The following is a 71,851-nucleotide window of genomic DNA, read 5'->3' as shown; positions in this document are numbered from 1 at the left end:
CTGGGTTGCAGGCCTGTCCCCAGTTGGGGGCGTGCGAGAGGCAACTCTCGATGTATCTCTCGCACATTGCTGTTTCCCTCTCTCTCTTTCTCCCTCCCTTCCCCCTCTCTGAAAATAAATAAAATCTTTTTTAAAAAAGAGAATGAAAATAAAATGTATAATTTGCAAACCAGCAAAAGGAGAAAATGGGAACACAGAAAACTATTGATTCAACGGGAGACCAAAAAAATTAAGAGAACTAAAAAGAAAAAAATGTTGATAAAAACACAGATAATAAAATTATGTCCAAGCACCTCAGAGATCCTACTTCTTATAAATCGATTAAACTCAGTTATTTTAAAAATAGAATTTGTCAGGTTGGCAAAAAAAAAAAAAAAAATCCATTTATAGTCAGGTTCGAGTGACACATGGAAAGTAAAGGGAAAAAGACAGATAGGAAAGATACCTGCAAGTAACAAGGGAGGGGACAGGGGCAGCTGGCTAGCACAGCTATGCAAGACAAAAGAGAACTCAAGCCCTGGCCCATGCCGCTCGGCCAGAACATCCTTCTGTGAACTAAACGGGTGAGGGCTCAATTCCCAGCCTGGGCACACACCTAGGGTCCAGGTTCAACCAATCAGTGTTTCTCTCTCATGGCAATTTTTCCGCCCCCGCCCCCGAAATCAATAAGCATATCCTTGGACAATGATATAAATAAATAATTTTTTTAAATAATGTTTTTAAAAAAGAGAGAGAATTAAAGCCAAAACCATCAATATGACAGCAATTCACCGTATCATTATATAGAGCCTTGATAACCTTGTAAGCCTTTCACAACATCACCTCAAAACATGTAACACAAAGCTGGCAGTATTACAAAGGTAAAGTGTATTTTTATACATTTCTCTCAGAAAGTATAACACAAACCAAAAAATATAGTAATAAGTGATTTGATAAAAATTAATGAATTTCATTTAATAAATATGTAAAGAAATAAAGAATAAACATTCTTTTTAATTGCACATGTACCATTTATAGGAGCTAAAAATTAACATAAAAACATAATGAAGAAAAATATATGTTTTGAAACTTTTAAATATATACATGAAATAATTAGGGATTAAGGAGGACCCAGATACTAATGAACTTACTAAACATGTAGAATGAAACTAAAAATTACTTAGGAATAAATGTATGGATCAAAAGAAAAACCTATATAAATTAAGCATGTATTTCAAGAAGAAAAAAAAAAGACAGTAAATATTGGCAGAAAGGAGGGAAATGAGGATGTGAGTAGCAAAGAAATAGGGAAAAAAAATCAAATAGAGAACAAAACAAAGACGACATCTACACACTCAAAAAGTAATAAAAGTATTATTAGTAGAAAAACTAATAAAACAAAGTTCTACCAAAATTTAACCAAAAGGGGAGCACAAATAAACCACACTAAAAATTAAAAGGGTCCATGACCATAGAGAAAAAAAGTTTAATCATAATAGATTATGAAGAATTTTATATCAATAAATTCCAAAACTTAGATGAAATTATGTTTTAAAAAAATCACAAATCACGAAGTTCACTAAAGAACTAGAACCTGAACGAAGACATGAAGTCTGTAATCAAAATTCTAACTGCCCACGCTGAAACTCTACAGCACAAAAGGATGTCAAGGTAAGCTTCATCAAATGTTAAAGGGACAAAAAAATCTTTCTTTTGTACATAGAAGCTGTTTGAAAAGAACAGAAAAAATTCTCAACTTCAGACAAGGATAAATTAAAAAAAAGAAAATTATAAATAATACCTTTCAAACAAGTGAAAATTTCCTAAATAATACATCAGCTTTGTATTAATACACAATAGCAGTAAGTTAAAGGAGGAAGGGGAAAAAACACATGGTTATCTCAAAAGATAGAACAAAAAAAAAAAAAAAGAATGAATAAAATGCAGCGCTAATTCACAATAAAAGGAACTTTCTAAATTTGACAAAGGGTATTCATCAAACACCTAATATAATCATACTTAATAGGGAAACCTAACAATTCCCACTGAGATCAAGATCAAGACAAGGAAGTCCATTATTATTGCTTTTATTAAACATTATACTAGCGGTCCTGGCCAATGCAGTAAGACCCCCAAAAAATGAGACATAAGCATTGGAAGAGAGGAAACTAACCTCTTCTATTACAAACAATATTGTATAAGATCAAAGAGTCTAAATTATTATATAGTTGTAGTAGATATTTTTTAAAGGTTTTATTTATTCATCTTTAGAGAAAGAGGGAAAGAGGGAGAAAGAAAAGGAGAGAAACATCAATGTGTGGTTGCCTCTCACATGCTCCCTACTGGGGACCTGGCCCACAACCCAGGCATGGGCCCTGACTGAGAATCAAACCAGTGACTCTTTGCTTTGCAGCCCAGCGCTCAATCCACTGAGCCACATCAGCCAGTGATAACTGTAGTAAATATTTTGGTTATTTGTTATCCTAGCAAGTGCGAGGGTTTTACTTCCCTGAATTTTTGACATTAGGCAAGGTCAGGTGACTTTTTCTGGCCAGTAAAATGGGAGTTGAAGGGATGAACGCTGGGTGATCTCAGTGCAGGTGCTTCACGTTCTAGCTCTCTTTGCCAACCTTGGGTAAGCACATACTGACATAAACATGTCATATGATCGAAATATCACTCAACATTTGAAGGACAGCTGGCTTCTGAAGTATCCTGCATCAGCCCTGGACAGTGTGGCTTAGCTGGTTGGAGCATCGATCCATAACTGAAATGTTATGGGTTTGATTCCTGGTCGAGGCACATACCTGGATTTCAGGTTCAATCCCCAGCGGAGGTGCATGCGGGAGGCAGCCAATCAATGCTTTTCTCTTGCATTGATGTTTCTCTCTCTCTCTCCCTGAAAAGCAATAGAAAAACGTGCCCTCAGGTGAGGATTAAAAAAATGTATTCTGAATCAGCAATAGAGTTGGCCTATATGAAAAGAAATTTTTACAACGCCTGAGAAAATAAAATTTTAAGACATGTGGGAACCCGGTGCCTGGCTCAGAGCCCAGGGCCAACTCCATGCCCAGGAGGGAGGTACAGAGCCTGAAGCCTGTCCGGGATCGGGCTGAGCTGGCCGGGCACCTAACTGAGAAAGAGGGGCTGCCGGTCTCGTCCCCCGATGAAAGGGTGAAGACTGTCCCCCATGCAAGGAGTGTGGCCAGGTACACAGAATCTCATAAAATCGGACGTGAACGGTGGTCCTTGTTTATTCAAAGTACCTACGTAGAAATCCTACGAAGGAAGGACGCCCAACGTCTGAAGAAACCTTTGCAAACAAAACACTGTCCTTGTCAACCTGCTGAGGTGACAGCTTAGTGAAATGGCTTTACACTCTGAGCTGTGTTTCCAGGAGCTAAATGTCAGTGGGCCTCACCGTGAGATCCTGGCTACGCATATCCCAGCTTTAATATTTTTTAACTTAACAAAGAACCTATGTAAGATGAACTGACTTGAAACCAGAAGTATATGATTGTCTAACCACTACACTGTACACCTGAAACCAATATAAAATAATGTTGAATGTAAACTGTAAATGAAAATTTTCAATTTTAAAAAAAGGAAAAAAATAAAAGGAAATTAAAAAACAGGTGTTAACAGATACGCAGCCATTCCTTAAAAGATAGATAGACAGGTATTTTTTTACCATGTGAGACATTTTATCCGCAGAACGTATTTATCCTATAACTGGAAGTTTGTACCTTTTGACTCCCTGCATCCATTTTGCCCATCCCCCACCCCCATCGCTGGCAACCACCAATCTGTTCTCTGCATCTGTGGGGTCAGTTTTGTTTTGTTTCGTTAGATTCCACATATAAGGGAGATCGCCCAGTATTTGTCTTTCTCTGTCCGACTTATTTCACCAGAAGGAAGGTATCAAGTGTTCTCCCTTTGAAACAATCTGCATATTACACGTACCAGTTTAAGAAGCAGCACCATAAAAGATGGGCATGTACTAGACTGCACGACTTCATTGAAATGTTTAATTGCTAGTGAGGACGGGCAGAATGCTGCGCGCAGCAGCCCTGCCCCACCCCCAGCTCTCCCTGGAACTTGACCCTTCCCCGATCTCTATCTCCCTTAGACTCACTCTTCTCCTCCGTCTCAGGAAACAGGGGCAGAAACACTAACTGAGGGGGATGCAGAGATGGGAGGCGATGTCCACTTCTGCATTAGGTGATTTTCTTCAAAGTCTGCCATGCTAATGTAAAGAGAGAAAAAGCGCTTTACATCTGACTACCGCAGGTTTGAAAAGGGTCTTCTGTTACTGGAAGCTATATTTATGCCCAGGAAGTCAGAAACCCAAACCAAAAAAAAAAAAAGTGAAAAAGAAACCGGATTAAAAAAAAAAAGTTAGAGGCAACTCTTACTGGGCACATTTCACACTCATGTACACACACACTCACACACGGCCGGTCAAGACATCATCGAAAATGTTAACAAAATCTGAAGGCACCTCACCGCATTTAGGAATGGCCCAAAGAGACTCCCGTTTGGTCCTCTCCACAAAGGCAAAACCCCACAGCCACTCCTTAATGTGGGGATGTCCCTTCACCATCCTGATATCAGCGCCCCCTCAACTCCCGCAGGCTGCAGGGACCTGCCGGGCCCAGTGCTGAGGAGAGGGCAGCTTTTTTCAGAGTAGGTCATTGGCCTGACTGTGAGATGCCTATGCCCTAACTTCCTGCTCGCACTCTGCCCCCAGACCAGCAGAACTGCCTCCGGGGCAGCGCGATAAGGTAACGCTTCCTAAGTGAAGACAACAATAGCAAAAGAGACACAAATAATCCAATTAAAACGGGGGTGGGGGGTGGGGGGGGTGTACTTGAATAGACATTTTTCCAGAGAACACAGGCAAATGACCAGCAGGTACAAGAAAAGATGCTCAACAGCACTCACCATCAGGAAAATGCAAATACAACCATGAGATATCGCCACATACCTGTTAGGATGCCTCCTATTAAAAAGACAAGTAGTAACGAATGCTGGGGAGGATGGGAGAAAGGGAAGTCCTGTGCACTCCTGATGGGAATGTAAACTTGTGCGGCCACTAAGGAAAACAGCATAGAGGTCTCTCAAGGAGTTAAAAAACGAACTACCTTATAATGCATCAGACAGCCCTATTTCTGGGTACATACCTCAAAGAAAATGAAACACTATTTCAAAGAGATTCCAGCACTTCCTGTCCATTGCAGCATTTTTTTCAGTCAAGGTACAGAAACAACCTAAGTGGCTGTGAATGGATGCACAGATCAAGAAAATGTGGTGTCTGCCTACAGCGGAATATTATTCAGCCTTAAAAAAGAAGGAAGCTTTGGCAATTGCAACAATGGGGACGAACCCAGAGGATATCACACTAAGTGAAATGAGCCATACGTACAAAGGCAAGTACTGCATGGTCCCTCTTATATGTGGAATTTTTTAAAGAAAAGGAAAGGAAAAACTGAAACAAACAGAAACAGAAAATAAAAAATTAGAAAAAAAAAATGTTTAAGCCCTGGTCGTGTGGCTCGGTTGGTTGGAGCTTCATCCTGTAACCAAAAGGTTCCGGTTCAGTTCCAGGTCAGGCCACACGCCTGTGTTGCCGATTTCATCCCAGGTCCCAGTGGGAAGGGAGGCAACCAAAGGATCATATGGACGTTTCTGTGTCTCCTGTCCGCTCCCTCTAGAAATAATGAAAAAATGTCTTCGGGTGAGGATTGAAAAAAAAGTCAAAACTGATAGAAACAGTAGAGAGGTGGTTGCGAGGGGCTGGGGCTGGGACAATAAGGAGAGGTGCTCAGATCTCACGTGGAACATGGGACCACGCTTGACAACGCTGCGTAACTGAAATTTGCTGAGAGTAGAACGAGAATATTCTCACCCAAAAGAAAAAAAATGTAAATGAAAAAAAATGAACACTGGTAGACCAAGTTTGATAAAATTTGGCCTGTAACCATTTCATTTTCCTTAATATAAAAATAAAAATAAAAGTACCACAAGCCTGCAGTCCAGCGTACTGGGCGGTCCAAAGTGCCCGGGCCACAGCCACCGCCGGCCCACCACGCCCGCCCCAGTTTCCCGATCACCACCTCCCGGGGGAACCCCGGCACCCCTCAGCCACTCGGTCCCCGCGCTCTGCCACCCCCAATCCCTCCGCGCCCGCGCCCGCACCCCCTGAGCTCCCGAGCACGCACCTCCTCTGGTGCCCGCGCCCGGGCCCCCGCTGCCCTGCGCCCTCTCCCCGGCCTCCGCGCGCGCCCCTACCTCCTGCGTCCCCCGCGTCCCCGCGCGTCCGCGCCCCTTGAGGCCCCTGCGCCCTCGTGCGCGCACAGCCCTTGGCCCCCGTGTGCACGCCGCCGCATCCCCCGGCCCTCACCGTGCGCCCCGCACGGCTCCGCGGGCCAGCCGGGCTGCGGCCGCAGCGAGCTCGCGGCCGCAGGGGCCAGCAGAGGCTGGGCAGCGGCGGGACCTGGAGAAGCGGGGTCAGGCCGGACGCCGCTTACACCTCGGCACGGCACTTCTGCGTGGGAGGAGCGGCGCGCGCGATGCGCACACTGGATCTGATAGGAGCTGGCTGGCGGCGGGGTGGGGGGGGCGGGCATTGGAGGGCGACACGCAGTGCCCTGCGACTGTGGGGGGAGGGGCGAGAGCTCCGGAATCCCCTCCACGGCCCCGCGCGGCTCCCGCAGGACCCCGGCTCTGAGCGGCGTGGGAGGTGGCAGGAACCATCTGCAAGTTCCGCCTCCATGGCCCCGATGGGAAGAGCATCTTTCTGAGCACCAGACACTCCAGGTGGGGGAATTCGGTCCTGTCCCCTCAGGCCAGTACTTGGAGCGCCCCTCCAGCCCTCCCAGGGGACCGTCCCAGAGTTAACTTGGAAACACTTTTGTGTATGCAGAAAGCAACTTGGTCCTGTGATGCCCCACACCCCAGAGGCCTCCGGAAGGAACACCCTGCCCCCTTCCAGAAAAGAGATGCCTTTTCATAGAAAATGGGTTGGTTGTGGGCAATGAGTCAAGGGCAGGTTAGGGAATGAGGCGTCATGGGGGGCTGCTTCATCCTCAGGATAACAGAATGAAGTAAGTGATATTCCAATTCCCGTTTCACAGATGAGGAGGCCGGGGCACAGAGCGGTGAGGAGGCACGATGAGTGTGAGACAGATGGGACGGTGCCAGTGGGGCCCCAGATTTCTCTGGCAGGAAAAATACACATATACTTGTGTACAAAAATATGCGCGTTTTTTTGTTTTTTTTTTTTTTTTTTTTAAGTTGGGAACATATCATTTATCATCTGATTCAGCAGATGTCAACCCTGGCTGCACAATAAAACCTCCTGGTAAGTTCTGAAAATCCCCAATGCTCAAGCCCTACCCCAAGCCAACACGCTTCTTTTCCTTAATCCCTCATATCTCCAATAGCTTCAAAACAATACCAGGACCTACCTCCCCGTGGTTAGCATGGGATCCTTCTTGAGCAAAGAGGAAGTGAGCTAATGTGTCGGACAGGCTGAAGAAGAGCCCCGAACACGCAGGGAAATGGAGTCCCAAAGCTTAAGAGATGCAGAAACTGAGTGCTCACCCCACCGAGTGCTGCCCCTGCTAGTGGCCTGGCTGCCTCGGAGCTGATGGACCAACAGACAGCTCGTACCACGGGCTCGGGATGGGCACAAGGATGGCGTCCTGAGGTCTCAGGAAGCTGGCTCCTTTAAATGTTCATGACCCATGAGAAAGGCATATGAGAAGCCATAGCTCTCCCTTTTCAAAAAGAGCTGGAGGGATACAAGAACATTGATGAAGATGAGCTTCTTGGCAAACTCTCAGAAGAGGAACTGAAGCACTTGGAAAATGTTCCTGATGACCTAGATCCCCAGAGCGCCCCGCTAGATTCCGACAGAAAGATCAGGCACAGGAAGCAGCCCCCGGCCTGCTGGACTGTGCGCACCTCCTCATGCACCTGGAGGAGGAGGCTTTGGAACAGGAAGACATGCGGGACCGTGCCCTCCACAGGAGAAAAGAAAGGGAGACTCTTTCTCCCCAAAGAAAAGCCCTGAGAAACTCGTAAGGATGAAGAAAAAGTGACCCTCCATCCAGAAATGGAAGAAGCCATGGCCAGTGCCTCCAACGCCGAACTCCACAGCACGCCTCGCTCAATAACCCAAAGTCTGATGAAGAAACATCCTCCAATAAAAGGCATGTGAGAAATGTGGTCAAAAACAGAAAGGCCAAGCCTGTATTTGAGCAACCGCACAACCGCACAGATGGGGAAGTAAGGCTGTGGCGGATGAAAGCCAGCGATCCCAGCGTCTGAGAAGTCAGTCTCAACATGGAGGACATTCCAGTTCCAACCCTGAAGGCATTTCGAAGGCTCTGGAGACCAACTCTCCTGTGAAGAAGCTCAGGCTGGCTGCCACGCTCAGCAGCGGCCCTCTGCCAGCGACCTAGGCAGGAATGCTGGAGGGAAACGCGCTCTTGAAAAGTCTGAAGATTGGATCCAATTTTATAACCGGAACTGGGATCCTGGCCCTGGTAGAGGGACTGAGAGAAAATGACACCTTGATGGAAATCAGGGTGACAACCAGAGACAGCCATTGGGAGCAGCCGTAGAGAGAGAAATCACCCAGAGGCTTGAGGAGAATTCAGGGGTCCTCAGAGTTGTTTTTGGTTCATTTAATCTTTTTATTGTATTTTTCCCTGACCATTTAGTTCCCTTACACCCCCCACCCCACCCCCACAGTCGTCACACTGTTGTCCTTGTCCATGAGTCCTTTTTCCTTTTTGCTCAGTCCCTCCACCCCCTAACCCTGCTCCCGTTAGCTGGCACCCGGCTCTCTTTGAGTCTGTCTCTATTTTGCTTGTGAGTTCAGTTTGTTCACCAGACTCCGCATAGGAGTGGAATCCTGTGGTATTTGTCTTTCTCTGGCCAGGTTCATTCACTCAGCCCAATGTTCCCCAGGGAAGGACCCTCAAATCTGGATGTCAGTTTCCCCAGCAAGGGCCCCGAGCCAGGGTGGTCGCTGCCATCACAAAGAATAATGACCTGGTTCATAAAAAGCGGGTTGAAGGAGACCAAAAATAAATCTCTACGAGAGGCAAAGTGTCACCTCAGCGACCATTTAAAACTGAACAAAGCCCTGGCCTGCTGGCTCATTTGGTTGGAGCATTATCCTGATGCACCAAAGTTGTGTGTTCGATCCCCAGCCAGGACACAGACAAGAACAACCAATGATTGCAAGGATATTTCTCTCTCTTTCTCTCTCTCCCCCTCTCTCCCTTCCTCTCTCTCTCTCTAGAATCAATAAATTTAATTTTTTTTCAATTTTTTGAATAAATAAATAATGAACATGAACAAAGTCCCTCCCCATCAAGACTATTTTATCAAATGTAGTTCCTTCCCATTAACCACACAACTAATCATTTAGTCGTTATTCTTTTTCAGCACTACTTCTTTATCTTGGATTTTTTAGTATTTACAAGTGTTTATTTGCTCACAGGCACCCTGGCAAGGTTGTATCCCAGCCCCTCACGCTGCCCAAAGCTAGCCCAGGGAGCCACGTGAGCTACGGTGCCTGTGGCCGACAGAGGTGTGGCGCACGGAGGCACACCACCATCCCACTGGGGAACACCCTGCCCTATGCCCGGAAAAGCCTGTCCCACTGGGCTGACACCACCCTCCACAAAGAAGCTGGCTTTTCCCCCAACCGGGTGACGGCTGTAGAACATAATTGTAATCCCCATCCCTCCAGGGGTCAAGGGACTATTGGCTGGAGCCAGCGCAGCCCTCGAAGTTATAACAAGACAAGACTGTGGCCAGTCACACCCTACAGGTTGGGACAAGCGTGGCCCCCATCCTTCTAAGTAGATGGGACCACATATTCCCAGAAAACGAAGGGATTCTCAATCTGAGTGGGAACCAGAAATGGCAGCAGCCTGCACTGGTTTAACGAGGGTTAGATTAGTGAGGAAGGCTGAATTCAGATGACACGGCCACCTGTGGGAAGCTATACAGAGAGCCCACAGCCCTGGCCGGGTGGCTCAGCTGGAGCATCATCTGTGTACCAAAAGGTTGCAGGTTCAATCCCCAGTCAGAGCACATATCTACCTAGGTTTCAGATTTCACCCCCCATCGGCGTGCCTATGGAAGGTAACTGATCAATATCTCTCTCTCTCTCTCTCTCTCTCTCTCTGCCTCTCTCTCTCTCTCATCAATAAGCATATCCTAGGGTGAGGATTTAAAAAATAGAGCTTTCCAGCCCTCAGGACACAGCCACCTTGTAGTTAACCATGTAGAAACTTGATCGATACGTTTTGTATTTCATATTTTCATGTAAGTATTTTATTTTAGTGTTACTCCAGAATAATGCAATTTGGGGGCTCATGAAAAATCCAAGGACTCTTAGAAAATGACCACTGACTCTCAGCTGTTGGGGTGGCTGTTTATCCTGAACTTTCATTGTCCTGCTCTGTCTTTCTCCGAGGTGGAGGCGCTCCTAACCCTAACCGGACTCTGAAGTCTAAGAATAGATATTCCCCTCGAACCTTAAGGCTAGAAGATCCAAGCCCAGGAGGTGATGGGGAAGTAACAACAGCTGGTTCCACAACCACCCAGCTGTGCTGTGAGTGGGCTCCACCGTCAGCTTCCCCTCTGTGCCCTGGGCACGGTCACAGCGTTGTCCCGAGGGCTGAGATGGCGCGCCCAAAGGCTGGGAACACTCCTGTGGCACCCTGTGCTTTCCTTTCTGTGCTGCTGCACCCTAAGGCACAGTCTGTTCCAATTCCACGTTTCACTGGAGTGTCAGGAACCTCACCCGTGTCTCGGCCCTGCCTTCAGGAGCATTTGCCACCCCGATGAGAAACCCATTGTTGGAGGGACACATCGTTCTCGTCAGAGAAGCTCTCTGCCCGGTTGCTAAGTGACTTGTTGAGGTGTTGACAACCTCACACGCAAAGATCTTTCTATGATTGCAGAGAGGTTCAGGAACCCTGCGCCCTGGAAACAGTTCCATGCTGGAGACAAGGTCGACTCCCAGGGCCGTTGGCAAGAGAGGGCGTTCATTTCAAGTGCATAAATTCTGGGGCATCGGCTTAATACATTGCTTACCCTCTGGAGGGGGGGGCACCAAAAAAAAAAGGTGAAAGTCATTATCATTCTCCTTCAGGGATGCCCAGTGGCAGAAGAGAGACCACGTGACTCCTGACCACGTGAATGTTAACAGAAGTCTTAAAAATGTGCAGGGAGGACAGAGGGAGAGCCGGGAGATTCCAACTGGGGGTCGGGCCTAATTGGTTGTTTTCCATCTTCTTTAGTGTCAGAAACTCCTCTTTCAAATGGAAGGCGCGTGGGCCTCCACTATCCCAAAGTGAGCTGGGTCAGAGCTGTTCATCTGGGCGAGCGGGAAGGAGGCTCCAGCCCGCTCCGCACCTCTTCCTCTCTCGCCCCGGAGATGCCGCCTTGTCCCCCGGGACGAGGCCCGGTGCTCCTTCGCCTGCCCTAGGTGGAGGAGGGGAACGTGAGAGCGGGGAAGGTGCCAGGAACGCTGCCTGGTGCGTAGGGAGCCCTGGGGACCTGCCAGCGCCTATGGTTTGGCCAATGAGCCAGGTGCCCCTCTCTAGCAAGTGGGGGGCCAAGTACCAGGACCCCGGCTCCGGCTACCCCTTGGAGCCTTCCCCTGTTCTGCTGTTCCATGGTCTTTTGTGCCCACAGACGTGCTTCTCGTGCCCCCAGAAAAGCAAAAAGGGCAGGCAATGCTTGCTGAATAAAGAAAAAACACTGTGTTGGGAAGGCTCTGTTATCATGATTGGTTTTGTTGAATGAAGGCTGGGAAAAAGAAGTAAAGATAATCATTGTAGGAAAATTCACTTAAGTATCATCTTTTTTTAGAAGTAAAAGTATTATTCTTATTAAAGCTCTGTGCCAATTCTTGTTCTAAATATTTCGACAAGCATTCACTCATTTCTCACGGGGGTTCTGTGAGGTGTTGTTCTCTTCCCATTTTACAGATGAGAACACTGAGCCGCGGAGAGGCCAAGTGTTTGGCCCACAGAAAGCCATTCCTTGCCAACTAGAAATAACCTAATGTTATAACATGTGTACATTACTTCGTTAGCCCACCTAATTCCTTCCCCTGCTTTTCATTATAAATGTTATGAATCTAAAATCTCAAGAGGGGAGAACGATTAAGGATACAGTGCTTCTCACTTTAGCCTCAAGCAAATGACGAAGTGGTAGAAATTAGCAGAGATTTGTTTCAAAAGGGAAACCCATAAAGTCATAATTAGCCCCTGGGCTGGAAGCGATTTCTTTTAAAAAGAGATACAGAACCAATTACCCTATTTTCATCTGAGGCAAAGCCTCCAGGAATAGGGTGGAAAGCAATAAGAAAAATTAATTAGAGACCAGGCAAAATGGGAAAAGGAAGATCAGTGCAAGGAGGGCAAGATGCCCTCGAGAGGCCCGGGGAGGGCCCAGCAGGCCTTTCCCGCAGGGCCTTGGCTTCCGTCCTCTTCCATGGGCTCGGGAACAGGACTTTGAAAGGTTCTGGTGGTCTGTGTGCTGGGGCGCCATTTACAAAAGTCTGTCCCCTAGATGTTAAACATGGATTCAAAAACAAAAAAAAAAAAAAAACAGCATCCAGGATCTCATGCACCAACAACTTTGGGAGACCCTACTTGTCCCGTCCTTTCCAGTTTTACTGAGGTGTAATTAGCATATGACATTGTAGGAGTTTAAAGTGCCCAGCCACATTACATAATGGTCTGACATGATCATATGTCATATGGACATAATGAGCTGATATATTGAGTTCTGTCCAGAAAAAGTCCAGCCGTTGTTAACAAGAATGTGTGCACGACATTGATGTAACCTGGCAGCCAAGGACAGTGGACTGGCATGCGCATGCATGAACAATGATGACTTCACTGTACTAGTCAGTGGGGTTGATAGATGCCATTGAGTGAGATAGATGCTGATAGATGTGTACTGTGTGGCCGTCACATTCAAAATGACTGAGCGAGTAGAGCAACGACTCTGCATCAAATTTTGCATTAAGCTTGAACATTCCTCCATGGAAACTACTTGAATGATTCAGAAGCAGCAGCTCTGGGCAACTGGCGATTGGCAGCTTCATCAGGACAACCTACCCACTAATGCATCACATCTAGTGCACAGTTTTTTGGCTGAGACATTAAATCGCCCAGGTGACTCAGCCGCCCTACAGCCCAGATTTGGTGCCCTTCAACTCCTGGCTTTTCCCAAAACTAAAATCGCCTTTGAAAGGGAAGAGATTTCAGACCATCAATGAGATTCAGGAAAATACAACAGGGCAGCTGAAGGTGCTTGGGAGAACTGTGTGAGGTCCCAAGGTGCCTACTTTGAAGGGGACTGAGGCGTCATTGTCCTATATACAATGCTCCTTGTATCTTGTATCTTCTTCAATAAATGTCTCTATTTTTCACATTCCATGGCTGACACCTTCTGGACACATCTCGTATGTATATGTTGTGAAATGGTTGCAATAAGTTTAGTTAATATCCATCACCTTACAGAGTTACAATTTTTCCTTGTGATGGGAACTTTTAAGATCTATCCTCTTCGCAACTTTCAAATATGCAGAAGAGTATGGTTAACTATATTCATCATATTGTACATCACTATAGAGTGTTTTAGTGCAAGACTTCTCAGAGCCCTTGCTATGCATTGTAAAGAGTCTAGAGGGGTGTGCAGAATGCAGCCTTTTCCAAACGTACCTAATAATGCCACCCATTTTTCAAAGAGCGTGTTGTGGGACTGATGTTCCAAGATCCCCACTAAAGCAAAATAAAACAAAGGAAAATAAATAATGATGTGATACATCTATTACTTTTGCTATTATCTGATGCTCATTTGGCAACGTGACATCTAAGTTCATGGACACCAACGAGAGGAAGCTTGTTGAGGCACCTTGAAAAGTGACCTTGAATTTTTGATGTGTGCGGAGCCAGACCACACCGTCCCCCAAGTCCACAGGGCACAGAATAACTGCTTTGCTTGGAAACAAATTTGAATGTTTTAAGAAAAGCCAAGTGTTTATGGAATGTTTTTCAAGTAGGGTTCCTCCCCTCTCCGAACTAGAACATGCCTTTCTCAGCACTTTCTGCCTCGCCACACACACCACCCCCAACCACGCAGCCAAGGGGGGCCGGAGTTCTCGTGAGCCTTGTCCAAAAGGAAACACGTGGGAAACAGGAAGCTCCGAGGCTACTCATCTGCGTGAGCCCGGGCCCAGCCAATGGGCTGACTCCTGAGTCTACAAGGCCCAGTCACGGAAACGTCCACACCGGCCCAAATTCCTGCCACGAGTGGAAATGTGTGGGCAGGATTTCTCCCAGCCACGATGCTCCTCCGGCTGCTGCTCTGGCTGCACCTCCGCGAGCCCGGGCGTGGTGGGGACAGCTGGGACCATGGCTCTGTCCCTCTGTGAAGTTCCGCCCTCTGTCTGTTCTCTAACAACTGCCGTGGCTGTCAGGTAGGTGGGTCGGGGGCGGTGTGCGGAGAAGGCAGGAGGCTCCTTCCCATCTGAGAAGGGGGAGTGGAGCAGGGTAGTTGTCACCGCTGACCCACAGCTTCCCCACCGGCTAGCTGGACCTCCTCCGGTCGCCTTTCTGGATCTGCAGTGACACCCAGAACGGAAGTCTGAGGTCTCTCCTCTCCCTCTGTCACAGAATCCGACCCGTCCTCCCTAAGCCCATCTCACAAGTCAGCCCCCGCTCCAGCCCCGGGCGCAGCCCCATCTGTCCTGCCGGCACTTTGCAAGCGCCCCAGGGCTAGCCGCCTCCTGAGCCTCGCCGCCGGGAGAGCCTGACCTACTTAGGGAAACGCGGCCCTTGCTTGAAACTGTGGTCGCTCCTGGCCGGAGGCATGGGCCATTCACACGCGGTCCCAGCTGCTTGCCCAGCCCCTCCCACCCATCTCTGCCACTTATGGCAGACCACTCTGTCATTATTTATTCCTCTCCTGTCCCCCTTCCCTTCCCCAGGTCCCCAGAAAACTTCCCGTCCATCCCACAAAACCCACATCAAATGCCACCTCCTCTCCCTGCACAGTCAGTGACTTCATCATCCTGCCGCATTTGTCCTTGACCCTGCGGCAGCCCTCACCACACTGCACCGGGGGGGGGGGGGGGGGGGGGCGGGGGGGCTGCCTTCTGTTGGCTCCGGTGTCTGTCACTTCAGCTGGGGACGGAGACCTCATGTCATCCGTTCTTATGCCACCAAACCTTGCAAAGTGTTACCATGTCAGTGTGAAATAGTGCACAGGCGGACGCTGAGGAGATCCCTGCCTACCTTGCTGTGACCCCCTAGAATCCCACCCTCTGTGTCCGATAGATCAAAAAGGACAAGGGAGAGGCAGCAGCTCTTTTTGTTCTTGGTTTCCCGCCCCCACTGCTGGGTACAGCCCGCTGTCTATCATTTGGACTAAAACGCGGCAGAGCTTTGTTGGAAACGAGAGCGTTCCTTGCAGAAGGGGTAGCACCCGAGGCTGTGTGCTGGGACGCAAGACAGGTGCATTTCAGTGGGAAGCGGTGGCCCAGGCCAGGTCTGGCTCTCCCAAGGACAGCAGCCTGGGCCACAGGGCTGGGGACGCGGGGAGGGGAGAGGACGCCAGTGTTGGGGGCCTCAGAGGGACAACAAAACTTCAGTGTCTCTTCGCCTTTTTTGACCCTGGTCATGGTCCAGATTTGGGGGACAGCATTTGTGTTCATTCTGCCACTTACATCAAGCCCTGGTCCCAGGGAAAGGATTTTGGGAAATCAGTTGAGATGGCGAACTATTAGCTTGTGTCTGCTCAAGAGACAATCGATACATCAGAGACGCATCTATCGGGAACCACATACCAACACGTCAGGATTGGTTTTGTGAACCAAGTTCTACCCGCAGAACTATAAACAGGACATTTTCATGTATTCCTATGGATAGAATTATTGTCAAGGGTAAAAAAAACACTCTCATGTAAGAAAGTGCAGTGCCATGCCACTAGCAAAACACAAAAACTCCGGAATGAATCGAACCACTGAAGTTGAATTAATAAATCTAGAAAACCAATGAAACTGAATAAATAGCTTTGTTTACTTAAATAAAGGGAGGGCAGAACGTTGCAGTGGAGACAAGTTTCCGCTGGCGGCGGAGAGGTTGCAGCAGTTCACCTGGGCCTCAGAATAGGAACCCCAACAGGTATTTCCCACATGAGAGGCTTTAATCTTAGAAAAGGGATCATAAAAAGACACATCCTTAACCTTATTTTACAGCAGAGGAAATGGTTTCTGCTTAATGTCTACTTTCTAAATGAACACTGTCAAGTTCACTTTTGTATTTTTAGTGATAATAATAGCTATTCTGAAGTTGGTAAAAGTTCTCCATTGGTAAAGCAAGATTTTATTCAATAATTTACAATTCCAATCCTTCCTCGTAGGTTTCTGTAGAATATGTAAGGACAGGGCCATTTTTCTCAGCCTTGACACTTGACCTACCTCAAGAGTTCTTGAGACTTCTGGTCATGATGGAGGCACAGCTAAACACGACTCGCTTCCTCACACAACCACAGCAAACATTACAACTAAACTACAAAACAACTATTACCCAGAATCATCAGAAAAATCAAGCTGTATGGGAGCCTGACAACCAAGGAATTAAAAGAAGTCACGTTCATCCAGACAAGTAGGAGCGGCGGAGATGCGGAGACGTGAAGACACAGAACAGGCTATTCCACACCCCCATGTGGTGGATAAAAATCAGAAGGGATACCTCGGGAGCAAGGGATTCCAGCCCCACACCAGACCACCCAGTCCAGAAAAGGTATAGTGATTAAGAAATACAAATTGGTAGATACAGAAGAGACAGGAGAATGTTAAGAACAGTATAGGAAATGAAGTAGCCAAAGAACTTACGTGCATGACCCAGGCCAAGGGAGGAAAAGGAAAAACTGGGACCGCTATAATAGCATAACCAACTGTAACAGCATAATCAATAAAATATATTTTTTATTTTTTAAAAGATTTTATTTATTTATTTTTAGAGAGAGGGGATGGGAGGGAGAAAGAGTGGGAGAGAAACATCAATGTGTGGTTGCCTCTCACACGACTCCTACTGGGGACCTGGCCCACAACCCAGGCATGTGCCCCAACTGGGAATCGAACCAGCGACCCTTCAGTTCACAGGCCAGAACTCAGTCTACTGAGGCACACCAGCCAGGACTAAAATATATTTTTTAAAAAGAGCTCTTGAAAACATTTATTTTTAATTTATTAGGTCTTCTCTGCAAACACCCTTAGCTCCCTTTTCAGGTTACCTGTCCCTGTTGAATCAAAACGGAGCATTAAAATCCTGACTACAAATGCCTCCTGGCTCTACCATCTTGGCCAGACAGCCCCCAAACTGAAAAAAAATCATCAGCCTGAAAGTGGGGTGCCTGCAAACCAGGTTCCCTTCTTGGGTCCTTCCCTCAACACCAATTCTCAGGGAGTCCCTGGGAGCCGGGCACAGCGCTAGAGACCGCGAAAACGTGGGGCTTCTCTTCAGATGTTTGCAGCCCACACACATGACATAGTTTCACCACTAGGACAACCTCCCCCCAAAATATGGAGGGTAGGCAGAGACAAATGTATTTGAAAAAATAAATTAAAAAAAATTTTAAAAAGATTTAAAAAAAAAAAAAGAAAAGAAAAACTCACCCCGCGTGGTCTCTGTGTCACGCCTTGACCCCTCTCTTGAATCTGCCTGCTGTTTCACTTTTCACAGGCATCAGGTAATTACTGACTGTGTAGAATTTTCAGTGCACTCTGTGGTGAGTCCAGGCTGGCCAGCTCCAGAAGCGGGTGTCTTAGGTCATTTTGGATGAAGCAAGATGGAGTCTTCCTTTGGAAGGATTAGTACTCTCAATTATTGAGATGTCAGCTTCCCCATGTTCATTTTATGTTTTTTAATATTTTGTTTATTTTTCAGAGAGAGGGGAAGGAAGGGAGATAGAGATGGAGAGAAACATTGATGTATGAGAAAAACATCTGTTGGCTGCCTTTCGCACGCCCCCGGCCAGGGACCCAGCCCACAACCCAGGAATGTGCCCTGACCGGGAATAGAACCGGCGACGTTCAGGTTAGCAGGACGTCACCCAGCCCACTGAGCCACACCAGTCAGTGCCCCATGTTCATTTTAAATGCTGCATTTTCACTCCTACTGAGATGTCAACACCTACTTTTTGTTTTGTGGCCAGTCTTTTCTAAGAAGCCATTTTAATATTGTTTTCCCAAATTCAGTCCCCAAATTTAGAATCATGAAGCTGCTAAGATGTCTTTGGCACCAAAAATGCCTTTCAGGTTCCTGGACACCACTAGGTAAACACAAATATTGGCTCTTCTGAAAAAGGGTAAAAAAATAATTGAGTTTATGTGGCGTTCTCCCAATCTTAATAAGTCAAAACTACCACAAGAGCTCTTTTGTTTATCAAACCCAGGATTCAAGAAAAATCTAACAAAAGAGAAAGTAAGTCTTCCTAGATTAATTTTATGGAATTAATTTGTTGTTACTCTAGCTATGTCGTAGTGATTTCGTCTGTTCAGGCTGAGAAGAATGATATTCATGTTCATGGGCAAAAAATGGTGTCTTAACTATCTACCCATTGATTTGTCTTAAAAGAGATTTTGTTTCTACATGCAAATACCCTTCCCAATTGAGGATAATCGTAACACCTTTTATGTTTTAAGATGAAGCCTGGAGATCTGTTTATAATATGTTCCTACTTTAAGGTAAATACTGATAGTGTCCTTATCCATTTACATCTCTTATGCCTTAAAGAAGAATGTTTTCTTTCATTCTGATATGATTAACGATTAGAATAAATGTAGAGAGACATGATTTGTTCACCATTGTTTACTCATGAAACTTGAATTTCTAACGTCCTTGACCATCCTAATTCTGTGACAAACTGAAACCGAGATGACAGCGTGCACTGCAAAGGGGGATGACTTGCTTTTTCTTCATGTGGCCGTCTCATGGTCTCAGGAGGCAGGAGGACCGGGAGGAGGGACTGCAAGGGATGAATCCCCACTGACAGCACCACTTGGCTACGAACGATCAAACCCGACTGTGTTTGCCTACCCAGCAAACGATGGGGTACACACCGAGGGGCTTGTCCCAGCCTATCTGCTTCCAGTGCTTAATGGCAACGGCATGGACTCTTCCTCTCTGGCATGCAAGTCCCCTGGCTTTCCCCACTTGCAGTAACAGCCATTAGAGGACAAGCACCCAGTCAGGAAGGACACTGAGACAATGGCCATCAACTAGGACTGAGGGGGCAGAACCGGGACTCCGAGCCCATTTACACTCAGATCTTATCACCCTTCAGTTCCAAAGGCTCCAGGTTCTGTTGTGATTCCAGTACCTTCATCCAACCTGCTTCCCGCAGACCCCGGCCTCCACGCTGGCTGCCCAGCGGCTGAGCCCACGTCTCCCTCCCGCGCCGGCGCGAGCCTCCGCCCTGCCAGCGCCAGGAGCGCCCACATTGCCTGGGAACCCCACCCACCACATCCTGGGACTGACTTAATCCAAGGCAGGGCTCGGCCAGAAACAGAGCAGGACAGATCACCTCGGGGCGAAAAAGAATTACATTCCCTCCTTTGATAAAGTGCAGGAAGAATTGAACAGGCATCAATGTAGATAAAGACTTATGAAGTAGAGAAAGGACATTAACGAGAAATATGTCCTGACAAAATAGGAGAGCCATGCAAAAGGACTCCGAAGCCTAGGGCCTTCCGAATACCAGCTCATAACCTGGGGCAAGCTGCTCACCGCCCTCAGGCAGCGGCCCTCAGCAAGTGCCAGGTGACTGAGTGCGTGCGTGAGCACGCGTGGAAGGGCCGAGACCCAGAGCGGCGGGTGTTAAAACACAGGTGAAGATTTATTTAAACCCTTCAATCGCTAACTAAAATCATGTTAGGATGAGCCATGACATGTAGAGTTCAAACGAAAGGGGCAGAGTATTTGCTCTTTTTGCAGGAAGACAGAGTAAGTCTCCACGCTCCGGGGAGCAAGGCCTGCACACGTGTGGGAGGCTGGGGTCTTTGAGGGCCTTGGAGGAAAAGCCAAGCTCGGGTTTTCCCACGTATGCAGTAAGAGGACTCCTTGCTTTTTTTCTTCATATAAAAAAGATGTCCTGGATCACTCCCTCGGGATGACATTTGTTGCCTGAGAAGATAAACACTGGCAAAAAGCCTCATAAATTTTAAATGACTTTGTTTTAAATGACTTTGCCTCTCCGTGTATTTGAACAACAGAGGACACAGGGGAGCAAGACTCTTCATCCGGGATATGCAGAGCACTCGGGGCACGCACGGGTTGGACGGTCTCCTACAAAGCTCCAGGGCAGCGCACATCTCCAGGCCTGTAAGTCATGTGTGAAGTTACATCCTGCCTCGTAAGCACGGGGTGATCACGAGCAGCTTACATACACTCTCGGAGCCTTGGTTTCTTATCTGTAAATCGGGGGCAATACTCGTTCCTTTTTAGGTTTGCTGCGACGGTTAACTCAGACGACGTGAGGAAAACCCAGCACACAGTAGGATGCAGCGTAGGTTAGTGAGTGGCCTTGCTCCCAGCATGGGGAAGATCATGTCCAATAACAGAAACCCAAGAAAAGAGGATCGACATGACTTTGAATATTGTAATCAAAATAATTATCAGATCAATCGAGTTTTCTCTATTTCCTTATTTCTTGATAGAGTTGATCCTTGAACAACACTGGTTTAAACTGCATGGGTCCACTTATTCACGGGTTTTTTTCAATAAATACAGTAAATGTATTTCCTTCTCCATAGTAACATTTTCTTTAGCTTACCTAATTGTAAGAATACAGTATATAATATATACAACATACAAAATATGCATTAATTAACTGTGTATGTTATCAGTGTGGCTTCTGGTCAGCAGTAGGTAGGTTATTAGTAATAAAGTTTGGGGGAGGTCAAAAGCTATATGTGAATTTCCGACTTTGCAGGGGCAGGGTCCCTAAGCCCTGCGCTGTTTAAGTGGCGACTGTAGTTCAGAAATTATGCTTTCTCTTTCTGTCCCTTGAGTGGTTATCCTTAAAATTAGACGAGGCATCCAAGACATAAGTCCAAAGTTAATCACCTCTCTGGTCCTACTCTGCGCAGCAGACCTCACAAGTGGGGTCCAGTCTCCGCACGCTGGTGCCGTACAGTGACGCCATTCTGCCTCCTACCTTCCCTTTATTTAGAGTCCAAAACTGGTCATCGTTCCTTTTATTTTATATAGTTTCTCCTTTTATTTTATATAGTTCCTCCTTTTATTTTCATTAGTCCTTTTCAGTGAAGGTGTTGTTCTTCCCATTTTATTTGTCTGAGAATGTCTTCTCTTGCCCTCGGTCTTCAGCGGCTCCTAGCTGGGTAGAGACTTCTACGTGGAAGGGTGTTTGCTCTCAGCTGTTTGAAGCGTTCCTGGGCGGTGTGATGGTTATAAGTGTCCAGAGCCCCGGGAGGGCAGCCTTGGCTTTGCCCATCACCCAGAGCCCCCGGGCTCAGCTCCTGCGTCGGGGACATGGGGATGACTCTGGCCCTGCCTTACGGGGCACTGTGAAGATCGAATGAGACAGGAAATGTCGAGCACTCAGAACATCATAATGCCAAGTGAAGTTCGCGGCCACTTTTATCATTACTGTGTTGCCTTCTGAATTACTGCTGCTATTGAGAATCTGATGGCGTCTCATTTGCTTCTTTGTATGTTAATGACTTGGCTCTCTGGTTACCTTTAGGATCTATGTTTCTAGTGGTTTCCCGTTTCATTGCCATGTATCTAGCAGTTGTTCATTTTTATGTTACCCTACTTAGGTTTCACTGGGCTTCCTCAATCTAAGGATTTGTGTCCTTCCATGAGATGAGAAAATGCTCAGCCTTTACTTCTTTGAATATTGCTTGTTTCTTGTGAGCTCAACTTGGCATTAGAAGGATCTTTGCTATATGTCATCCAGTGTTTCCAGAGTTTGTTTTTAATAGCAGGAAGGTTTTCCATGCAGGTGGGTCTCATCAGTGACAGGATGGGAAGTCCTAACCTGAACATTTTTTACATTTTTAAAATTTAACGTTAAATTCTAGGCACAGACAACAGCATGGTGAATGCCTGAGAAAAGGGGGGTGTGGATGGAGAAGAAGGAGAAAGGAGGGTAAACGGCGATGGAAGGAGGCTTGACTCGGGGTGGTGAACACACAGTACAATATACAGGTGATGTGTTATAGAATTGTATATAATTTTATTAACCAATGTCACCCCAATAAATTCAACTTAAAAAACATTAAATTCACAAACAATACCAGAGGACTCTTTAGAGCCCTAAATTATTTATTTAAATCATAGAATTTGAATTATTCTTGTAACAACGCTAAGCTAATTGTTGAAAGCAAGGGATTGTTTGAATTTAAATTTCCGCTGACTGGCGCACGGAGGGTGACCAGACACCTTACTGAGCTGGCACCCTTTTCCCAAAACCTCACCTGCCTGCAGGGAGCCCTGGAAGTCCCCAGTGTTTTGAATTCCTTCTGTGGGTTTGCATGCAGTGGGCTCATGGGTCAGCACTACCTGGTATGCTATTCTAACAGGTTCACCTGCAAGGGTCTCTTCTTCTCAGTTAAATGTTCATCTTTTTAACCAGTTCCATGTGATGATGGTCTTCAATTGCCCATTTCTGGTCCAATCTGGACATTCCTTCTGAAAACATGTCGCACATACCAATGGATAAACTATTCTAGGTGCGATCTGTCCACCACAGACAGTGAAGGGGCCACTCGGACACCACCTCTCTGTCTGTGTGACCTAAGCTTTTCCATAGCCCTAAGTTCCGCCCCAGTTTTAACTCAGTGTCAATTAAGTCTCCAGGTCTTTCTCACAGGTACAGCACACGCAGTCGGGGCGGGGCGGGGGCGGGGAGGAGATGATAAAACTTAATGCAGAAATGTGCATTTACTCTTTTTAAATATTATATTGGTTCTCGGCAAATGTCCCAGCGTTTAGAGAAATCAGGAGTATCCAATGGGAATCTCCACTTGGCTTTTTGTGATTTGCAAATTTAATTCACAGCATTCTGCTTCTTCCTTTATTCATTCAACACATGCATACTGATGGTCCACGAGGTGCAAGTCATTAGCTAAGACCTCAGATGAGACGTGAATTGCACAGTGGCAGCGTACAGGGACCCTGCATTCTCATAAGTAAGTCTACTAAGTATTCATCTGCCTGACTGACAGCAATGGTCCATCCTGGGACAGAGACCTGTGGCCCAAGATGACAGCGTTTTACCTCAAAACCATGTCCTTAATCAACTCTATTTGAAGACGGCCACTCATCCGTTAGGACCCACCTCCTGGTCTCTACCTTCATATCCCCTATCTCTCCCCCTTAGCGAAGAATATTTCTGTGAGAATCTTCATCAAATATTTTAATGAGTTGAAAACCTGCATGAAGTAGTCCTAATTGAAAACGAGAAGAAAAATTAGGCTAACGGCTTGTTTTGTTCATCAGGAACCGTAGCCGGCTCTCTGTGTTCACTATCTGCTTTTGTGAATGTTCAGAAACCATCTGTTTCACACACCGTTCCGGATGCCGCAGGGACAGACGTGAAGCTTGCCAGCCCAGGGAGTCCCTGTTCTCCCCTTTTACTGAAGGGAATTCACCTGCATCTGGTCCCAGTCCCCTTCCCACAATGACACATCCGCCATGGCACCTGGAAGAAGCTCTGAGAAGTTCTCTGGGGTGTGACCTGTCCAGAGCTGAGCAGCCATTCACCGTTTATATGCTCATTAGATTTTCTGACTCTCTCTCAGCCCCCGATGTCCACTGCCCTTCACATACTGTTCTGCTCCTTCCACTCAGAAGACTTCTTGGCAGACCACAGACTGAGCGGCTCTGTTGGCGTTTCTCCTTCTGTGGCTCAAAAGCTTCTTCCTCATGGGAAGTCATGCACTTTTCCTGACCTGCTCTCACGGGTCCCTGCCTAAGAGTTTTCTTCCATTTGAACAGAGCGCCTGGCCCTCCACCCTTTGCACACTATTTCTCGAAGCTGAGCCCTAGGACCTTCCTGTGCCGCCTTCCGTCTCCTCTGATGCCTTTCTATCTAGTGTCATTTGTGAGTCCTGAATCATTGTTTCATTTTTCCGAATTTTCTATTCCTGTTGGGTAAATATCCCTTTTAAGAATCTATGGTCAAGCCCTGACCAGTGTGCCTCTGTTGGTTGGACATCGTCCTGCAAAGCAAAAGGTCGCTAGTTAGATTCTTGGTCAGGGCGTGTGCCTCAGTTGTAGGTTTGGTCCCCAGTTGGGAGCACACGAGAGGCAACCAATCGATGTTTCTCTCGGGAGAGCAAAGAGATGTTTGGGAATGAAAGCGAAGGAGCACAGTTTTCCCCATACTTGCTCAAACACATGCAAAGTACATGCCTTCTGTAAAAATAATCCAAACACTGCAGAGCTGTTCCAGGACCTACAGACACCACAGCTACCACCCAGACACAAACCACAGGGGACAGCCCTGGATGGGTCGTCCCTAAGATGGGAGGTCTTTTTTGAATCCGAAAATTCTAATGAGCTTTCATGGCAGAGAGATCAGAAGCATCAGACTTAGTACAGTTCGGCAAACAGGATGTTCTAAACCAAAAGTGACAAAATCATTTCTAAATACTCCATTCAGTCCTCGGGGCAGCTACCCAAGGTGAAGCTCTGAAGCAGCTGCTCGTAACCCTGCTGAGGAGGCCACCCTCCCAGGGGACAGAAGCTGACAGCCTAGCACCATCCAAATACACCCTCTGAGGAGCATGCACCTTCCCCTAATTAAAAGGATTCCCCATTCCTCATACCAAAATAAAATGAGATTACACAAGTGTGTGTGTGTGCGCGCGCACACACCTCTGATTACAGATAGTAATATTGAGTAAAATAAAAAATTAGAATAAAAATTTAATGTTCCAAATTCACAAAACCACATATGTGTAAAAGAAATTTAAACTTTTCTTGCATCTGGTCCATATCTAAAGACAACACAAGAAGACCAGAAACTCTAGACAGTGCAACATTCTGCAAGATAAATCAGCCTTTTCCTTAAACAAATAAATAACAAGGAAAAAAAATAACTTCATAGATTAAAAGAAACTTAAGACGCATATCATCTGAGGTCTCAGTGCTTTGAATCCCACTCTCTTCCTGAGGAGGGAGCTGACAGCAAGATCAGCTCCGGGGGCAACTCATGGAGGCGTAAGCCTCTCAGAGGGGGAGCTCCATTGCAGCTGATTCTGCAGAAGGATGGTTTGTGCAACCCCTTTTAAGCCTTCGAGGCAGCTTTAGTGACTGTACCCTTTGTACATAAAATGAGGAATATTTAAAGAACATGTCCCAACTATGAGGATGATGAAGCATCAAACGCACATCTGGGAGAACATGCTGAATGAAGCAAAGACACGTTTTAGGAGAGGAGCCCCAATTACATGGGCACATCCATCAGGTTTGCTAGCATTTTTCATTCATCTTCTTATAAAATAATCAACAGAGCACAGAATAAGACTCACATATATTTCCCTGGCCGGTGTGGCTCAGCTGGTTGGAGCATCATCCCAAAAACCAAAATGTCACCAGCTTGTTTCCCAGTCAAGGCACGTGCCTAGGTTGCGGGTTCAGTCCCAGGTCAGGGTTGCACAGGCAAGAGGCCGTGGACTCACATGGATGTTTCCCTCCCTCTCTCTTTCTCCCTACCTTCTCCTCTCTCTAAAAATCAATAAGCATGTCCTCGGATGAGGATTTTTTAAAAAGAGATAAAGACTCCTATTTTCTCTTTCAGGTCTTCAGGCTGAAGGTTTGCCGCGGCCACGGTCACAACCTAGGGCCCACTTAACTCCGAAGAAGCTTGTTAGAGGACTTAGCCTCCAGCCTGAGCCTGCAGAGCTCTCGGAGCCACCTGCTGTGGCAGTGCCGTCGCCATGGTTACCAGGCCGGCTCAGGATGCTTCCCAGGTTGCAGAGAGTGCTAGAAAACAGACTCAGTTCTTGGTTTTTACTCACACTGTTTCTACTGGTTTTATTCTTGGATTAAAGACCATCATGCCCTTCAGAAGGGGGAAAATCACACATCTCAGTTCCAGTATTTAGTGGCATCGGGGGCGTGACGTGGCTGTACCCACAGTCACACACACGACTTGGCAAATGGAAGTTACGTCTTTAACACAGATGTCTTTACAGTTTGTCTACGCCAGGCCTGGGTGGGGCTTCCTACCAGGGAATCCCGTGACCAGTTATTTCAATAAAGATAAAAACCACTCTTCTTCAAACATGCATTACCGATACATTAGAGTAAAAGCAAGGCAACTCAGGCACCGCTGTGGCCTGAGGAATGTCAACTATTCCACGTGGAGGAGGAGGTCAATAAGCTGCAATATGTGGTCCAGGAACCTGACTCGGACCTGGGTTACAGTCCACAGAGGCTGGAACGTGAAATCAAGGCTAATCATCCTGATTCGGCAGACGAGAGAAATCTAGTTACACTCTTACAGGAATTATCAGCAATAACGACTCGATATCAAACTTTACGCGCACACGTTAAGCCAATGGCTGATGAGCAGAAAGGGACTAAGAGCCGCATTTGCACTGTTTTTCATGAGACCATGACACAAGAACCACAAAGGCAGACACAGCTGGAGCTGTCACCACTGACCGAGGAAGAGAAAACCGCGGAACAGCCATCAAAACCTCACATCAGTGTCCCTATGGTCAATTAGTATTTGACAAAGGGGGCAGAAGCATAAATTGGAGTAAAAATAGCCTCTTCACCAAATGGTGTTGGGGGACCTGGACGGCTACATGCAAGAAATTGAAATTTGATCACCAACTGACACCGTACACAAAAATACACTCAAGATGGATAAAAGACTTAAATATAAGTCGCAACACCATCAAAGTCCTAGAGGAGAACATAGGCAGGAAACTCTCAGATATCCCATGCAGCAATATTTTCAGCGATATGTCCCCTAAAGCAAGGGACATAAAGGAAAGAATAAACAAGCGGGACCTCATCAAAATAAGAAGCTTCTGCACGGCTAAAGAAAACATCAGCAAAATGAAAAGGGAACCAACTATATGGGAAAATATATTTGCCAATGATACCTCAGATAAAGGTTTGATCTCCAAAATATATAAAGAACTCACATGACTCCACTCTAAGAAGACAAACAATCCAATTAAAAAATGGGCCAAGGACCTGGGCAGACACTTCCCCAAGGAAGAGATACAAGAAAGCCCAGAGACATGTGAGAGGATGCTCAGTGTCACTAGCCATCAGAGAAATGCAAATTAAAACAACAATGAGAGACCACTTCACATCGTCAGAATGGCCAGCATAAACAGATCAACAAACAATAGGTGCTGGTGAGGCTGTGGAGAAAAGGGAACCCTAGTACACTGTTGGTGGGAATGCAGACTGGTGCCGCCACTGTGGAAAACAGTTTGGAATTTCCTCAAAAAGCTAAAAAATGGAACTGCATCTTGACCCAGTGATTCCACTTCTGGGACTAAACCCTAAGAATCCCAAAATGCCAATTCAAAAGAACCTATGCACCCCAAAGTTCATAGCAGCACAATTTACAATAGCCAAGTGTTGGAAGCAGCCTAAATGCCCATCAGTAGATGAGTGGATCAAAAAGCTGTGGTACATTTATACAATGGAATACTACGCAGCTGAAAGGAAAAAAGAACTACTACCTTTTGCGACAGCATGGATGGAACTAGAGAGCATTATGCTAAGTGAAATAAGCCAAGGGGCGAAAGACAAATATCATGTGATCTCACCTATAAGTGGAACCTAACCAACAAAACAAACAAAGAAGGAAAATATAACCAGCAACATTGAAAGAAAAAAGAAACCAACAGAGTCAAGAGGGAAGGGGGACAGGGCAGGGCAAGGGAAGAGAAGGATCAAGTCAAGGAATATGTATAAAGGACCCATGGACAAAGCCACGTGGGGAAGGATTGAAGGGGTGGGGAGGGGGACAGGGGAAAGTGGTGGCGGGAAGGTGGAGACCAAAAAAAAAAATCTCCCTTCAGACTTACAAAGAAATGGACTTGCAAAAGGGAACTCTACTAGAGAAGAGAGCAATTCCAGAGAGATTTAGGCAGATGTCTTGTTAGCACTTGGTGACTGACGTGGGGTACGGTGAGGAAGGAGGAGACTTGGCCTGGGTGGCTAGAAAGCGAGGCCCTTCACAGGAGAAAGGAATATAAGGACAGATAACAAACTTCAGTCAAAGGATGGAATAGGAATAAAGGGATTTAAACAATGTATGTTGTTTATAACACACACTTAGTTTTGCAATTTCAGGCGAGAAAGGGTTAACACTATTTTGCATCTGCTTTTGTATAATCAGTGTAACACAGATGTCCCAGCCTATTGTAAAAGAAGGTTTACGTACTACCAGTCAAAAAATAATAATAGTGACCAACTGAAAACCATAATATGTGTTCTGTAGGCCTAAATTCTCTTCCAGAAATCAGAATTACTCAAGGTGAGGCACAGACGTATCCTACTGGGCTCTAGAGGAAGGCAAAGATCTTGGGTGGGGGGTTGTCAGCATCCCTTAAGTAGCTCCAGGAGGGTCCCTCAGAGAGAGGCCACCAGAAGCCAGCCCCATGCACCAGCTGCAGTAAGAGCAGCACGTAAGCAAAGGCAGGACCACTCTGCGTGGGCACCAGATCTCAGCTGCCATTATGAAGGTGAGGTCAGCCCAGCCTACACAAACATAAAGCAACATCAGGGCAGTTATTATTTGCCTTGGAGTTTTACAAAACCCACAAGGCAATTAAGGCCTGGGGACAACAGAACCCATGCCAAGAAGGGAAACTACCGTATTTTGCTGTATATAATGCACACGGTTTGCCCAAATTTGGGGGGGGCAGGGATAAGGATGCACATTATACAGGAGTATAATGATTACATGCCATGGTTATAATAATCCCATGTATGAGCACATGTGGGTGTGCATTTTGCACGACAAAATGCAGGGTATATGCTTTTTTCTGCATGATTAAGACTGAGGCAGGCACATATGTGGATATCAAGGAACAGGGTCCACGGCTGTGATGAGCACCAGCTTTGAAGCCAGGCAGACCTGGGGTCAAGTCCCAGCCCCTTGCTATTGCGAGAACTTGGGGAGCCTGGGGAGGTTTCCAAGTGTCCCTGTCCTCGTGGCAAAATGGGGAGGATAATACCAAATGTATGACTTCATGAGGTGCTGCGGGTCAAGTGCCTGACACCAGATGTGGGAAAAAGGAAACATCCAGCAAGTGGTAGCTATAAAAACACTGAGAAGAAAGGAGGTCGGTGGGGGGAGGAAACGGAGAAAGAAAAAAAAAAGAATGACAGGAAGAAGAGGGAGAAGAAAAGGAAGATAAAGAAGAAATGAGAGAAAGGAGGAAATACAGAGGGAAGAGAAGGGAAGAAAGGGGATGAAGAATCAGGAGGAAGGAGCAGGGAGGATTTGCAATATTTACAATGTTGTGTCCCAAACAAGGACAGAGAAGATGAGTTGTGGCCCCGAGAGATGCAGTGACCAGGGTTCAAATCCTGACTCTACTTGTATGTATTCATGACCCCTGAGAAGATCTCTAGTAGTCCCAGTATATACCATTTGGCCGCCTCTTCTGACCACACTGGTTCACTTTTTTAAAAACATGCTTATACTGATTATAGAATTTACTCTCATATATTTAGCCTTCCTTTTTTATTTTAGTTTTTTATTACAGTTTGCCAAAATTTATAAAGAACTCAGACAACTCAAAAAAAAACAAACAATCCAATTAAAAACTGGGCAGAGGCCCTGAACAGACATTTCTTCAAAGAAAACTTACCGATAGCCAATAAACACATGGCAAGATGATCAACGTCACTAATTGTCAGACAAATGCACATTAAAACCACAATGAAATGCCACCTTACACCTGTCAGGTTCACATTTTTGCTTACAGTTTCACTAAAGGAATTAACCCATCCAAACCACCATCCACTTAACCAAGAGTGTGAGGTAAGGAGACAAAACATGTCTCCTCCTGAAGGTGGCTTTAGAAACTCTCAGTGTCCCTTGCCCACTTTCTCTTCTGGTCTCTGCAGAACAGTCATTCTGCTCCAATGTCGTCTCTAACATGTGGCCAAGAGGGAGGTTTCAGAGGCTGGGTCGTTACTCAGGTTTCCTTGGGGCCCCTTAACCACCACCCTCATTAAGTTGGCTCCTCCGAGTGGCACCGAGCAACAAGAGGCAGTATAATTGGATATTGGCTGGACTTCAAAGCGCAACAAATTTATGAGGTCATCTGCTGCCTTTGGCAGCATGTTTTGGCTTCAGAACCGGACCCGAGAGGCAGGGAGTAAAATCCACCAGAGAATCAGGCTTAGGAAACAATGCTGCCCTGATTTTACCTTTTTGCTGAGACATTCCACCAAGGTAATATTTTCCCTTGAAAATTTTCCAATGGGGAACAGGTTTCCTTCCGTGAATGAAAGGGGAGTTTAAGCCAAATTTAAGTAAATCTTAAAGGACAGCTAAGCTTAGCTGACATTGAAATTAGACTGGTAAAAGGAAAGGGGGTTCTGAGGCCTCTGTTATATTATTGCTTTTCATTAAAAAAAAAAGTGTATCTGCAATTGCATCTTTGAGAAAAATCTCCCATCATCACCCTTAAAAAAAAAGAAAATCTTTTCACTTCTTAGGTATATTTCTAGTTTCTTCCTTTGGCTTCCCCAAAATAAGCCAAATGAACTTTTAACCAAGAGTAAATGTGAACAGAGGAAGTACTCTTAAGTGAAAATGACCATTGTCTTTTGGAACCACACACACCACCTGTAACCATTTGTCCTGGGTCTCCGTGTGGCTGACAGGACAATGGGTAGCTCAAGACACTGCCATCGCCAGAACGGTGCACTAGATCTGGAAGCTCCCTGCTCTCTGTTTCCTGCTCAAATTTTCCCTCTCTCTGGCATTACTTTCTAAACACACACACACACACCCCTTTCTATCTTCACATCCTGACATTTTTAGCATGAAGGCGGCTGTTGTTTTTGCCTTAAGCTGTGTGCTGTTTTCATTCAAAAATACAATCTTATCAAGGAAAAGAATAGTTGGGCAGAATAGGAATCTCTACATTCGTTCTTCACGATTTAAAACCAAAGATTTCAACTCCACGATATCTGCAGGGTTTCTGCCCAGAGAGGACATACCTCTTTACGTTCCAAAGATTTGCATGCAGGACACCCAGTTGTTGCCAGCTTCCCTCCAGCTGTGCAATGCACAAGCAAAAGGAGTAAAGACCATAAATGCAAAGCCCCAGCATTGTTTTTCATTTTTAAATCCTGTTTTTTTTCTTTACTTCCTCTATTTTTAATCAAATAATCCTTAGGGAAAGAACCTCTGACTGAAAAAGAAAGCAGAAAGGCAGGTGCTGAAATCAATGTCTACAGAGTCAGTCAGAAGGGAAGCAGCGGAAGCTGCCGCTTTGGAGCCACCGGCGGCAGCCTCAGGTGTCTCGTGGCAGCACTGGGCACTGACGGACCCCAGGAGCCCGGCTGAGGCGCTGGCCAGCACTAGGGAGCCCGGCGGGAGAGCCTTTGCACCCATTCGTTCATTTACCCCCAGCAACATTGTGAAGTAGATGTTACCCATTCTACTTACAGGGGAGGAAACTGAGGCATAGAGAAGCTGTGTGACTTGCTGCAACTTGCCAAGGACCGCCCACGCGAGGAAGTAACAGACTCAAAAATCACAAGTGAAGCTGTCTAACCCCCCAAATTCACGCTCACACCTGTTAGACTGCGATGTCTGCCTGTGCTTTGGCATGGCCAGAAAAACATGGAAATAAACTTTAACTGGATTGTTTGTACTTAATGTATGAGTTTGCATTGTGAGGGGAGAAGGCAACAGTTTGTTGGGTTTTTAATACTGAAAAGTGGGGTAAGAATGTGATTGACTTGATTAAAAAAAAAGAAAGAAAGAAAAAGAATGGTTGCCAGGAGTTCTATTCAAACACTTTAACAATTTTGTGTCATGGGGACCGACTGGTGGCAACAGACATGGCTGAGACATTGGAACAGGGCTCAGCGGCCCTGCGTAGAGATGGGGGCTAACCCTTCAGGAGCTGGATTGTGGAGCAGTGGAGAGAAGGGTGGTCCAGGAAGGCGCCGGGGCAGCAGGCCATTCACCTGCTGCCACCAAAGTATTGTGTCCACATTTTGTTAATCCCCTGGCCAAGCCAGCGCGACCCAGCACAGCCAGCCCACTGCGGCCTGCTCTCACCTCCGTCCGGTGCCGTGGGCCACGCTCAACTCTGCCAGCGAGCGCTCTCTCGCCTGCTTTTCCCACTCACTGGGAGGAGACGGACACTGAATCCCCACAAGATTCTCTTTTTCTCCAGAAGATTCCTGCGACTCAACAAAAAGGCCCCAGAGGAGCCTGCGGACATTGTGGAAGTGCAATTTACTCAGAGGCAGAACGTGGAGAGCCAGGTAATTAGACTAAATTCCCACAAGGCCACAGTGGAGAATTAGCTTAATAGCAAAAAGTTGATAGTGTGAAAAAAGGCAGGTAAACTTTTAAAATCTGCCTGACAAGGCTCTTATCTTTAAGTCAGTGATATGACAAAACAGTCAGTGCCCCAGAGTGTCGGATGACTCTTACCCTTCGCTGCAGAGAGGTCTGACCCAGTGCAGCGGCCAGAAAGCCGCCGTCACTGCCGCAGAGGCTCTGGAGGATTGAAGGATTTCCCGCAAATGAAATCAGCTTAGCTGTTTGGGCAGGCAGCCAAAAATCGGAGTCACAAATTAACATGGCCTTTAGAGGCAAAAAGACAGTTTGCAGCCTCATTGCACAGCTCACCAGCCAAGGGTTTCCCTGCAGGCTCCGTAATGTTTCTGTTTCCTCAGCCAGAAATACAATTCTGTAAAAATAACACTTAGGTCTGAAGGTTGGTGGAAGGACTAAATAACACAATATATGGAAAATCTCTTAAACAGTATCTGGCACATAGCAAACAGTGAGTTGCGTTCCCTTTTCTGACCAAGAAATTCGTTGAACACATAGGCTCAAGGTTCTGTGCCCTGAGTCACACAGACGACGACGTGTGCCCTCTGTCCTCAAAAACCTACAATCTTGGTATTTACTCAACAGAAATAAATACTTTTGTCTACAAAAGAATCTGTCCACAAGTGTTCATGGCCTTTATTCAAAATATCCACAAGCAGGAAATGACTCCGATATCCACCAACAGATGTATGAGTAAACGAACTCTGACAATCCCCTGCTCAGCAAATGAAAGAAACAAACTGCTGATACCAACATGCATGAATCTCCAAAATATTTTGAGAAGGGAGAGAAGCGCAACAAAAGAGCGGAAATAAGTACAGTGTCAGAAAACCAAGGAGAGGTTGCCTGGGGCCGGCGGAGCAGGCAGCGCTCACCTGCTGAGGAGGACAGGGGAACTTTGCGGAGTGATAGGAATGTTCTGGATCTTCTTGGAATGTTGGTTGCATGAAGCGACATGTTTGTCAGGACCCATCAAACCCTGCACCTACTGTGGGTATGAGGGTAAAATAGAAGTATATCTGACCTCAGTCTCCAGCTGCGGGCACAGGGCTCTCAGAAACCTGGGACTGTCCTGAGTGATGGGACCGTCTCTTGTTACTCATAAGAGCCCCTTCGGTCCTTGAGATGACCCGTGAGGAGTCAGGGGACCTAGAAAGCTTCCGATGGGAGTCGGTTGCCAGAAAAGCTAGTCATGTGATTGGGTTAGAACTTCCAGCCTCATCCCCAGCCCCACCTCCAAGGAGGGAGGGGAGCTGGAGATGGAGTTGAAGCACCAATGGCCCGTGGTCTATTCAATCCTGCCTAAGAAATGAAACCTTGAGAAAGACCTCAGAAAGATGCGTTTGGGGGAGTTTTCTGGTTGCGGAACATGCCGTGGGCATGAGGCGGTGCATCCCTACTCCACAGGGAAGTGGGTGCCCCTCTTACAACCCTACCGGCCCTTGCTCCGTGTACATGTTCATGTGTCTGTTCGTGTGTATCTTACAGAGTCGATTATAATCATAAGTGTTGTGCTTCCCTGGGTCCTGCGAGTTGTTTCAGTAAATTGTCATGGCTGGGGGCGGGGGTGGGGGGGTCAATTCCCTCTGTAACTGGTGGTGGCCGTAGCGAGCATCCCGAGAACTTAGGAGAAAGAGAAACCGGCTGCCCCCTGATGGTTCGCCTGGACCGTGGCAGCAAGTCTAAAGGAGACTATGTGGACCCAAGGAGGCCCGAGAAGGGTGCAGCCTGCGTCCAGCGCGCACCCTGCACACCACCCCAGCCAGCCCTGTCCAGGGGTCGAGGCCATGGCCAAGGACAGAGAGAAAGGGTTTGCTGGGCAGGCTGGCCCATGCTTCGGAGTGGAACTCAGCTGGACCCGAGACCCAGCCCGGCCATTTCCAGGCTGCGTGACCTTCCGCACATACTGAACTCACCCCTGTATCAGTTTCCTTACCTGCAAATGAGGGTGGGATCCACCTCATCGGGTTACCACGGGATTATGTGAAGCCCTCAACGCAGAGCCTGACTCAGGCAGGTTCCCAATCAATGTTAGCGAATAAAAATACTATGAAACGCAAAACCAGCCGTCTAATTTTAACCCTAAGCTGAGCTGGATTTATGCGAGCAGGCGAGAGAAGGCGTCAGGCTCCCGCCCTGACGGGACCGGCGGCTGCGCTGGACTGAGTCCCCCCCACTCCCAACGTTAGTGGTTACTTTGCAACACCCCAGCCCCTCTGGGCCCCTCACACCGCCTGGCAGAGCCTTTCCACTGTGAGTCCTTACCCTGAGGGCACTGCGGTGTCTGCGGACAATGTCCAGGTTTCCAGGTCTAGAAAACGACCCAACCTACTGATTCATTTTAAAGTTTTAGCAACTCGTTTTTCCACTTATGAGAAAGTCCTTCCAAAAGAAACTACATTTTTCTACAAAGTCGAGTGTCTTACACAATCATAAAATGAATGCTTTGGGGAGGAGCATGACTCTATTTCCAGATATTTGGAAATATGTTATGACTAAGAGGCTGGAAACAGAGGATGACAGTCACTTGGCCAACCAGGGTTCTGTTTGTTCTTCTCTGAGGAGCTAGAACCACCTACAGGCTCAAGGAAGATCCTGCATCGTTATCAGACTTGTCATTGGGTGCCCGATAGCTGGCTGCATTTTGACTCCTTCTGTGTGTAATACAAAGCTACGACATTCGAACCATCAATTATTGGTTTTAATGTCTTTGAAAAAGACGTAAATAACATTTTGCCCAAAATAAATGATCTTGGATCAAATTCTTATAAACAACACACAAATTAATGGACCAAGTGGTGTGGAGTTTTTCTGTTTGTTAGTTTTTCCTCTGGCTAACAGAGACCGTAAGCCCACCTTCTGCCTGCAACCGAACCCGGACCTGAACACGTCCGTCGGGCTCGCGCGCAGGCATTTAACAAGAAGCTTGTGTTTGTCCCCACCTAATGGTCATTCTCTGTTACTACAATTCACCGGGGCCACTTCACGTAACCGTGCACGCACAGGTGTAACGGCTACACTGCTTTTGAAAGAAAACCGTTTCAAATGTTCCTCAAGAATCTTCTCCGGCAATACATTTCATTCTGTTTGTCCACCTCTCACACTTCACCTGGAAAGCTAAGAACTCAATGACAACCACAAGGCATCCATACTGCACATCTTGGGTCCTTGTACCAAATGATTTCAACCCACAGAAATGCAAGGAAGCAAGGGAGAGAAAACGCAGAGGGGAGAAGGGCGCACTTCATGGTTAGTGGTTAGAAAAATGCCTTCAAATTTGGGGGTATTTGCTTTTCTAATTAAAAACACAAAAGGAACAGTTAACTTTGAATGTTTAGGATTCCTGTCAACTAATAAACCAAACTCTTTCCACTTCTACTAGCATCAAATCATCATATAATTATATATAAATCATATAATTATTTCATTTTCTGGTGGTGTCTCTTTTCTGCAGAATGATTTTGCTTGTTCACTGGGGTTTTCTTTATTCTTTTTTACATATTCATAACGCTTTTCAGTTTCCAGAAACTTCCTATATTGATAAGGCATGTGGATTCTTTAAATTATATTTTGATATTGCACAGCCCATATTTGAGGATTTTCCTCTCTCTGCCCCTGGGCCCACTAGCCACTGAAGGTTAAGCCTGAGAACTGAGTTGCAAGAGAACTTATTCAATTTATATGGTATTGTTCTCTAAATAATGTCTGCATTTCAATATTCCTTTAAAGAAAATGTAATGTAAATAAAAACACCCTCCTAGAATATTCCTTTTATGACTACAGAAAGACAACTTAACAAAAAAGTAATCCAATTTAAACAAGTGGCCTGGTTTGTTATCTTTGCTTATCATTAGCACAAATACTTATTTTCATTTACAAATGTGAGAAATAGTAGGAAAATTGGCTCCGAGTTGCATAAACCTATCTTCATCCCACCCTATCACAAAAGAGTTAAACATCAGCCTAGAGAACAGCCAAAGTGTGAGGCCTATGTGTGCATGGAGCTGTTATGAAAAAAACATGCTTTTAAATGGACGTAACTTAGTGCAGTGAACTACACACAAAAATTAATTTATTAATTGCATGAATTCACATTTCAGTCCAGCCTCTCATGTTATTTTTAGCAAAGAGAGAAATGTTTTTAAAGTCATCTACATCAATGATTTGGAACAAAATCATCTTAATTCTCTTCAAAATGCCTGTTTTTTTTATTAGGGCAGCTAGAAAAGAGGTGTTCTCCAGAGTTTCTGAGATCCACACGGCTTCTGCCACCACGGAGAACATCCTCAAATAAAACACACAGGCTTCTTCGCTGCAAAACAATCAGCAGACTCAGGGGGAGGAAAAGTTGGCGGCCACGCCCAGCTGAGTTGCCGTAATCAATTAGAAAACTATCCTTAAAAAGCAAGGGGATGAGCTATTCCAACAGCACAGAAGCAACGTTTACAGCAAGAAAAATATAAGGAATAAATAGCACATTCATCAAAAGGGGAGAGATGGCAACAAAATCTTCCAAGAAAGAAAAACATCTATGATAAACCAAGGTGCAGCAGGTGAGCAGAAACGCGCTGTGAAACCTACCTGGTGGAGGAGTCATGGGGGCTGGACGAGCTCTGTCGGTGGCGGGGACAGGCGCTCTGGCATCAGGAGGCAAAATTGCAGGTCCAGGCTCAGCACATCACAGCCACGGCTGCCGCTCAGTCGGGAGAAAGCGGCAGCCACTCCCTTCAGCGCAGAAACGGGCAAAGGACCCTGGGCTGTAAATGTATTTACCCTTGCTATTATCCCCACACACGGGGATGATACCCCCCCTTTTGGACAAGGCTTCAAAGATAACGCACACAGCGCTGTGTGTCACACAAGAATATGACGTAACAAGATGCTCAGTGGTGTTTGAAAACACAGACCAAACAATCAGTGAAACAAAACACAGCCAACCCAATGCAGACAGAAAAGTTCTGCGGCGGATCTGGACGTGGCAATAGATTGAGTTCAGGCACATACAAGTAGGGACCTAAACTGCAACATCAGATGCTCTTGGGACAAGATCTTTGCTATTAATCTTTATTTGTGTGCTTGTTCTCTGGAAAGCATTTTATTTCGAAAGCTAATTCTGAGGCAAGTAGCATCAGGCACATACAAAGAAATACTTGTCCTAGCACACAGAGAAGTTCTATATATGGAAATCATTTTTTTGTTCAGGGTATTAGAAGGTCTATTCATGCAGAGCAAAAAAGAAAAGAAAAAATTAGGCAAAGGCCAAAAATGTCAGGCCCGTGGAGGTATGCATGTGTTGTCTTGATGCTGAATTCTATGTCTGTGGACAGCTCCACGCACAGATGGACGACCTCGCTGTGTCACTGCGCCCCCACCCCCGCCGTGAGCCCCAGATGTTCCGAGAGGTAGGCTCGCTTCAGGCCGAGGCGCTTGTCAAGTCTGGTTTGTGGGGAGATGGTTGAAATGTTGCTTCATGACGTGGGCTTTCTGAAAGACAGGGAAAGTGTGAGGGAGATGACTGTTAAAGGGAGAAAAAGAATGTTTAGCACAATCCTCATTGCTTGTCATGCAAGAAAGGTAAGTATTGCCTTTCATTCCGTAAACCACTACTCATCATTGGTTCCAAGTGCAAGAAAGGGAATTTAAGTCTTTCTCATGGGAACTCAGACCGGGTTGACAGCTTTCTCTGTTTTAGCACATAGCAAACGCCATAAGCAAGGCCACATCTTTGGTTTTGAGGGTGTCCCCACTGTGTCCTCATTGAGAACGAATGGAGAGGGTCGGTTTACAGTCCTGTCCTGCAGGAGACCCTTCGGAGCGAGACTTCAGTCTCGTGCTACCTGATGTTTCTCCTGGGGCTTCACCTGAGTGTCAATTTCAAACGCAGGAAATAAGAAGTGTTCCTAGTTCCGTTCACTGCCACGCTCTCCCCTAACGCCACCTATGCAAGCTATGGGATGGGCGTGTCTTTGGAAGCTGGACGGTTTGCCGAATGTCTCATTGTACCGCCAGGCTGCGTTTTAAAGAAGGACATTGAATCTCTCCAGCGGTCAGGGTGGGACGGAGGGAGCTGTCTGAGGCACGCCTTCCCTGTCAGCCATTGTGACCCCGCAACAGACTCCTGTGGACTGACTGGATTCCAAACCAGAAGCCATCAGAAAAACCCACAGAATGTGCTCTCTTTTTTTTTTTTTTTTAAATCAGCCTACAAAGCCATCTGGCTACATGAAGGATTCTCTCAGCTGCACCGTGTCACATTCGATATTTTATTATAATTACCACATTAGAATTCCATAGTTCTTAAAGAACATCACAATCAGGGTGAATAGAAATGAATTTAACAGCACACCTGGGTCTTTTATTGTGGGGATTTTTTTTTTTTTTTTTTTTTTTGGTATAAGGATACATATCAGCATATTTTCCTTTCCAACTATTCTTCAGATAAACCTCTGAAAACTAATCTTGCTGATGTTCTTTTTTTCAAATATGGGCCCCAACCCATTCCTTAGAAATGGGATGAGGGGCTGACAACGGGCTCCTCCATAGTAATAACAGAAAATAAATAAACAATAAATAAATAAAATAAAAGGAAGCATGCGCAAGATGATAACATTAGGCCTTAGGGTAGAAATCTATGGGCCCAGAACACGAAAGAAAGCTCCCGGGAAGGCATCCAACGACGGGCTAGATTCCGCTGTGCGGTTGAAATGCATGAGCGGGGAGACGCTCGTGGTCCAGTAACAAATTGTGACGGCCCCTCTCGCCAGCGCTAGGGTTTCCTCAGAACGCCCTGCGCCCCCAGACTGTGTGTCAGCTTTTCACGGTTAGGCGTAAGTATGTGAGGAGGGGAGGTTCGTGCTGTTCAAATCGGTCTGCGGTACCTGGAGTGGGGTTACTCGTGAGCAGGTATTTGCCAAAGCACCAGGGACTTCTTGTTCCTTCTCCACGGGAACCCTCCGCGCACCCTAACCCTAAACGGGCTCCGAGTTGACCGCGGACCTCGCGAAGACCTGCGGTGTGGATGCGGGCTGACCCCTCGCTTCCTCCTGCCTCCCGGCCTCTGACCTCCGCGGCCCAGAAACCTGCCGTAGGCGTCAGTGGAAGCATGGCACGGGCGGTAAAGACACTTTTTTACATTATTAATTTTAATTTTAAAAAGAACCCTTATAGCACCAGAGCAAAGTGCAGCCTCCAGTTGGGTTGCAGGTCACATGATAACAATATATTTCCCATAGGCATTTGGTATGTGACTGGTAGCTATTTTCACAGCACATTAGGTGTTTTCGCACACTGTTTTACTGTATGGCCCACCACACTTGAGCACTTGCCCCATGTTCTTATATCTACTATCATTAGATGCTATCATTATCTTATGAATATATTTAGATGGCACTTACCAAGCTTAAGGATTACACAATTGTTTTCCTTCCTGAGTAGAAGTTTAAAACTATGAGGCAGCAAGTGCACTCGTCAAAGATCCCTAAAGTGAGGTGACCACAGTCCACGGCGTTTCTACATGAGTCTTCTGGTTAATATTTAATCAACGGATATGTAATGCCAAGCTCTTATCACTAAATATCTAGCAACAATATTTCTTTCATGAATGACAGCCAGCTTTGTGGTTTTTTAAAGTTACGATTTATTGCCACCACTGTGAACATCAACTGTCACTCCCTATAACATGGAAGTGTACTGGTCAGTGGAGGAGTCTGTGTTCTAGAAGGTGGATAGCAGAACACCGCCTGGACCTTCACTTCACGTAAACAAGGGTCATGTGGAGAAAGAGGAGAAAATAAGCAGAAAACAGGCTCTTCCTCAAATCTTTCCTAGAATCATAGGCTCCCCTGCCCTGGGGCCTAAGCTGTGAGTCTGACGGAGTCCACCAGGCGTGCGGCTCCAGAAAGCCTCGGGGAGGGAGACAGATGGATTTGAACTAGAAGCCACTACTGTTACCCCTGAAATGCAGTATAGAGATCATGCGGTAATAAGCAAGTTTTCAACCCCAGTATTAGGTGACTACCTGAAACACTTGAAGAAATAAAGCATGGAAAGGCCTACGAATCTTCTTCTCCTCCTTCTTCTCCTTCTTCTTCTCCTTTTTCAGCTTCCTCTTCCTCTGCTTCGCCTTCTGCTCCCTCCTCAGTTACTTCTCCCGTCTGTTTGTAACAAAAATCGCTTTATTATTGGGGAGGGTAAGGGTCAACAGATACAGTGAGGAATGGAGTGTAAAGCCTCAAACCAGAGTTGAGGGCCTCCCATACTCCCCACCCAGCACACACACCACACAGCGCGCACCGCAGACCACAATACACACGCCTGCGAGCCCAAAGACAGTTTAAATTGCATGTTACAGAGGTTGAATTTTATTCCTTTAAATTTTATCCTTAATAATTTCAACACTGCTTTCTAATTTTTCTTTTACTGTTTTAATTGCACATTTACATCTTATATCCTCAATATTCTTAATTTTGAATACTTTCTTATTATTAATTCTTAACCTTTTATCTTGATTCTCTTATATTTTAGTTCTTACTCTACTTTTATTCACTTAAGACATTTCTTTCTTAAATGTTTTATTTTATTGAATGTGTATATTTCTTTTACATTTCTAATTTTAATTTTTTTAATGATTTTATTTATTTACTTTTAGAGAGAGGGAAGGGAGAAAGAGAGGGAGAGAAACATTGATCGGTTGCCTCTCGCACGCCCCAAACTAGGGACCAGGCCTGCAACCCAGGCACGTGCCCTGACTGGGAATCAAACCAGTGACATTTTGGTTCACAGGCCAGCATTTGATCCACTGAGCCACAGCAGCCAGGGCTAATTTTAATTCTTTTTTGTCCTTGGCCATGGGAGGAAGCCTATGCCCCAAACAAGGAACTAGAAGCTAGTGTTATCTCTATGTGATCTCTCATCCCTTTTCCCTCAGTGGAAGCCTCTGGAACATAGCTCTCTCAGACACCCCGAAGGCCAGCCAGTCTTAGTCTGGAGGGCCTTAGTCTCCTGAGGGAGGCAGGCTTCTTGAGGTTCAAAACCACCAAGTGATTCTAATGCCTACCCGTGGATGAGAGCCACCATCCTACAACCTCAACTGGAGAGGCAGGTCAAAAATTCTTCCCACATCAATAATGTTCTCCCTGGATAGATTACCACCAGAAATTCTGGAACCATATGGTTTCCTGAGGTCACATAGCTTCCAGACACTTACTGATGAGCTCCATGTTTAAAATTCACAGTGTCTAAGGCGCACGCCTGTGCTGCTGTCTTGAAATCTGGTAAAATCGGGAAGACCTGAAATGGCCTAACTGCTGATTCCCCTCCCCCGCTGCTCCCACACGTGAGGCCTCCTTGCCAAGCAACCCTCCTTACCAAAGGGACTGGGCATGGCACCTGCTTATCCCCCAGAAATATACAAACAGGCCAATCACATCCTCCATGAGAACCAGGGGGCGCACCATCCTCTTGATACAGCAGAGCCCACGTCCGACCAATCCAAGTGCAACCCCTGTGTGGCCCTGTACTGCGTGGCGTCCTCCTCCTGTGACTCGCAAACCACTGTCCAGCTCACCTGTCCAGTGTCGGGTGCATCAGCCACCCCCACAGCCACAGGGAAGGGCTCCCCGCCTCACCAGCGAGGTGACAGGAGGCGGCCGTCGCAGCAGCATGGGACACCATGCATGCTGCATAAATTGCATGAGTCAATGCGACGGGAAGGGAGGATGGAGAAGAAATCACCTAATGACCTGGCCCAGCCCAGCCTGGCTTCACTGATGACACCTTCACTTCCGGAGGCTCAGAAAAAGGTCTAGAGCCAAGCCCTCCTCTCCTGGATAAATTTATCTCCCACTTATCCAGTTCCCTTCTCAGCAGGTGAAAGGAGGATTTTCTGGGAGCGTGGATTGCATCAGCTTCTTTATTTCACAAGGGAAAAAGAGAATGTGGCCAAAGCGACAGTTCTCTCACTACAAGAGCCTGTGCTTTTTGTAAGTGCAACTATTAAACCTGCAACTGTACCTCTTCCGTTGCTGTCTCTCCCTCTTCGTCCTTAGGTCCACGAGCCAACATTAAAGAAAAAATATAAATCAGCATGAGTTTGAGATTGCATCTAAAAATTAAGCAAACTGTAATAAAATACATGTTCATCAAAATGAAAGACAATAGTTTATTGATAAAACATACAAACAGCAAAGATATGATAACTAAGTGACACCTACTTATGTCATGCATTATATGTTCAAGCCCTTGGAATGCTAAGAGATTAAGACACTTTTCTGTCATTCATATGCCAGAGAAAATATAATTAATGATTAATACTGCTTAATCATATGTTTAATTCTATCTTTATGTCCAATGCATATTGCAGACCAGTATTTCAGACCATACATGTAAGCGATTAGAAAATTTGAATGAAACTATGTCTTTTCTGCCTTTGCGTCCTTGTAAGCGTGCCTTTACTGCAGCTTTGAACCAATTAATAAAACCAGATCAGAAACTCCTCCTCCATCAGAACAAAACGATACCACTTCTGAACCGCATCGTGTTCACACACTGATTTCTGATTAAAGAGGGACATCTCCGAGGGGAGGGAGGCTGAGGCCGCCAGAGGCCCAGGCAGGCCCCTGCTCTGTCAGCCCACTGGAATCGCTAGTTTTTCTCACATCAAAGTAAGAGAATCAAGACGTAACTGCTAAAAATGCAAGAAAATAAGAGCCTTCCCATCCGTTCCCAAAAGGGCCCTCTGAGACACCTCCCTGGGGCCAGAGCACTCGGGTGGCTTTCAGCGAGGGACGGGTCCCTCAGGCCTCACCACTTGGCAGCGCGCTCACGGCCTGTCGGGCTGAGCAGGCGCAAGCTACTGCAGCCACGCGCATCCTCTCACCCACTTCCGTCTTGGGACCGAGGCCACAGGCTTAACTACTCTGTCAACGGTCACAGAGCAAACGAGCAACACAATCAGGACTCACTGCACGCATTCCTGGCTCCTCAGCCAGAGCCCTTCACACACACCCTGGCCGTCCCTTAAGCTCGGTCACAGAAAAGACAAAACCGCGGAAGGCAAGTCTCAGAGGGCCTGCCACACAGTCACAACCCCTAGGCCAGCCTTCTGTTTTTGGCCAGCTCCGAAACGATACTCTCAGGTTTCTGAAGACCAGCGTGGAAATCACAGAACCTGAAAGCCCCCATCCAGCTGGCCAAGGCTGGGTCGCCCAAGCACAGGGGACTGTCTTTGCAGTAAACGCCATGGATGGCATGCAAGTTTCACGGCTAAAATACTGTCCAGGACAAGAAAGTGCTGTGCTTGTTACAAAACCCAGAGGTCGGTTCTCAGCCACGCGCTGACCAAAACTCTTTAACGTTGCCTCATTCTGCCCACACCGCGGCCCTCCCCTCCTGGGTCTCCTCTCCCGGGTCTCCTCTCCCACTTACCTCGCCTTCGGTCTTCCCTGTCCCCAACCTGTTCACACTGTAGCCAGAGATACTGTTCTAAAAGACAACAGACCTTGCCGTGACCACAAAGGACAACAAAACACCCATCAGCCTCAGCATGGCTGGAAGGCCACCGCCATCGGGCCTCGCTGCCCATCCAGCCTCGAACATCGCCCTGTCTAAGCCGTACGACACACGTGCAGTTTTCTCACGTCAGCCACGCCTCCCAGGACGCCACTTAAAATGACACTTGCAAGGAAGGCTTTTCTGACCCAGAAGGCCGAGTCAGGGGACCCCGCATCTGCTCCCATATTCATCATTTCTTACCTATCTCCCTGGCTAGTCTGAGTACTCCTGGAGGCATGCCCTGCATCTCACTCATTTGGGGGTTTTTTCCTTTTCATTTTTCAGTGTATTGGGGTGGCACTGGGTAACAAAATTATACAGGTTTCAGGTGTGCCAACCTCACTCATTTTTGGCTCTGCAGGACCCAGCCACCGTCTGCAACCAAGGCGTGAGCTTAGTCGGTGTGTTGGGTCAAGGAACATGGGAAGGCAGCTATTGCCTCTTCGGATCTCGAAGGTCATTAATTTTCTTCTTATCCACATCGGATCAAATGAAAATTCACAATATGCAACACAGAATTACCAACTATGTGACTTTTAAATTTTTCTAAATCTAATGATTTGTATTAACTGTATGCAGCTGAAATAAATGATTTATTAGAGACACACTATTAAGAATGGGGTGTCCTTAGAGCTAGCCAGGGGGCTAGCAAGCAGCCATTACTGCAGGGCAGGGACCATGAAGTCTTCATCAATATTTAAATTGACCTTAATTTCTTGAAAGAGACATTAAATAGAGAAAGCAATTGCTCAGAGAATGTATAGAAATGTGCGGACCGAGCAGACTCCGAAGAACCTCAGACCCGACCGTCACCAGCTCCAGCAGAACCCGCACCCTGGCAGCAGGACGGTGGTTCCTGCCCCACGCCCAGTCCCTGGAACTCTGCCTGGCAGGTGACAATTCCCCATCTGTTGACACAGTGTTGGGTGAGTGCATTTAGGTAGCCACTCCTGTCTCAAATGCCTCTCAGGAGGAGGTGGGGTAGGTTGATTAAATAAAAACTTAATTGTCCATCCTTAGCTCCCAGAATTGTAAAACATCAGAATTAGGCAGATCCTCACCACTAATCAATGCTTGGATTGACTTTTATGGTTGGCAGATAATTATGTTGACAAAAAGGGCTTTTTTTAAAGGAATTATGCTTGGCAGATAATTATATTGACAAAAAGGTTGGTGTTTGTTTTTTTTTTTAAATAATTATAATCACATATAATTCTCACAAACTCCTGCAAAATCTTAGGACAGGGTATAAACCACTCCCTTAACAAAGCTACAGCTTTAAGTTCACCGTGTAGCTCTTCTAAGAAAGCGAGTCAGGGGACCTCGGAAGTGGGCACTCGGCCAGGGAGGCAGCCTGCCAAGCTGGCGCGTGGCCAGCAGTAAGGACAGGTGTCAGCTGTGGGGAGGGCCGGGTAGGACAGGTGGCTGGGGCGGAGGGAAGCCGAGGGCTGGCCAGCAGTCACCTGAGCAGGGCAGCTGGCCTCGGGGTGGCTGGGGAGCAGGGGCGCGGCCTGACGGGCGGACCCCATGGGGAGCCAGGCACGGAGCTGCTCGAGGACCCCCACCGACGTCTGCCTCCTGCAGGAGCTGCTCTCCTCCCAACCAGTTTTGGAGGCAGCCGAGTGGGGGCACTTACAGACCATAATCAGGCCAAGGCCTTAAAAGACTTCGGAGAGGACTTGAGTTGGCACCGACCACGACTTAAAATCTATGAAAACCAACCACAAACATGAACCAGCCTCAGCGTTCCCGGCTTCCATTACATCCTCACAATGGCCCAGTCCACAGTCCCCGAGGGGGTGCCCTGGAGCTGAGGGGACCTGCCGCTTTCCTCCTTCACTCAGGTGCCATCCGCAAGCCCCGCTGCCCTCCTAGCCCCTCATCGCTCCCTGGCTCATCACAGACCTCCCCCCACCCCAATCTACAGTGGGTCTGCAGCTGCAGACCAGATCTTCTTCGGCATCAGTCAGGGGTCTTTGCTGCGTTCCCTGTCCTGCCTCCCAAAGGCTGCTCTGGCCTGTCAGCAAGCGGGTGGCATCCATGCTGGCCTCTTGCGTTTAAGAACCCCGGGGACTTGGAGAGGAGGTTGGGGAGGTCCACATCATTAAAGGAGGCAACGGTGACTGTCTCCGTTTCTGGTTGTTTCCATCAGCATAGCATTCTTAGGAGAATGTTTGTCCCCATCAAAAGGGCATCGTGTGCGTGGGCACGTGGCACGGAGCAAGCGAGCGCCACGGCTGAGTTCAGGTGGACAGCCCACGTCTCAGACACCGACCCAGAGGGTTCACCGCTCAGCCCGACCCTGCCAGCTCCACGGGAGATGGTACCATCGTGCCCTTGAAAATGGTTCTTAACACGCAAGTGACAGGTTCAAAAAGTGGTGGACGCTGACCAAGGTCTGCAGTCGACCTAACAGAGAGGCAGCAGCGTCGCATTCCTGGCTTCCATGTCGCACTGCAGCCGCGTACAACACTATGTCGCCCATGGGAGAAGCCGGGGGCGGGCGCACAGACCTGTGCTACGTCCCTGTGAGTCCATAACTAGTTTAGAATAAAAGGTTAAATGCATTTGGATTCCTTTTCATAAAGAGTGTGGCCGAACACCAGGCTATAGATTCGTGTTTTGTTCTCCCTACCACACGAACCTGCGGGGGAAGAGTCGGGTTGCCGCCGTCCCTCCCACACTCTAAGACAGCCCATATATGTCCTGGTTCTCTAACCCTGGGGAAAAAGTTATAGGTCTTGCTGTTCAAAACCCTGGGCTAATCGAGGTGATAAAGCCCAACGGTCCCTAACAAAAGGGCTTGGAGCTTAGGACCTAGGAGTCAGAGAGATGGAAGCAGCTGGAGGGAAGACAAAGGGAGCAGGGGGGGGTGGCTTCCAGGAGAGGGGCTGCCCAGGCCCACCCTGCAACAGAAGCAGAGCCAGGGACCCAGGGGCACTCGGGTGGCCCTGGGCACTCTGCATGACACCAGCACTCAACAGCTTTGGCAGGCAGCCGGGAAGCCACCTCACAGCGTGACCACGGTGGACAGCGCGGCAGAGCCCACTCCCCTTCCAGCTGCCACGCAAGACTCAGGATGACCCTGAGAGCCTGGGGAGGACAGAGACCCCGAAACACGCCCCCAGGGTGGACTTCCTGGCAGCCATGCGGGGGAGGCTCGAGCAGCTGCAATGACATCGAGAGAAGTAAAGGGAGCGGCCGCTCCTTGCGCACAAGGCTCCGGAACCAAATCCAGACCCACTGAGCCACGCTCTTCCTGTCGCTCACGGGGTGTTGGGTGAAGCAGGAAGCTCGGGAGCACGGCCATCTAAACACAAGGGGCCAGGAGGAGGAAAACGTAACAATCCGTGGAATCTCCTCTAGAAAGTGTTTGACAGAGCCAGAACTTTTATCTAAAAGACCTGGCTTTTTCTAGGTTGTAATGTCTAGGAGAACCTACCAGGATGTGTGTAGAACTTTGCAAATCAATGTTAAAAGGTAAAACACTGAGATCTAACTGGCCCTTGGGTTTACTACAAACAAGCCTGTCTAAGCCTGGGCGCCCTGTGGGGAAGGTGCCACGACACACAGCGAGAAGGCCGTCCGGCCCCACCATTCGGACAAACCCCAGAGCCACAAGCACAGCCAGCAGGTCCTGAGGCCACGAAATGCACCTTCTAAACATCGGGTGGCTTTTGTCTCCTTTTTACATTTCAGTGAACTTTCCTATATATTCAATCCCACAGTCACGCTGCTATGTCACTTTTAATCTGTTTCTTGACAAATCATGGGGTTGTTTTCGCTGTTTAACAGAATTAAAGTCATTCAAAGAGCATGTATCACTTATCAAATGAGAAAAGGTCAGAATCTGTCTTTTTTAGAATATTATTAAAGAGTTAAAAAGTGAGTTTGATAATGTAATGTTAATAGTATCTTCATCTAAAATTTTAAAAAAGTCTTTTCCTTAGTCGTTTCTTTCATCATAGCCCATACAAAGGAACAAAAATGATTTTTTTAAGTTCTTATCAGAATTCACAAGGTTATAACTCACTTTGGGCTCACAATTTTTAAAAAACCAGTAACAAAGAGAAACAGCAGGCTGGAGGCAGGTCTGACTGTAAAAACGCTACATTCTTCTTGGCCTCATGGGAGGAAGGGATCGGGTGTAACGTTCTTATCGTTGTCTCTCTGTCTTAAAAGAAGCAAACTGAATCTCAACATTTAAATCAATAATACTGTAAATGCGTTAGGCAATTCAGGCCAAGTTCAGATTATAAAACCAGATTTTTAAATTACAAGATAATGAAATTGGCACTATATTTCATTTAGATTTATTATTGCTGAATGATACAGGCTGCCATGAAACCCCATTTAACTTCAAGGTCAAAATTAGAGATTTCTTCTTTCTTCAAAATAAAAATAAAAATAGCTTCAAGCGGTCTTAAATTACAAAAATTTGGAAATAGCAATCTTCAAATGCGAGGGATTTACTGCCCTAGGCCCTCCCAGATTTAAATTTCTTCAGACAAAGACAGACCGATGCCCATCCCCCAGACCCCCATTGTCACAGCACGGTTGTCAGTCTCGGTGCCCTTCCTAGTCACGGTCCATGTGCTGGGAACAGGGGCCTGACTACCCATGCCTCTTTGGAATCAATAACTAGGCAGACCATCAAGGGTCAGTAAACAGTCTTTGCTACAGCTGTGCTCACACGGAAACCCCGGAAACTCTCCCGGGGGAGGCTCAGCCCAAGGCCCGCACCTGCACCTGCTCAGGCCCCCTCTGCACCCGGTCCCCGCTTACCTGGCTTCCCAGCCACACTCAGAATTCTTGGGATAAGTAGTCCATCGGGTCCCCCATTATCCTGGCTGGGCGCTTCTAGAACCAGTCTCCTTCCCCTCCTCACATCCCCCCACCCTTTGTCCTGTGGCTCCTGAACTGGAACCCCCTTTAACGTCACAGGCCTCGGACCAGCTGAGAGCTGCGATTCCTTGACTGGACTTCGAATGACATCAGTCTTCCCCCACCCCTGCCCCCTAAGGCCCCCTTCTAGCCTCAGCTCCTACTGGCTTCTCGCAAAACAGCCCTTGCTCTGTGTCCTCACCAGGCAGCGCTCTGGGTGGGTGCATGCTGGGAGCCTGTCATTACTCATGGCCAAGGAATAAGGTCCCTTGTTTTATAAAGAACAGGACCCCAGGCTAACCCTAACAGCACAACAGCAAACTGTTAAAGTCCTGTCTAGACTCCCCTCCAGGAATGGTTCAGGGGCTTCCACATTAGCCCTGCGCCCACTTCACGCCCAGCAGTTAATGCGTTAGATGAACACCTTCCTGTTTCCTCCCTGGCTAAACCCCTGGCTCCCTCCTTTCACCCTCGCACTCTGGGCTCAGGAGACTCCTGGCAGCTGGGAGGAGCTCCGCATCTGTTCTGCGAACAGAACTGAGTCCCATGAAACCACGGTGAGGAAAGCCAGCACTCACATGCTTCTCTTCGGCGAGGTTGCCCCCATCTTCCTTGTCCTCCTTTTGTGTCTCATTTTCTCCACCTTCTTCAGCCGCCTCTGTTCCCTGGTCATGAAGGAAACCCACTGTGTCACCCGCCTGAGATAAGCTTCCAAGGAAACTCCAGGCCACAGACGCTGTGGCTTCCTTATGAGGATGAGCACCGTATAAACAAAGCAAACGAAGACCTCTTGTTTATTAGGTCACTTAGCTACTCGAGATGTGACTGTCAGCCTCTGTCATCTCCTGGCACACATAAACTAATTAACACAATTCTCGGGCACAACAGAAAATATAGATTTTTTTGCCAATCTGATTTTTAAAATTAGGTATAATTTTGATTTATTCACACCAGATGGCTATTGTTGTGTTGGCTGTTGTCATTTTTCTTTTTGGCAATCTAAGGGAAAAGAAGTCAGTGCCCCTGACCAAATAGTTTTAAAAATCCTTGCATCCCACAGTGTGCCACGGTTGAAAATTGCTGTCCTAGAGCATAGGATCACCACCCATCGAAACCACTGGTTGGAGCTCTTGGTGAAATTCAACAGATACAATTCACGAGCCCAGTAGAGTAATAAACTGTCAAATGAGGAGTTTCAGTTTACCCATCTAAGGCTTGTGAAGGGAATGTCAAAGGATTCAATATTTAGGCAATATTCATTTTCTGTTATTCCTGAAGGGAGGCTTTATAATTTTAGAGATTTAAAAAGATTAAAGAGATGATAGATAGATAGATAGATAGATAGATAGATAGATAGATAGATAGATAGAGTGAGTGAGTGAGTGAGCTGATGGATGGATGGGGAAAAGGGAGAGAGAGGGGAAAGATCGATAGGGGGATAGGTGGGTGGGTGGATGGATAATAAGACAGAATGATAGACAGATGATAGGTGAGGTGGACAGGCAGACATAGATATGGAAAGATTAGGACTAAGTTGACGTTCTACGGAAACTGGTCTGCGGAAAGATGGTTTCACATACCAGCTCTTACCTCTGCAGGGCTCTGTGCCTCTCCCACAACATCGCCATTGGGAAGGGAAGATTCTTCCTCAGGCGGCTTTGTCACCTGTGTCACACAAATTGAAAATGCGTGAGAATATTTTTGAGGATAATAGCTTGCATTGTAACATCATTTACCTTTCCAAGTTACTTTGTTTTTATCCCTCATTTTATCCTCACAACACTGTGACCTCAGTGAGTACGGCAGTCACTACCACTTACACCACAGAAACAAGAAAATAAAGGCAGAACATGTCAGTTACACGTCAGGGGCAGGGCCAGGTCTAGATATCCTACCTTACGCTCTTTTTGACTAATCCAGCTACATACCGGCGTTAGGGTATGAAACAATCTTTTGTTTATTATTTGATGATTTGTACTATCAGTTTTATTGTCACTTGAATATGAAATTATTTTAAATGGTATATATTTGTTTCTCATGTTTTTATGATGTTTCCCTTTCAGACTGTAATTCTGAATATAAGATAAGCACATAGTCTGTTCAAACATCCCTTTTTGAAATGTATGGTTTTCTGTGACCAAATGTGTGACAGCTTTGGAAACTACTTAATAAGTAAAAAAAAGAAAATACATTCTATTAAATCTATCTAATATATTATTATTCTTGTGTGTATATATGTATATCCTATACATATCTACTAAATTAAGTTTGTTCATTGTATTTATGTATATGTTTAAAATAGCGCTTGATACCATTTTTTATTACATAATACCCTTTTCCTGGTTAACGTTTTGGCTTTGAATTCCTCTTCGTCTGATATTATTAACTCTACTCCAGCTTTCTTTTTGTCTCCATAGGCCTGTTGTATTCTCATCCTTTACTATCAATTTTTATTTGAATGACTCCTTTACTGGGCTCTTATAGATAATATATGGCTCAGTCCTTGTAAAAACCCAATCTCACTGACAACACCAATTCCAGAACAGCCAGGTCATCTCCTCTAGGACCCAGTCCTCCAACCTATGGTGACTCTAAACCCTGGATAAAATATTTTTTAATTAGAATGTTTTAAAACACTTTAAAAAAGGAAGAATGGGGAGAATGAACCAACGCAAGAAGATTCTAGAAGGAGCTGACATTTAAAAGAGGAGGATGATTTGCACACCCATGTTCATATTTTTCACAACAGCCAAGGAGTGAAACAATGCAAAGGCCATCAAAGGCTGAATGGAAAAGCACAGTATGGCATCTCCATATGATGGGAAGTATCTAATTTGAGGACCAGAGAGAAACAAGATATTTTTTAAATGAAGGAAGCTTCAGGTAAGTATGGAATAATATCAAAAGGTTTAGCAAATGCGTAATTAGAGGGCCTGAAGGAGAGGTGACGAGGCCCCCAGCCATACACAGTATCCTTACAATGTAAATGCTCACAGATGTCCTTTTTCACATGTCCCCTCCCACACTCCTAGATTTTTCTGGGATAGTTTAAAAATCTTAATTTCACTATTATTACTATGTTTTCCTTTTGAAAGTGGTTCTCAGCATAAGTAGCATTTTCAATTCACCAGGGAGCTCCACACAGGTACCCCAGAGTTCATGGCTTCCTTGAGTGTAGAGGCAGCCCTTTCATTGTACGGCGTTAACAGCTCCCCAGGGGGTTCCGATGGCCATGCAGGGTGGAGGCTGGCTGCCAGCCCCTCCTTCCCCCTGTTCCTCCTGGGAAAGAGCAGCTCCCGGGGCCCGCCCACCCAGCTCACGCTCACGCTCCGCCCAGGCGGTGGGCACCTCTGCTGCCCACTGCCCGCTGCTGGGGCAGAGGGCGGCGCGGAGGTGAGGGAGGAGGTTCCACCTGCCAGGCTGCTCCCAACCAACCAAGGCCCAGAGCCTGCACCTGCCGCTGGAATACGCCTCTTTGGGGTGTGGGGAGCCCTGAGAGCCACGCCCACCTCTGGCAGATTCTGGCCTTGCTCTCCTTGCAACCAACCGTTTTCACTTCCATCTTTCAGGGATTCTTCTCTAGTTTCCGGTCCTGGGGCAGCACCCTCTCCGGTTTCCCTGCAATCCAGCGAGGAGGGTCTACAGGGGGCGGAGTCAGCGCCAGCTCCACCTGCAAGGCCCTCCGGGATCTCTTTATTTGTTCTTTCTGGAACTCCTGTTATTCACATATCAGGTCTCCTGTGTTGGACTTCCAGACTCTTGACTTTCCCCCGTGATTCCGATTTCCCTGTGTTTTCGTTCATGTTCGAGGTATTTCCCCTGCCGATCTTGAACGACAAGGTGGGTCTCGATGGCGTCTGTGTTGTTGTTCATCTTGCAGTCGTAAATGAGGAAACTCCAGAACATCTGTTCTGCTCCAAATTCATGTCATTTACAGATCCCTCCCCTGTGTCTCCCAGCCTCCCTCTGCTCCCTCCCTTCAGGCTCCTTCATTTGAAGGCACCCAAATCACCTGTTCAGTCTGGTCTTCCTCCTTCAGGTGACCGGCTCATGCTGCCCTGGCTGAAATAGCTCTGCCACCACTCAGAACTGCTTCCAAGGGAAGCCCACCAATCATACCAGAAAACGAGTATCGCCACTTTTAATCACACATCATTTGGGGCCGAAAACTGTTTTACCCAGGTACACTATCTATGTCTTAGTCACCAGTCTTGGAGGAGGCCTCAGAGAGAATCCATCTTCTGCTAGAGGATACGGCCAAGACTCTAACAAGATCTGAAGCCTGTTAGGAGCAATGTCAATATTGCTGTTGTGATGTCAGAACTTCCTGAGGGGGCTCCCACGAGGACAGCACACGCTGGGACACACAGGTGCTGACACTGAATAGTCAAGCCCAGCAGCATTCTGTGAATATCAGGCTCCGACCCTGTCATGGCTGAACTCATCTCCTACCAGTTTGGGGAAACTGTCTCTGCAGATATAACCGGGTCGTTTCCATTGGTATCTTAACAATAGTCCCCTAAAATAAAAAGACACTGATCCTAGTGCTTCATTGCCTGACATGTGACAATGATGGAACAGGTTATCAATCATAACTTCAGTTACTTGCTTTAAATATTAACTTGGTCATGACTTGACTTCTTTCATTTCAATCTATCCAAAAAATGATGTGCAATCAAAAGTTTCAATACTCATTTTCTGGTACAATTAGTGGGCTCTCGTGGAAAGAAATTTTGAGTAATGGCAAAACTAGTTCAATAAGTGCAGTATGTTCTAAGACAGTAGTTTTCATTTGGGGATTCCTGTCACCTACTCATATAGTTTTTGTAATATCTGTGTCTAGCACCTACTCCAACCCTGCTGAATCTCGTTACTTGATAGTCTTGATATATCCCTACCATTTATGGTAAGAATATGCTCAGCATTCACAATACACTGCATGGTACATATGCTTGACATATTTGCAATACAGCATGTCTCTAGATAATTATGTTATATCAACATTTTTCCTGTATTCATCCTTTGTTTAAAGTTTTTATTTATTTATTTATTTATTTATAGACAGAGGGGAAGGGAAGGAGAAAGGAAGAGAAGCATCAATGTGGGGTTGCCACCCGCATGCCCCGTCCTGGGGACCTGGCCCATAACCCAGGTATGTGCCCTGACTGGGAATCGAACCAGCAATCCTCTGGTTTGCAGGCCAGCACTCAATCCGCTGAGCCGCACCAGCCAGGGCTATTCATACATTTTTACAAATAAGATATAATGTTTGCTGTCTTCTTTGAAAATAGCCTTTGTGATTCTGTTTGTAGGTATTTTATCTAACACTGTCTTGGATTAACTTTTATTTTGTTTTGCACACCATAGAAACCACCAAGTTTTCTTGTCAGGTGCATTATTCTTGTTGTAACTTTCATCAAGCCTTTCACATCTGAAATTATCAGTGATAAACTAACCACAGTCATCAGAGGTCTTTGGCCATCCACAGATACTCTTCTCAGCTTGTGTTACTTTGATGCTTCCCTAGAGGCTTCTGTAGCCTCAGAACTTTCCAGAACTGTGGCCAAGGGGCAGATGGGTTCATGAGACTACTAACGCCAGACCCAGGGGAACAAGAATTACGTGCCCAGGAATAAATGAATCTATGAGGGAGGATGGTAGTTTTTGTTTTGCAATATTGTTGATGTTATCTTAATGTTCTATTTTTTTAAATATTTTATTTATTTATTTATTTTTAGAGTGGGTAAGGGAGGGATAAAGAGAGAGAGGGAAACATCAATGTGTGGTTGCCTCTCATGTGCCCTCTCCTGAAGACCTGGCCTGCAACCCAGGCACATGCCCTGACTGAGAATCAAACTGGCGACCTTTAGTTGGCAGGCCAGCACTCAATCCCCTGAGCCGCACCAGCCAGGGTTTAATGGTCTATATTCTGGATAGATAAGGAATCCTTCTGTCTCTCCTCTTAAGCTTCTTACAAATCATAACAATGTGGTAGACTCTACTTTTGTAAGTTGAAAGGAAATGTTGGTAAATGATATTCTCTCTGCCTGACCCCTCCAGACGTTAAAAATTCTTGAATCTCTTTATGGCAACATAGTTATTTGCCTAGGCTCCATAAGAATCTGTGCTCCTTATTACCAGGGCATAATTGGAAACTGGTTACTCAACCGAGGCCTCCACTGGAGTGTGGGATTAAGAACAATGCTCATTTAATCAGGTGTGACCACATGCTTATACAGAACGAGGGCGGAGATTATGGAGATGAAGCGTATTTACAAAGCCCTCGTGGGAAACCTGGCCTGGCACTTGGCCTGGCACAGCCTGCCCAAGACAAGAAAAGCCTCCTAAAAGCAGTAATGCTCCTTACGGTGCTCATTTTATAAGTGTACGTTTATTTCTACGTAATTGTCAAGAGTGTCTATTTTTAGCCTCAGAGAGATTAATTTCCTCGCTGACTTCTCCACAATGTTGTTTACTACAAAAAGACACTGTGACAAATAATATCGTCTCCATCAATCAAGTGTCTGTCTTCCCAAAGGATAGTTGAAGGACTTTCCCCATGTGCACACATAAACACCTATAAACCCAAGCAACGCTGACAACACCAAAGGTCTTAGAAAGGCCCCATCAGCAAGTCTTACCACTTCTCCCGCCGAAACAGACCCCAGATCACCCACTTCTGCGCGGTTCTACCCCCAGCACCCCAGTCCAAGCCGCCGCCTCTCATCTGAACAACCATCACAGCTTGTGCCTCTTCGATCCATTCATCTCACAGTAGCCAAAATGAGTTTTGAAGAAGTAAGGTTCCTTTACCCCTCTGCTCAAAATGCTTACGGTGTCTCCATGGCCCCAAAGACAGGATCCAGGGCGCCACCCACCTGCCCCCGCTGTCTCCCTGGGCGCTGCCCCAGCGTGCAGGCCTCAACGCAGGCCTTAGGGCTCTCCAAGCCCTCTCCTGCCTCAGGGCCTTCCCACTGGCTCTTCCCTTTGCCGGCAACACTGTTCCCTCCACTCTCCAAGATGCAAGTGTCTGAGTGTCTCCACCAAGGAATGGACCTTACTACGAAGGCACCACCACTTCACTGTAATAACTCAGTCAACGTGACCCCGTTACCAAGTCCTACACCAAACTGTATCACCAAACAAAAAAAGACACAATTGCATGTAATAGCATTTAGCACTTGTTTTAAACTGTTTATAAAGTATATGAAATAGGTTGCATTTAAGTTGACCACAGCCAGCAAGGCACTTCAAAGGAAAGGTTTTTGCCTCTTCTATCCCGTTAACCAACTGTGGAGTCTGTATGTTGCCATTTGGGGAAGGCGTCAGTGCGAGGCCCGCAGGTGTTAGCCGAAGCCCTAGGACACCTCAGCGTCATTACCTGAAGACTGCTGGCATGAAACACACACGCCTCTGAGTCAAGCGCTTCCCTACAAGGTCGATTTGAGTTGTTTCTCCTACAGTGAGAATTGATTTGGGCTCAGGCACCACATCCCTCTTTAGAAATGAAGCTGGGTACAACAAACAAGCAAGCAGATGAATTAAGAAATCGATGAATCAAACAAATGTGTGCTTGCCTTGTATCTACAGAGAGTCCTGCATGGGATTGTCGACAGGTAAGGAAAGCAGTGGCCATTGCATTGCAGTGGGCGATCATCATTGGACGAATTCATGATATGAACTTTATTAGTACAATTTTTTTATGTCATAGACATAATTATACATCATCAAAGATGAAGCCGCACAGGTGGGGAGGGCGGGGGACTAATGAAATTTATCTTGTTCTTGAGTCTAGATTTTATTTTTCCCTCTTTATCAGACTAAAAAAGCAGAGTTTAATTTATCTTAAATAGAAAGATTAAAGTAGGAGGTATTATCATTATAAAATTAACTAATATAAGCTATATGAGAAGTCAATTCATAACAAAATTTCATAAACACAACCTGGGAACTCATGTTTTTACATATTTAATTAGCATACTTGAGATTATTGAATGCAACAATATTTCTTTTTTTTAAGATTTTATTTATTTTTAGACAGAGGGGAAGGGAAGGAGAAAGAGAGGAAGAAAAACATTGATGTGTGATTGCCTCTCACGCGCCGCTTACTGGGGACCTGGCCCGCAACCAGGCACATACCCTGACTGGGAATCGAACCATCAACCCTTTGGTTCACAGGCCAGCACTCAATGCATTGAGCCACACCAGCCAGGATTGATATTTCTTTTTAAAAGGTATTGTGAAACTTTCATTTATTTTATTTTATTTTTATTTTTATTGTATAACAAAGTATAATTAAGCAAAAATATGAAAAGTATTGTTTTAGAACATGTGTTACTAAAAACTTTGCATTATTTTTATGCATAAGAGTTCATCAGAATAAATGTATTATTAAAACCAGAGAGGGGAATGAAAGGGTAAAGCCAGCCGCGTTTGCTATTGTGGCGCCATCTGCTGAGGAGGCCAGTGGCCTTGTTAAACGTGGCTCCCATTTTACCCTTCTGAGCTTGCCCCCAGGGCTGGAAATTACTGGAAAGCAAGAACAGAATGAACCGCTCCCTACAGCCACAGGCAGAAGGTAACACTGGAACAAACTGCAGCCTCGTGTTACAGTGTCCCCAACAGCCCAGGGAACACACGACAGCAACCCCCGCCCTTTCAATCCCATTATAATCCAGTACGAGGCAAAGCCCCAACCCGTTAACGCCGGTGTATCTCTCCACACCATCCCCTCCCCTTTCTCAGAGAGTGAATAAAAACTTTATTCTCTAAGGAAAAAAAAAGGAATAGTAAAATCACGTTAATTCAAATGTCATCCTTTATTAAACAGACTTGGATGCCGATTTCTGTCTTATCACGACATGCATCGGGCCCCAGTGGGGCAGTAAACCTACCTTTGAGCCCGGCGGGGGAGCCAAACCCAGGAACGAATAAATAATATTCTCTTCTTTTGCAGAGAAGAAAGAGTCAAAATCCTTGAAGCAAAGAAAAAGAATGTTTAAACCCATTGCACATTCGTGAGCCAGGATAGTCATGTGAGTTGATCTCTTTTTTATTAGTCATTAATTTAGGCTATGCCAGTTTGCTCTGCCAAAGATGACTCATCTCTGAAGTTAAGGAATGTGTGAACTTTACATTTGTTTTTACACACTTTCATATGCCTGCTCCAGTGCAGTGAGAATTCACTCACACACGCACAAATTGTTCATGCTCAGGAAGTGCTGACGACACCCGGGTAGGTATACACAATCAAAGGCTTCTCCGAGAGTTTCACAGCCTTAGCTCCTTTCCTTACCAGTCGGCCCCCGGGCCTGGAGCTGATCCGCAGAGACTGAAACAGCACGGGCTTTCTCTGCTGTGATTGCAGTAGCTTCCGAGGGCCCAGACTCATCTCGGCCCTTCGGATACCAGGAGCCACAAGATCATGGAGGGCTCAGAGCAGAGGCTGTTTCGGCAAAATGGGGGGAACTGTGATCTAAAACCAAGCAGTCAATTGAAACCTGAGGCTTAGGGAAGCTCCACCCCGACCTCAGGCCCCAGCCAGGGGTCAGTTCTTCACTGGGGGTCCAGCCCTAAACCAACTCTCCAGTAGTGTAGTTGTTAACAGCGGAGAAGAGTTCCATTTTTTTTTTTAATCATTAAAACACAAAAGATCTTCCCCCAGACTACTTTACTACTGCCAATCTTTGTCACCAAGGCTGTGATGCAGTTGCAACAGTGTCTCAGGAAGGCTCACACAGAAACAGGAGCCTGTGTGGCCTTGCCTGAGCCAGACAACACTCAAACCAGCTCAGTTGTGTTACTGCGGACCCTATTCTTGGGCGTGTCAAGAAACTTAAAACCAAATACGGGCCACTTATAGTGCGGCATCTGAAAAGTGACCTAGAAGGCTTCAGACAACCCCTAAGTTAACTTCCAATTCTCAGGTTCTCAAGTCCTTTGAGTTTTTAAATGTTCCTTTTCAAAAATTGGATTTACTAAATAGAATCTGTAAACTCCGAAGAAGAAGTGATTTTATGGTGAAATGAACAATGTAATGTATCCAATAAAACCACTGTTGTAATCAGAACGTCCAGAACACTTTTTAAACTACTTAGCTACATTTACCCACTTCTATCTTGCATCCATAGTAAGGCTTGATGTCCGCAAATCATCCTTTATGAGAGCTGACCTCGTGTCTTTGTGGTGCACGTGTGTCCACGACCAGGTTGATTAGAATCCAGCTAAAGGCATATTTTGTTTGAACAAGCACCCTCAGTTTCAAATTAAAATAAGCAACCTAAAATGATCCCAAGAACTTCTGAATCATCATTTTATTGTTTCCATCATGTTGTAAATCTCAAATATTTCTTATTCACAATGGATCTACCATCCAGATATTGGTTCGTAGAAAAAGGTCATGACCTGAAAAATGTAAACAACTTCAAATGCTGCCTCAAAATTAACCTGCTTTAAACAATTTCTGAGAAACACACATGCAAGAAGAATCTTCCGCCCTGGCTGGTGTGGCTCAGTGGATTGAGAGCCAGTCGGCGAACCAAAGGGTCATCAGTTCGATTCTCGGTCAGGGCACATGCCTGGGTTGCGGGCCAGGTCCCCAGTAGGGGGCACACAAGAGGCAACCACACATCGATGTTTCTCTCCCTCTCTATCTCCCTCCCTTCCCCTCTGTCTAAAAATAAATAAATAAAATCCTTTTAGAAAAGAAGAAGAAGAAGTTTCCAAGAAACCAAAAGCTCACCCCGCAATACTGTTCCTCATTGAAGATCTGGGGAGGCAAAGGGATCCCGTTTTGAGGTTTTTTCTCTCCCGGAACATTCTCTCTCATCCACCGCCGGTTGTCTTCGTCTCCAGCTATATCTAATTCCTTGAAATCGATTTTGTTAGCTTCCAGAAAGCCCACTACTTCCTGCTGTTTTTTCCTAATCTGGTCAAAAGAAGAGAAAGGTAATTTTTAGACTGGTTTTTTAAAATGTTTTTGCTTACATTTACATAAATTAAATCCTTTCTCCAACTATACCATACAACACAAATAATTTTGCCAAGTATTTACACAAAGAAAACAAAATCACACCTCTCCGTTATAAAAAAAATAAGCAGAGTGATTACTTAAATTCTGAAATTTTAATCTCAACAATGTTTAAATCATGATATAACCAACTCAGGAAGACAAGGCATGTCCTCATCATAGCTTTTGTGCGAGGTCTTCAAAGTCCTTTTCTCTGCTCAGCTTAAATGCCAAAAAGTAAATAAGAACTGGTTAAGAAGAAAAATGATGATTGGGAGAAGAGAAAGAAGGAAAGAGAGAAAAGGCAATTGACTATGAAACTCAAGTACTAAGTATATCCACACTAAAATGCACTCAGTCACAGCTATGAAAATAGGAACATGAGTCACGCTGCACAAAGTAGTTCAGTAATGCAGGAAACTGAAAAACCCCCATGGAGGTTATTGTCAGCGGAGGAAAGACAGAGAAAGAATTGGGGGAAGCACGTAGCCGGTTCTCCCGGCTTCCACGAGAGTGCCGCAGGGAAACAGCTCTGTCCTCCCAGAGATTTCTCCTTTCCCTGCTCACGCTCAGCTCTGAAGGCCCCGCCTTTTCTCAGCCCGGGGTTCCTGTGAGTGACGGTATCTGCCAACGGCCACATCTCATGAAAGCGGCCATCTTTAAAGTTTAGAACTCCTTTCCAGAAAGAATTACAACAATTTTCTCTCTTCAGTCAAAGAACTCATTCCCGGAGATGCGCGAGGCCCCATTTTCCAAACACTGGTAAACAAGTCGCAGCAGTCTCTGGACCACAGACTTTAACAACCTCTAAGAGAAATTTCCAGAGTGATCAACTGAATGATCAAACAATACTTACTTATCAGCTCTCTACTCTGCACAAGACATTCATCTGAAGATGCCAAGCTCTTCATCTGAATAGATTTATAAGCCATTTATTTGGGTTAAAAAACTGTAAAGAACTCATTTACACAAATTAGATATATAACAAGCTAAAAATAATAAAGAAGCAAAATATGGTCTTTTTTCTTAAACTAAGATTAAAATTACAAATGAGTATTTCACATGAATATATCCAGATCTTAATTTTTTAAGTCTTCTGATTATTGTCTAATGATGAAATCAAGACATTAAAAATGGTTTTAAACCCAATTCCTTCCATAAAGATTAGTATGCAAGAAAAATTATTTTATTCATTTTTGCCAGTGAATGATTCTATCAATGACCTCAGTATAGAGTGTTTCTTTTTTTCTTTTTTTTTCCTTTGAGGCATCTTATTTGCATGTGTGTATTACATCCCTGGAGAAAGGACCCCAGGATTCCCCCTCCTGTGTGTGTTTCCGCCTGGCTCATGGTGCGCCATATGGCAGCACAGAAAGAAGGCAGAAAGGGCTCTTTCTTAATTAGAGGAAAACCAAGGCGCGCATGGGTGCTTAAGCTCTGGACTCAAATCACCACCAAAAATGAATTCCAGCCCTGGCTGGTGCGGCTCAAGTGGATTGAACGCCAGCCTGCGAACCAAAGGGTCTCAGGTTTGATTCCCAGTCAGGGCACAGGCCTGGGTTGCAGGCCAGGTTCTCAGTTGGGGGAGTATGAGAGGTAACCACACAAAAATGAATTCCATATAATTTGGTTTTGGTGGTGACTTGACTGTATATGTTATGTTAATTGCAAATATAATATAAACTAATATTAATTTTGTAATATAAAGTAAATTATACACAAATTACATATACATATATAAATGGTAATTGCACATTTACTTTTAATTAACATTTGTACCACCCACATAACAAGGATTTGCAAATAAAAACATTAGATTAATAAATTAAAGGTGGTTGTTAGCCATAATACAACACTTAAAATCAGTAAGGGTTGTGCCAAGGTATGTAGTTCAGTTTGGGGCAAGTGTGGGCAAAAAAATACAAATAAAAGTCTTCCAGAATGATATGGAATGATGGAATTTTCCTTGAGCTTCTGGCAACAGCATTCTTGCACTTTCCTGAGTGTCCCATCTGTCAGAACCACAGGAGCATCTGCATGTTTCCCCACCCGTGTGCCCGCCCCCGAGGCTGTGCTGGGGGAGACCTGGGTCTTCTGCCCTCCTCCAGGAAACTGGACTCCAGATCCCACAGCTTCACGGCTCAATTTCTGAACATTACAAAAATCCCAACAGACCTGATGACAGGTTGTTGGACTCAATGACTATCTTACTTAATTATGTTTTCCCTACATACCCTCCAACCTGTCCAAAATTATTGGCGCCACTTTATAAATTACTTATTCCTTTTGATATTTTCAGAGACAACTTTGCTATTTTGAAGAGTAGAAGTGTTTTCATGTTAGGCAGGTGTACCTTTGATTAAATATTCAGAAGGCAACATCCTCTACTCTGTCCAAAGCCCTGTCTCCCTTCCTTCTCAAATACCCCCGGGAGTCAAATCAACCTGGCCAAGGGCCACTGTCACCTGTCCAACATCACTGCCGTCTCTATTAGTCATCCCTCGGGACTCGAGGAGGGATGATAAAAGGGACTCCATTTCGTCCCATGGTTTCTGAATGCATGGGAAACCTCCCCAGTCCTGACAGGTTTCTTCTGTGAGAAAGTCAGATAGATGGAGAAGATGAGAGGGAAGACCTGTTTACTGTTACGTCTCACAGGACAAGCAATTGCATCTTCAGGAAGTCAGTGATTGCTGGGTGTGTGACATTGTGTAAAATGCTATTCTCAGCTCCTCACCCCAAGAAAGAGGAGAAAAGTTAAATGTGCCCCTCTGTACTTCCCACACACCAATAACTTAGATGGGGCCAAAGGTATAGGCCTTTGGCTGTGGGAGCCCTTGACCTTGAGCCCTTCCAGGGCTGGAGGGGGCTCTGAGGATGAGGCCAGAGGAGGGGAGAGGGGAGCAGGGAGTGCAGGAGCTCACTGGGCTGGCATGGCTGGCTTCGCCCACACCCTGCTGCCCGCCCTGAGCAGGGAGGCTCTCCCTTGCCCCTCTGCCCTTGATAGGTCTCTGTTGAAGAAGCTTCCCCGGAGCCTCGGTCAGAGCACAGCTCCTCCCCACGTGTTCTCCTGAGCTGACCTCCAGGAACAAGATCTCAGCTCCCAGGGGGCATCTCCTCTTCATGGCTTCAAGGGGAGGGGCATGCACAGCCCTCCGAGAAGTTCTCACCAGACATACCCCCCCTCCACTTTCCCCCCTCCAGGGCGCCATGGCCAATGGCGGTCCCGGGAAGGTGCAGCCCCTCTTGAGGATCTAGGGGTCCTTGGGGGTCTATGTCATTTAGAGGCTTTGGGCTGCAGCGTTGGCTCAGAGAGCTTCCTATCCTGTCACCTTTACTCTGACCGGAGTATTGTTCTCTGTCCTGAAGTCACCCGGCCACTGTCAGTCACACTGTTGTGTCAGAGTGATCTTTGGGACACTCGCCTGTTTATTGTCTTGTACAGTGAGGAGACTTTCCAACCGAGGTCACTGTAGTGTAGTAAAAAGCTCACTGTACTTGAGTGAGAGGTCACCTGCATTTCTACGCTGGCTCAGAAGGATGCTGTCCGAGCAGGTGCTCTGCTCGCCAGCCACCTCCTCTGCAGAAGGGACAGAGCGCGCCCTCCTCATGGGTCCTGCTGAGAACCCAGGAAGGGGATGTGTGGAAAAGATGCTGCACCCCAAGGTGAGCACCTGCTCCGTCAGACACCCAGCAGCAAGCCCACCTATGTCATTTACGTGTCTTGATCGCCATGCCGGCTATGTACTCTGATCCCCATTGTATAATAACAAAGCTCAGGTGCCAGTGAATGAAACAAGTTTCCAAGGCTTATACCCAGATCCATTGAATTCAAGAGCCACGTTTTCCCACTGTGTTTACACTCACTCAAGGCTGGAGAGAGAGCTGAGGAACCCAGGAGCCACCGTGAGGGTCTGTCCCAAAGACTGCGGTCCTGGGGCTGTGCGTGTTGGAATCGATGAGGACTATCCTCTCTCCCTTTGTCCCCCAGCCCGCTGTGACAGTGGCCTTCAGGAAGAGAGGAGGGTCACACAAGAGACACAGGCCTTCTCCCGGTGCCACGGTCTCTTCGCCCAAACCCCTCTGTGAAAACCCCACTTCAACGTCAACTGTTAAGGTAGAGCTGTAATACTTGTGTATATGTGTAATCCCTCATAAAGAGATCACAATTTGATTTTTCCTTTTACGTGTATTTCACTCATCCGACAAAGGCATGCTGCCTTTGCCGACTAGGTCATGGGCGAGAATTCGTTTTTAAAGTATGCAGGCTAAAGAAGTCAGGAGTAAAGACCAACACCACACGCACAGCCGGAGTCCTGGCATCTGCCCTGAGGTTCTCCTACAAAGAAGCTTCCAGAAAAAATGGCCCCACCCAGGAAAAATCATTTGCACTGACAACGCAGAAATAATCCATTCTTGTTCTTTAGGTAGGACCGAAGCTCTTCCATTTATGTGGCTTGGGACAATGCTTATGAAAAATAAGCATCATAGACTCAGATCTACTAATGTTAACTAATAATTATAATACAACTACAATAATATTGATTAATATTAACTAATAATTATAACTAATAGTTATAACAATTATAATATTAACTAACCCGAGCTAATACTTAGGACATTAACTAATAATTATCACATTTATGAATCACTGAGTAAGCACCTGACACCTCGCCAGGCACCCTGGCATGTCTTTTCCTAAGTCGTCCTGGCAACCTGTCAGGTGACTATCATTTGCATCCTCATTTCACAGAGAAGGACATTGAGGCTTGGCAAGGTGCAATAGCTTTTTCAAGGTCACACGGTTCCATGTGGCACGAAAACATTCACTTAGGGCACCAGAATTAACTTGGCTTTCCAAGATCCTGGAGTGAACGGTAGCCCTCCAGACGCTCCGAGGCTAAAACAAATCAAGCTCAAACTCCAGGACTCAAGTAATCCTTTAAAAATCCATTACTGTATTCACTGTCCCCAGAAGGATGCACGGGCCCTTCCGACCTGACCTACAGGATCTGCAGAAGACTGGCCGGTCAGTGGTAAAGCTCCCGGCGATGAACATCAACAGCACCTTTAAAGCCCACTACAACCACTTTCCTCAAAAATTATTTTTATCGAAACAATCCAAAAATGTGTGCTCATCGCAACACATTTCTGAGGTCCTCAACGATCGCGAAATATTTTGCAGACTTTTACCTTTGGGAATTTTCCTCATCTTTTTCTGTTAAAAGGTGTTCTAGAAACCCCTAGCCGCTTCCTGACCAGCAGGGCTCAGAGCGGAATCCCAGGCTCCCTTCTCGCGTTTCCCTCTCCCCCTCCCAGGACCCCGTGTGAATTGGGAATTGGGGGTGGGGGCGCTCAATAGCTGCCGCTGGGACGGCTCCCGCCCGCCAGCGGCTCACCTAGGCTGTCATGCCTGACTCAGTGACTGCTGAAACCCTAGCTGTCACCCGAGCCGGCCCAGGGCCTGGATATAAAAGGAAACAGCCCCCTCACTGGTCTCCAGCTCTCAGGATTAATTAAACTCCCTTCTCGCCACAGCCTCCCCAACTCCTGCTAAAATGCGGGTCCAAACGTCAGCACCAAAGCCTCGATCAGCCCTCCACCACCCCCGCCTCTGAAGGCGGGTCTCTGTGCCCAGGATGAAGGCTGGGGTTGGACGCGCGATGGGTGATTCCCAGCCCGCAAGGAAGCCAGACAAAGCGCTGCTTTGGGGGGCGGCTTCAAGCGCCTATTTTCGGTCCGAATGGATTCCTGGAGCATTTAAAACTGTGGCCTTAGGGATGTTTGTTCTTGTCACTGTGACATCATTTTCCTCAAATAATAGTATTACACTTTTGGTACGGTTACACCGCATACACAAGTAATTACACCCGGAGTCATTTTAGTCTTCTAGCTCCACATACTGTTAAACAATGTGTCGTTTCTTTGCAACTTTTATCTAAGTCCTGCAGAATGAATGGCAAAAGCACTCCAAAAAAAAAAAAAAAAAGCCTTTGATCCCGTAAGAGATGCAACACCACAGGACACAGATCGCTTGCTAAGAACTGTAGAATCAAACATGCCCCCTTCCTCCTGTCTCCTTTCACACCCCACTTCCGCACGTTATACGCCCCCTCAACGCCGTGAAAACACGCGGAAAGCAAGGGCACGCAGGCTCGCTGCAGAGGCACCGTGTACTTACACTCTCCTCCAGGAGGCATTTAAAGCCAGTGCTGGGCCACCCCCGCTCCCTTCCGAGAACACAGTCTAGGAAAACAGTCTAGGACGCAAGCCCACGCATTCCGTCAGACACCTACCGCTATGGACCCAGAAGATGTGGCAACAAACACTTTGATAACCATTTTGAGAGTCGGGCAGGGGACTCCCCCCAACACACCCCTGTGCAGGCACGCGGCGCCAGACAAATCCTGACAGCGACACAGCCCAGCGGGCGCCAGGCGGGGCTGGCGCGGCCCAGCGCTCCTCTGAGCTCCTGCCCCGCCTGCTCCAACTTAAGATCGGCCTCTCCCGGGAGCGGCCCAGGCATCTTGGGCTGTCCCTTCCATTGGCCCGGGAATATGTGGGAGCCTGTCCGGAAAACTTCTGATTGGCCGATAAAACAGTCCCTGGACCCTGTCCCTGACCACTTCAAATGCCCGACAACAGTCCCTAAAAGGCGAGGCTGCACCGCGCACCAATCAGAGCCCCGCGCAGAGATGCCTGCGGGAGGAGGGAGGGGGCGCTGCGGCGCGAGGCCACCGGGAGGAGGAGGCGCTCCGGGGGGCTGGGAAGGCGCCGCGCAAGCCAACCGCGCCTCGGAAAAGGCTGTGTTTGCAGGCTTCTGGCAAACAACGGGCAGGGTCGGAAGAGCCACCAAGGCCTTTAAAATAAATGAATGAATGAATGAATGAATGAATGAATAGCTGCTTCCTTCCTTTAAAATTTTCTGGCAGACTAAAAAGCAAACCAGCGAACTGTCGTACAATAGATTCCTTTACGAGTGGCCTGTGTCCACGTGCTCATTGACCACCTGTTTCCGTTTAAAAAACAGAAACTGACAGGTCGCGGGTGGGTAGAGTTTCTCTGCCCCGCCCCCCCCCCCCAGGAGCCCCAGAGACTCGGCTGGCCCATCAGTGCAAGGCTGTCAACAAGCAAACTGCCTCGCTAGGGTGGGGAAGGGGGAGGAGGGGCAGTAAGTGATCTGTTTGTCACAGGCTCTATCCGTCTTATTTATACAGAGAATTTGAGTTATGTTCAAAGTTGGAGGAATTCAAGATCTAGGAAGAAGCCCAAAGGCAAGCCGCCAACCCTGCTGGTGGGTTTCCACATCAAGATCAAAGGCGTCAGGGGCAAAGGCCCCGTGGGGGATATCCAGTCCTCTTGGAAAACCGAGTCTCTTAGTTTTGAAGTCCCCTGCTCCTGGTGGAGCAGGTGGAGCACTGGCGTCCTGGCTGGGGGAGGGACGCCAGGCTTATGCCCGGCCCCTCCCCCAGTGTCCCAGAAGCCTGGAGGCCTGGTCACCTCCCACCCTGACAGGTGTCCCTGGACCGTAGCTCAAACTCATTTACATCAGGACGAGGGCCTGAGATGATTCCACCTGAGTGTAACTCAGAGCCTCAACAGGCCCAGGAACTACTCCCCAAAGGAGGCCCTGGGCGGCGTTGGCGAATGGTGCCCCAAGGTGACGCCGCTCGCGTCGTAAATTTTATTTTAAAGAAAACCACTGACAGGGTCAGGCCAGTTTCCCAACCCGCCGGACTGCTCAGGACTCGGTTATCCCGGCTCTCTCCCACCGCCCACAATAGACCTCTGACCCCAGCCCGTGGTCAGCGTGACCTTCCTGCGCCTGGAAACAGCCAGGCCCTTTACCAACCCACTGTCCCGACTCACATCCTGAAGCTCTGAGGCAACCGCCCAGAAGAACAAGAGACTACACCCTCCCTCATTCCCCCACAAACCCCTCACTTCTTCTTTTAAAAATCCCATTCTTGCCTCCCGGGGCCGCAGCCTGTCCAGACTCAGCCCGCCTGTAAGCGCAGCATCAAATGAAGGCACTCGGGTCCCATCCTCCGGCTCCTCCCGCCTCTCTCTCCCGCATGTCTAACACCCACCAGAGATCATAGGTCACTGTTGCTTTTTGTCTTTTCTGTATTTTCAAAATTTCTACAGTGAGCATATACAATTTTTGTCATATATTGATTCCTTGGTCTTAAAATTTGTCACATGAGCATGTTCTTTTTCTCCAGAAGTTATTTAAGAAAGTAATAAGCTATGGGTTCATCTTGACTTCGTAAATGAGTAACATAAACTATAGCTGGATACTCATGTGCCCTAGAGAGTGTACATTCCCTGACCATATAAGGCAAAACTGTCTTCAATAATGACACCACATCCATCCACACACCCTGGAAGAAATAAAGTTCCTGTTTGAAATAATAGCTAACAATTTTTAGGTGTTTGCCCCATGCCAGCCCTGCTCCAAGCGCTTTGCACGAACCACTCCCTTCACCTGCACAAACGCCCTAAAACTGGGCTCTTTTCATGCCTTGACTCCCAATGAGGACTTAGAACGAGAGATGATGGGAAGAGGGAATAGTGTATCCAAGACTTGAGCTGAACCCATTTATCTCCACACTACACCAGAAAAATTCCTGACATGCTACCCTCAAATTCCTAGAGGTCCCTTTTTTCATGACGAGTTACTTTTAGAAATTTATCCTTTTAATAACGCCATGAAAGTATATAAATTAGAAATCTGAGGGGGGGGGACAGACAGTAATGAGAGGGAAGGAGGGAAGGGGTAACAGGGGGAAAAAAGGGGAAGGGTCAAATCAAGGAACACGCATAAAGGACCCGTGGGCAAAGCCAAAGTGGGGAAGGACTGAGGGTGGGAGGTGGGGGTGGGTGGGGCCGGGGAAAGTGGCCGCGGAGAAATGGAGACAAATGTATCTGAACAATTAAAAAAAGAAGATAATTTTATCAATAACAACAAAAAAGAAATTTGAAAACTTTAGCTGAAAGATCTTTTACTTTATCACAGGGATACCCATGAGCCTCAAGATAATTACTGGGAAAACCAAATATTCCAAATGAATCCTAAAATAAAGCTCAATGAACCTCTGACTTAGAAAACGCCTTTCAGAAATAAGCCATTTAAACCAGTGGGGAGGCAGGAGGCTAATCATTTCATATCACTAGTCCTTGGTGTTTTAGTCACCAATATTTTTCAATTTGACCCCGTTTTTGACAGAATTTTCTCTTTTTTTCAGCTTTATTGAGGTAGAACTGACAGACACTCTAAGATATTCAATGTACATCTGGATGGGCTGATGTACATACACATTGTACACGGAGGATCTGGCCTCATTTTCACGACCACAGTGTGAGGTATTGGCTCCAAGCTTGGCAGAGGCCCTCAGGTGACCTCACGAAGGAAAGGAAACTGGACGCTAAGTTCTGATTTACCTAACTTTATGCATGATCCAAAACAAGAAATAAAGGCATGCTTTTATGATGGAGAATAACAGTGATGAACACCATGGTTCATGGATGCTGTGAGTTGAATAGTGTTCACGTTCACCCAAAGTCTCAGAATGTGACCTTTTTTGCAAACAGGTTCTTTGCAGATGAAATTAGTTGAAGGTCTCGAGGTGAAATCATCCTGGGTGTCAGGTAAGCCCTAAATCCAGGAACTGATGTCCTTGTGAGAGGGTAAGACACCCGAGAGACACGGAGAAAAACACCACATGAACACAGCAGCCCCGCGGGAGTGATGCTGCCACAGCCCGGACACCAGCAGCCCCCCGGACCCGGAAGAGGCGGGAGGGGCTCTCGCCAAGATCCTGCAGAGGCAGCGTGGCCCTCAATTTCAGACTTCTAGCCTCCAGAACTGTGGGAGAATAAAAGTCTATTGTTTTAGCTGCCCTAATCTGTGGCAATTCGTTAGAGCCACCTTCAGAAACTAATACAGACAAATACATGCATGTGTTTGGTTTGTAGCATGAGGGAGGGGACCACCATATGAACTAAAAAGCAGTTCTTCAACTCTGTACCCCCAGGACCTCTCTTCCTTCCCTATGAGAAGGAAGCACCCCTCTCAAAGGCAGAGGCAGAGGCTATTGACTAGAGAAAGGGGTGGCGATGGGAAGGGAAAGCCTCATCCCACCCACGCGACAAGGCTGGAATGAAACAGTCTGCTTGGAAATGCACGATGCCCCCTCACAGAAAAACCAGTGCAAAAACCATAGAGGGAAAATGCCACGAATCCAACTATACAAATATCAAAATACACTGTAAAGAAAATTAAAAGGCAATTGACTTGGGGAAATATTTGCAACATGTATGAAAGAACTGCGTTTCACGCAACATTAAAATTCTAACAAATCATTTTTTACAAAGACGAATAAACACCAAGTGTGAAAATGGGCAAAAGGCCAGAACAGGCAAATCACAAAATAAGTAAAAATGGCCACTAGCAATATGGAAAAATATGTATCCTTCCTAGTGATTAAAGAAGTGAATAAAATCCATTTTTGACAATAAAAATGGTCATTTTAAATAGAAGTAAGATTATTCCACAATGTGAGCTAATGGCTGGAGACATTTGCCCAGAAGGCACCTGCCTCCAGAAAGTCTCAGAGTGTGCCTCTCCTTCCACCCTTCAGCTTCTCCTGTAGGACCGTATTCTAAGGAAACAGCGGCGACCTCAAGATTCACCTATAAGCATGCAAGACAGTGATATAATGGGGGTGGGGAGGAGGAAGAGAAGAAAAGAAAGATTATAAGTGTACATTAATGACGCATTCCATCATCTAAATGATGTTTACTTTTTAAAAAAGATTTTATTTATTTACTTTTTAGAGAGAAGGTAGAGAAACATGAATGTGCAAAGGATACAATGATTGGTTGCTTCTCACATGCCCCCAACTGGAGACCCAGCCCACAACCCAGGTATGTGCCATGACTGGGAATTGAACCTGTGATCTTCTAGGTTTGCAGGCCAGCGCCCAATCCACTGAGCCACACAAGCCAGGGCTAATTTTTACTTTTTCAAGGCCCTTTCCTGTTTATTCTAAATTCCCTACACCAAACGTGGATTGCTTTGTGATCAGATGTTCTTTCTCCAAAGAAGTTCAACTTTATGGAGAGAGGTTAACAAAGACCAGGCGTCTACACTTGCCTGCCTGGGCCCACTCCCTTCCTGGGGAACCTAGCGTCCACACCTACATGCCTAGCAGCCCAGAGAAGCGCTCTGCTCTCGGCCCTCGCCCCTCCCAGGCAGGAAACTAGACTCCTGGACTCGGGTTCAAAACACCCGGTGCTTGGACGAGAGCAACCGAGCGCGGGTGTTTTGTGGGATCTTCGCCCACGAGAATACCTCGCGTCAGACGACAGAAAGGGGCGGTGGACGGCTTCCTTACAGACGTCTACACAAGTCATCCCGCTTCTCCCTCCCGGAGAATACAGGACGTGACATGCCTCAAGGTCCACGACATGCGGCTGCTAGCCGCCGGGGCAGAGCCCAGAGTACGCACGCGCCCATCTCCTGTCCCTGCGCCCCCTCCCCGCCCCGCCCCCAGCCCCGGACTCCTCCCCTGCGGCCAGTCCCAGGGGACCCCGCGGGCGGGTTTCCAGGGCGACGAATCTGAGCCCGGAGGCCAGGGCGTCGGTGCTGCCTCCAGAGCCACGCGGAGCAGGTAACGGCCCCGCCGGCGCCCCCTGCAGCCCCGGTCCTGGCCGAGCCCGAACCATAACCTCCTGCCAAAGTTTTTACGCCTTCCAGTGTCGCCCGGT

At 46.6% G+C, this 71,851-nt stretch overlaps 1 protein-coding gene and 1 pseudogene across 1 annotated transcript; one reads left to right on the top strand and one right to left on the bottom strand.

The window, feature by feature from the left end:
• Window positions 1–5,353: 5,353 nt before the first annotated feature.
• Window positions 5,354–9,081, top strand: LOC129073841 (tropomodulin-2-like; annotated as a pseudogene).
• A 28,606-nt stretch (window positions 9,082–37,687) lies between these two features.
• SH3BGR (SH3 domain binding glutamate rich protein) lies at window positions 37,688–66,582 on the bottom strand. The gene is made up of 8 exons (XM_054578471.1): window positions 66,376–66,582; window positions 59,813–59,998; window positions 57,966–58,046; window positions 50,662–50,736; window positions 49,650–49,736; window positions 42,649–42,678; window positions 40,655–40,790; window positions 37,688–38,121 (listed from the first exon to the last, which is right to left on the bottom strand). The coding sequence occupies exons 1-7, from the start codon at window positions 66,418–66,420 to the stop codon at window positions 40,689–40,691; spliced, it is 606 nt and encodes a 201-aa protein (XP_054434446.1). The 5' UTR covers window positions 66,421–66,582; the 3' UTR covers window positions 37,688–38,121; window positions 40,655–40,688.
• Between the last annotated feature and the right edge of the window lie 5,269 nt (window positions 66,583–71,851).

Source organism: Pteronotus mesoamericanus, unplaced genomic scaffold (assembly GCF_021234165.1).
Source record: "Pteronotus mesoamericanus isolate MK-2021 breed Mesoamerican mustached bat unplaced genomic scaffold, CSHL_Meso_final contig_116, whole genome shotgun sequence".
Classification (NCBI taxonomy): Eukaryota; Metazoa; Chordata; class Mammalia; order Chiroptera; family Mormoopidae; genus Pteronotus; species Pteronotus mesoamericanus.
Note: the sequence above shows the minus strand (reverse complement) of the source record. Positions and strands in the feature narration are given on the sequence as shown.

Bases quoted from the DNA above. Each gene is read 5' to 3' on its own strand.
- SH3BGR (XM_054578471.1), bottom strand. From the start codon at position 66,420: ATGGTTATCAAAGTGTTTGTTGCCACATCTTCTGGGTCCATAGCG. The intron at 58,047-59,812 runs GTGAGCTTTTGG...CTTTGCTTCAAG, and splicing joins ATGAGGAACAGTATTGCGGG to GATTTTGACTCTTTCTTCTC. The intron at 40,791-42,648 runs GTACAGTTGCAG...TGTTACAAACAG, and splicing joins GAGAGACAGCAACGGAAGAG to ACGGGAGAAGTAACTGAGGA.